This window comes from Chanos chanos, chromosome 11 (assembly GCF_902362185.1).
Source record: "Chanos chanos chromosome 11, fChaCha1.1, whole genome shotgun sequence".
NCBI classification, from domain to species: domain Eukaryota; kingdom Metazoa; phylum Chordata; class Actinopteri; order Gonorynchiformes; family Chanidae; genus Chanos; species Chanos chanos.
The window spans coordinates 15,302,761-15,367,615 of NC_044505.1; the positions used below are offsets into that span (position 1 = coordinate 15,302,761).

General features: G+C 41.6%; 3 protein-coding genes across 8 annotated transcripts in view; 2 read left to right on the forward strand and 1 right to left on the reverse strand.

Annotated features, from left to right (window-relative positions):
• Positions 1–19,552, forward strand: part of elf2b (E74-like factor 2b (ets domain transcription factor)) — a 20,086-nt gene extending 534 nt beyond the window's left edge. The window contains exons 2-10 of one of the 6 annotated variants that reach the window (XM_030788071.1): positions 7,541–7,706; positions 8,474–8,672; positions 14,036–14,149; positions 14,940–14,941; positions 15,738–15,879; positions 16,454–16,540; positions 16,935–17,127; positions 17,399–17,773; positions 17,982–19,552. In XM_030788071.1, coding sequence (XP_030643931.1) covers positions 7,632–7,706; positions 8,474–8,672; positions 14,036–14,149; positions 14,940–14,941; positions 15,738–15,879; positions 16,454–16,540; positions 16,935–17,127; positions 17,399–17,773; positions 17,982–18,735 — 1,941 coding nt within the window. In that variant the 5' untranslated portion in view covers positions 7,541–7,631 and the 3' untranslated portion in view covers positions 18,736–19,552. Of the gene's footprint in view, positions 1–7,540; positions 7,707–8,473; positions 8,673–10,547; positions 10,612–14,035; positions 14,150–14,397; positions 14,401–14,939; positions 14,942–15,702; positions 15,880–16,453; positions 16,541–16,934; positions 17,128–17,398; positions 17,774–17,981 lie in introns of those variants that run through there. The other 5 variants (XM_030788070.1, XM_030788072.1, XM_030788073.1 and 2 more) reach the window with 5 other exon arrangements.
• A 3,190-nt stretch (positions 19,553–22,742) lies between these two features.
• noctb (nocturnin b) lies at positions 22,743–24,360 on the reverse strand. The gene is given in 3 exon segments (XM_030788160.1): positions 22,743–23,025; positions 23,027–23,610; positions 24,090–24,360. Coding segments are annotated over 3 exon segments (1,095 nt in total). The 5' UTR covers positions 24,346–24,360; the 3' UTR covers positions 22,743–22,770.
• Positions 24,361–36,724: 12,364 nt separating this feature from the next.
• Positions 36,725–57,151, forward strand: LOC115823707 (NACHT, LRR and PYD domains-containing protein 12-like; the record flags this gene model as incomplete). Its single annotated transcript, XM_030787736.1, is given in 11 exon segments — positions 36,725–36,807; positions 37,300–37,413; positions 38,737–38,850; positions 40,132–40,245; positions 41,510–41,623; positions 42,885–42,998; positions 46,053–48,089; positions 49,361–49,534; positions 51,452–51,625; positions 55,112–55,285; positions 56,971–57,151. Coding segments are annotated over 11 exon segments (3,360 nt in total), but the record flags the coding sequence as incomplete, so codon positions are not given.
• Positions 57,152–64,855: the final 7,704 nt, after the last annotated feature.

The window sequence follows — 64,855 nt, forward strand, 5'->3', positions numbered from 1 at the left end:
TACACTTTCTGTGACAGGGGCACATGTTTTTGTTGTATCTGTAAGTAAAATTTCATCATATTATTGTACATAACGTTACTTCTTACTCTATTAGCATTCCGGATCAGTAACCATACCGCTCGCTTATTTCCTTCCATTCTCAAGCTAGCACTAATTCCACTCAGTAAGTTACAACGCTAGCTTTTAACTCGAAATAAGTTAACATGTTTCAGATAAACTTTCCCATAACGTGAGTTTGTCATTTGCTATAGCGGGATTGTAGGTTTTGTTCCCATCTCCAAATTAAACATAGCAGTGCCGTATAATGCGAGACAATTTGCGAGATTGACGCTTGTTATCACTTTTAGCTATTTGTTAGTTAGCTAGAGAGCTAGCTAGCTAGCTAGCTAATGTTATCTGAAAGCTGCCGTTTGTTGTGAATTGATTTTGCTCCATTAGTAGTTCAATAATTAACCAGGAAACTGACTTGTTGGCGCATTATGTTCATTGCGTCGTCTGGTTGGGTTAAGATGTATCCTGATAACATTTGTTTTTTGAAAGTGTCTAAGTTTGGAGCATATATGTATAGAAACAGGGCCTTTAAACTCATTTTCCAACACAGTAAACCTCTGAGATCGGCGATAACGTCATTGCCGCCGAGAGAAGCGGTTAGTTTGTCAGTATTACTCAAATTTGTGTAATAGCAAGTTTGAGCGCTTTGTGCTTTGGGTTGCTTTTTGTGTGGGTCCCTTACTCAGTTATCACTGTCAAGTTATGTCTCAAGTCCCACTGTAGCTTTGATGTTGTGTCAAGGGTTTTATTACTGTACGTTTAAGCCCATCTGTCTACTCGTAGTGTACATTGAGTTCTAGGGGTTGCATTGTACTAGTTTCTGGTCATTCACATGTCTTGGTCACCTCTCCATTTATGAGTTGTTTTAGTCACATTAGCAACGGGCTGGCCAAGTGTTGTAGTCCGTGACAAACTCCAGGGCAACTCGACCTTTGATCTTGCGCGTTCCTGCACCCGTCAGAAAAAAAGTGGCATGTGCCAATGTTCATTAGGACTCATCTTAAGCCAGGACTTGCACAAATAAAAATGAACGAAAACAAACAACACCAGCTAACAGTTTGGAATAAAACTAAATAAAAAGCTCATGTACGGGTATCGCTTAAACCGGTAACATACTGTAATGACGGGAAGACCGCAGCTCCAATCTCAGGCCAAAGTCACCTCGTAGTTACCATATGATTGCCCCATTTACTTTCAGTTAATCATTCATTTTCACGTGGGTTATGAAACTGAAATGAAACTGAGAGACTTAAATGCCTAAACAAAACCCCCCCCCTAAAAAACGAAATAGAAACTTGAAAGCAGTAGCTTGTGAAAGCCTCAGTGTGGTTAATATTTACATGAAATACCGGCACTGTGGCAAACGTAGGCAAAACTGTGAAATAGCATACTGGTATCCGCAGTTCAAATGCATGTTCAGAGATGATAAAAACTCAGGATGAGGCTAATACATGTAAGAGTTCTGTGTTCAGTAGCAAGGCCTATAGATTCAGCTGTTGTAAGGCTATTGCCCTCCTCCTTTCACTATTCACACACACACACACACACACACAAACACACTGGATGTCTTTGTTTTGGTCTCTTTACTAATTGATGCTACCTCCTCTCTTCGGGATATAGGGGAAATACCCGTTCTTTCTCTCAGTTGAAGCAGTGTTTGTTTATTGTTTATTGTTTTTGTTTTTTAATATATTTGGACCGTAATATGTCGACCCAAACAGTTTGCGAGCGTGTCTCTTCATTATTACGATATTAGGCCCAACAGAGATCTAGGGAGCGTCTTCTGTCGATGCTAGGCTAGTGTACTCCAGTGAGCTCTTAAAGTCATGGAAACACTGTCCGCAAAACTCCAGACACATTAACGCTGATGACTTGATTATCGGAATGGCTTTCATATAAATCCTCATTCCTCTTCTGTCTGGGTTTTATTGATTTCCTTCCCAGCTTACGCATTTTGATTTGTGAATGACTTTCTGTTTCAAACGACTACGAACTCATGTTTAGAAAATGCTTTAAAAAAACAAAACAAAACTCGTTATAAAAGACAGATGTTTAAAATATCCACAGAGCACAAAGGACACGCCACTGGTTTCTTAGGGGTGCCTGTAAAGACAGCCCTCCTCAACTCCAAGGAATCAGACTCATGGTAAACTCTTCTCTGCACTGTCAAAGACACAGGGTCCTGGTCATGCTGAGGAACAGGGTACAGCTGGTTAAGGTTCATGATGTTTTCTCTCTCTCTCTCTCTCTCTCTCTGTATTACAAAGCAGAATGTCCGCAGGGTATGACAGCATTCCTGTCATTGTGTGAGATAACTGAATGGCATTATTAATCTAATGAGAGTTAAGAATATCTGCCTCTTGTAATATTGCCTCAACATGTTTTAGATGCACACGTTCCATTAGGTGCTGGAGAACAAGTTGGAGATGCGTTTGATTAGATGCGCCCGGCCCGTTCTGCATTTTACTCTGTGTTGCACCGTTTAGTTACTTTTAAAAGGAACAATACCAGGTTATGAATGGTGTTTATTTTGGAATGGAAAACAACTCAGTTTCTGAGACTCTTGGGAGGGGGGGGGGAGGTTTAAAGAAACGTTGAAAGGACGTTCTTTAAACGTTTGCTCCGCGTCCCGCGACGAGGAAGTCGGTCAGGCCGGCCTTGAGGGTGGGACCGGTTGCCTTGGAGACCGGGGAGCTTGTGGGGAGGGGGGGTGGTAGTGTGTGAAGGGCGATAAAACATAAAGCATGGGAATGTTCTACGGCATGCTGGTATTGCGGAACCTTGGAACCTTACAACACAAGGCCTTTGTTCCCGCGTTCTTTTCAGAACGGTCAAAAGCACACGGGGACCTGTACCAGGTGTAAAGGTCTTTGGCAAACACTGTACATGATAGAATTCCACCATGGCTTTGTAGGTCAGGCCACGGTTACTCTGTTACATACTGGAATGAAGTCTTTCACTGTTGCCTTACATAGGAAGGAAAGTAGTGTAGTTCATAGCGTGTAGCCTAACATGTGTAATGGTTTTGTTTTCTTTTTTAGTGTTCTTTGCATTTATCTGATTGTCCCTTTGTGTTTTTTTTGTAAACAACTCTATTGTGTGCTGGGTTTGGAAAGCACTTGATAAAGTTACGTTAATTATTTCCCCATTTGTTTTGTGTACTGTTTAGAACTTTGCATAAACAGGACAAAGGAATAAACAAGATTTTTAACATGCTCTGTGGAAGGAAATCCGAACGCGACACAATCTTTTCAGTCCGCGCACTTGAAAGAGTTCACCAGCGTGAAAAGATACGCGTCAGTTAGTCGTCTACGTCTTCTCGGTGGAAGGCTCGGAGAAGTTGCCTGATGCGTTCGTTTTTTTTTCTTTTTCATTTTTGATTCATTTTTTTTTCTCCTTGAGCCATATCTAAACGTGATCAGGTCGTCGTGTCCACTGAAAGAGACGTGTCTTTTTAGCCCGCGTTTTGTTTGGTTTCGTTTGCGTTTTACCAAATGTTTGTTTGGCACCGCCGTTCGCACCAACATCGATGCCTCTTTGCCATCTGTGCCTCTCGTAAAAATGTGCATTTCACCGAACCGTGCGCGTGCGTATCCGCTGGACGGTGCCGTTTTTCTAAAAGGGCCGTTATTGGGTGTGACTCTTAAAGGTTTAACTTGTTTTGTCTGTGTGAAAGTGTGTTAAACTGATGTTTACCTAAGGGCGTCTCCAAACGCGCTGTTTATATTCCCGCATCCGTCGTGTGTTGTGTATGGATCCGTCTTAAGCTTCCGTTTGTCTGTTGAGGAGCGTGTGTGTGTGTGTGTATGTGTGTGTGTCTGTACATTAGGGTCTTAGAAGATTGGCCTGTGTGTGAAATTGCATTAAGGTGAATATGGAATGAGCACGTGGGTGTTGTCTAAGCTTTTACACAAAGACGCATGTGTTTATGATGGGGAGACAGACTATGCATTCACGCTCTGTGTGTGTGTGTGCGTGCGTGTGCGCGCGTGTGTTATTTCTTCTCAACTTCATTCAGACCTAGAAATTGCTCTGTCTGTCTTGGTGAAATAACGTGACTCAGGTTGGTCATTTAGTCTTTAGGTGTGTGTGTGTGTGTATCTTATGAATGCCAGCTGTGTTCTGTTTTCATCTGACGTCTTGGTCTGAAATGAGTAAGCTTTTCCTCACAGTAACGTGAGTTAGAGGGTGGAGCAAGTATGTGGTAAGTTGTGTGTGTGTGTGTGTGTGTGTGTGTGTGTGTGCATAAAGGTGGAACGTCGCGTTCGCACGGGGGCCAGTGATGGGCACAATAGCCTTGTTGTTGGACGATCATGTGACGCTTCCTCAGAAAAGGCTGCCCATGTGACACAGGGCTGGCTCCGAAACTGCTTAGTCGCCCCCCCAAACGCACGCCGCCTCACCCTAACCACTGTCCTCCAAGAGACAGAGACACAGAGAGAGAGAGAGGGAGAGAGAAGGAGGCATGGGTGGAGGAGAGGTAGAATGAGAAATGGAAAGAGTGAGACGCAGAGAGAGAGAGGGGGATTGAGTGAAGAGCGAGTGAGAAGCTAAGGGAAAGAAAGAAAGCAGTGCATTCTCCTTGACCCTGGGGACTTTCTCCGAGAACCATCCTCTCTGAAAAACCCAGCCGGGCTAAAAAAAAAAACAAAACCCCTCCGCTCGTTAAGGCAGCCTCGCTCCGTTCGCTGGAATGCGGCCGTTTACGATAAGGACAGGCAAGGCGGATAAGGCAGGAGGAGGCTCGCGCGGTCGGGAACGCTGCGGAATGTTTCCTTGGGAAGTGTTTGGAACTCCTAATGGAGTTGGGAACGCTGTCCGCCCGCAGCTTCCAAGCGGGACCGTCCTCGGCCAACCGGATACGAAAAGACACTTTTGACGAAGAGAAAAATGCGCTCACCTGTTTTAGTACCTTAACTCCCCCGCGGTAAGTGAAATAAAGAGATATTATTGTAACGGCGGGGACGTCACAGACGCAGACTGATATGTATCTGTTTGCTGATTAGCAGCGTGGTTTGTGTTGGGCTCCTTTTTTTGTGTTTTTTTTTTTCTTTTAGTAATTTCTTTGGCACTAAAGCGATTAAAAAGTTTAAAAAAAAGAAAGAAAAAAAAGTCAATTTTCACACTGACCTGTTTCCCTTGTTCAGGCACAGACTTGTTTATGGACAAGTTGTCAGTATAGAAAGAATGAGAGAAATGTGAGCGTGATGCTGTTTCTGCATTAGAGTATGCAGTGTGTGTTTGTGTGTGTGTGTGTGCGTTTGCGTGTGTGTGTTTGCGTGTGTGTGTTTGCGTGTGTGTGTGTGTGTTGAGGACAGTGTTGTGGCCAAACTTCAGTCAAACTTCATAACACAGAAGTGTCACGCCCTTCTCTGCTCCTTCACAGACCACGTGACTCTCCGTCGACTCCACTTCAAATATTAGAGCCTGCAGTGAATTAAATGGGGGGAAAAAAAGTTTTGGAGGTGCTCCAGTCAAGCCAGACTCTGTCGCTCTTGTCTGTCTGGAGCGTGAGGCTTTGAATGTGAGACGGGCAAAAGTGAAAATACGAGAGAAGATCAGATGCACCGTCTGTTCTAAAACAAACAAAAAAAAAAATTCTCATGTTGGTTGCTTGCTTTATACAAACGCACGGGAAGAGTTAAAAAAACAAACAAACAAACAACAAAAAAAAACCTTTAGCAGTTTCTTAAAGAAGAACTTTGGATTTCCTCTCGTATTAGAAAAGGGAAGGACCAAAAACGCTTGCGTTTAGATGCATTTTGTCAGAAGAACAAGGTCGTTTGACGAAGTGAAACTAGTTAGCGTGCAGTTCCCTGCGCGCTGTCTCAGACCACATGTCTGCTCTGCGAGTCCGCTGGTACCGTCCGCTCTCCAAAATGACTTTGAGAAAAAGGGCTTTTAGATTCATGTCGGTGAGTCAAATGCCGTATTCGTGTTTCGTTCGCAAGCCCTCAAGAGAATTTTCAAAAGAGGGAAAGGTTTTTTGGAAGTGTTTTTGTTTGTTTCATTTGAACGTTTAAAGTTGCTGTTTACTCATTGGTTGGGAGGCTTCTCCTTTTCTGAGCGTTCTTTGATTTGCCAGTCTATTTTTGGCTCGTCTGAATTGAAATCAGTTTGTGTATTTGTACCTTTCCATGAGATGTGACTGAGACACTCAATGATTGTGCGAGGGACTGACTGAACTACGATTTAAAATGGTTTGTGGCAATATGGTAATTATGATATAATTTTATCTGCTTATAGACTAACCTCATTTTGTCAGTATGTGAGGCATTGCCTTGTCTTTGGATCACTTGATTACGACCAAATAGAAAAACAGGCATCTCACTGTCGCATCATAGAAGAGGAGAATAAGCACGTCCTTATAATCTGGATTATGGCGTAACAGGTAAACTTCATTGTGATGTAGTAGATTATATCAGCTTTATGTTGTATCGGTTTGTTACTCTGTAACCGCAGTGTAATCCAATAGAGTCATCCGAATGTTACAAACAGCACGGCTTGATATCTGCAGATCGTTTTTTTTGGGGCCTGGCTAAAGAGTCGTCGTGGCGATTACGCCAGGAGGAAACCGTCGTTTTGTTCGGTCTGTATTATCGCAGCGTGGTTTGTGCCTGCTTTTTGGCTCCGCTCAGCAATCTCGTATACTGAGTGCTCTTAATAATTCAGAGGGCTTTGCCTGCCAGTCCCCCTTCACTCACTCCGTCCACCCATCGATTCCTACCTCCGTGCCTCCCTCCCCCAGAACCCTAACCGTCATTAAAAACCAGAGGCTGATGTCTTGGGACGCTTTCGTGGGAAATCGGATGGCCGTTTGAGATTTTTGACAAGGCCGCGAAAGCGGTTTTAGAAAGAGCGGCTGGGAATTTTAGAAGTCGTTCCCGAGCGGCGGGGCGGGATCGGATGGGATGGGGGGGGGGGTGGTCGTCACGGAAACGGGTCGGGCGAGGAGTTCTAGAATTCCGGCTCGGAACTCTAGGAACCAGGCTTCTAAAAGCCAAAGTCTCTCTCTCTCGCACTCTCTCTCCTGTGGCCTCAGGTGACTGTTGCTATGGATCCTGTTTGTCTCCAGACAGGCCGAGCAGACAGGCAGGGTAATTGAAGCCCTTCCTGTTATGGTTGTGCAGTTCCTCTTTCGCTCAGAGCGGGAGAATATTTCCTGTGCTTTTTTCTTTTTTTTTTTTTCTGCCAGTAGAAGTTAAAGCAGGAGGAGAAATTCGAATGAGGCTGAATCATGCACGAGGTTTTCCTGAGTGACTAAGCTCTAAAGAGGGGCGTGTTCTCTTACAGCGCTGAGAACAGTGCGTTAAACGGTTTGCGAGAGAGAGAGAGAGAGAGAGAGAGAGTGTGAAAAGTCAGCCGTGACTTGGACTGAGTCTTGATTCTTTCTCTCTTTCTTTCTGCCTCTGCACATCTCCCTCTCTCTCTCCGTCTTTCTTTTTCTCTCTCTCTCTCTTTTCCCCATCTCCCTCTCTCTTTCTCTCAGGCGTTCTTTAAGGCTGCAGTATCGCAGGCCTCCACTGGGTGGCAGCAGACAAAGGGGGCAGCAGAGGTTTGGAGTCCTCAGGGAATGAGTGATGACGTCGGTGGTGCTTGTTGACAGTGGTGGAGCAGTAGAGGAGTATGTCACTGCAGTGGAGGACCCCCAACAGGTAAGAACATCAACGAGACCAAGAAATACTGTGATTTAATTAATCAAGTTACTCACACACTCTCACACTCCCTCACGCTCTTATGACTAATCATCAGTCTTAATATCCGCAGGACAAACTGTAATATCTGCACAACACTTATGGCTGTAACTGTCTACCACTGACCGTTCTTTTTAACACATTTAATATAGTTGTTAAAAAAAAACTACTATATAGAATCTAACTTTACACATGCTTATAAACAGTTCACATAGACACTTGAATATGCCGTTATTTGTTGTTGTTGTTGTTGTTGTTGTTGTCATTGCATACACTGTTGTGCAGCACTGCTGTTGCAGGTTTCATTTGCTCTGTCTTTATGCTTGCACTGTATTGCCTGGGCTGTCTTTTATATTTACACTGTCTGGTCTTACTCGTCTGAAGTAATATTTGTACTGTTTTGTGATGTGCTTGTTGCACTGGTTGGATTTATGGATATGCTTTTCGATATGCTGTAAGGTATGATGATCATAAAGATGAAAACTGAAACTTGATTGCGTGACTTTAAGAGAAGAGCCCACATTAGAACAGTACTGATGGTTTCAACATGCTACGCCGCCGCTCCGACTGAAAGCCCTCGAAGGAAAAGACTTTTTTTTTTTTTTTCTTTCTTCTTTTTTTTTTCTTTCTTTCTTTTTTTCCCTCCACACAGCTCAGCATTAAAACAATGTCATAATATAGGAGCATTCTGGGATTTGTAGTCCAAACACACGTCTCTCTGCCTGCAGGAAGAGGCAGCGTGTGCTGGCGAGGTGGAGGGGGAGGTGGAGATGGAGATGGAGTACCCGGCCGTGATAGTGGAGCCGGTGCCCAGCGCCCGGCTGGAGCAGTGCTTCGCCGCCCAGGTGCTTGTCTACGACGACGAGACTTACCTGATGCAGGGCGTGGCCGAGGAACAGGAGGTGGAGACAGAGGTGGTGGAAACAGGTGAAGATCGCTGAAACACGCGCGCACACGTGCTCACACACACACACGCACGCACACACGCACCGACAAAATGAAGATACTGTCAGGCACTGACTCTCTGACACGTGCTCTCCCACACACACACACACTCACATACACACACCTGTATGCCAGTGCTCACACAAACAAACGCATGCAAAATGCACAAGTTCTCACTCAAATGTACTAAAGTAAAAGGATTGTGCCTATGAGAGTAACACATTGAACATTTAGGATATAAGTAAAATGGTCTCAGTTCTCCTGCTCAGTAATCACTAATAATTATGGACTTTTTTCATTTTCAGTACATTCATTTTAACACACACACACACAAATATACATAAAAATAAATAAATAAATAAATAAATATATATATATATATATATATATATATATATATATATTTACACACATACATATTTATTTATTTATTTATTTATTGCACTCATTGCATGCTTTTTCTCTTACATTTTCACATCTGACTGTGATGCTCAAACGCTTCTGGATTAATTGCCCATATAGATTGAATTATAAACTTGTGAGAATCATTAAACACAGTTCTTTAGCTCTTCAGAATTAGAGGAACAATGGACTGGTCATTTTATACTGATCTGACATCGGTTCGGCTGTTTTCTCCTGAAGTAGTTGTAGTTAGGATTTAGTTAGGGGCAGCTTCTATCAGGAGGAAGGAAAAGATTCTCGTCTTTAATCCGTGTGCTAAAAGAGTTGTTCAGTTACATCCATTCTCATATCGCCCCCTTGTGGCTATTCTTGGTATGCCTCTATCGGGATCCAAAATATCAAACCGTTACTTTTACCCCTTCGAGAAACGAAAACTTACTACACAGAGCCAGTGATTGTATTTTATCATCTAAACAATCGTAAAGATTTAAGTCCCCATTAGATCTGTCAAAAGATTCTTACGCAAATTTGATCATTCTTTTGAACAACTTTTTTTTCGACAGTGGAAAAAAAGTGATGAGACGAACGTCGGTTCAGTGTGAAAGTGTTTAATATATTGTCATCACTTCATGTCTTCTATTAATACTTAATAGGCTTTTTACTTTTTTTTACTTGCTATTCTGCTTTTTTTAAAAATGTGCAGCTATTGAGAAAATCAGTGAAAACAACCGTCCTTGAAAAGTGGGCACAGTGGCAAATTACACAAAATTTAATACAAGAAATTGAAGGGTTCTTAGTGGGGATTAGACAAGTAACTCAGAAGTTACAAGAAAACTTTACAGAATGGTGTTGAACTTGAAATAAAAAAGAAGCCATTGTTAGCTTAATAACGCCTTTTAATCGTTTTATTGTGAAAACGGGTCCGTGCGAGACAACCATTTAACGTCACTGCAGTAGCTTGATTCGCCTTTAAGAGGAAACGGATAGCGCGTCTTTATTTTGAATAGACGCGTGTTTACCAATGGTGCTGATTCTTTTGTTCTCCTTGATATCGACAACACCAGATAAGACGCTGTTATTGTTAATTAGCTCGAACTGTTTGTCGCTGACTTTGCGAAGCTCAGTGACTGTCACCGTTGATGCAGTACCTGTTTGTTAGACTGAATGCGACATAAAAATAGAAATGAGTTGATAGCGGGAGCATAGACGGGCGAATCCATTTCTTCCTGTTGACGTAAACTGGACGTAATAAGTGCGGAGGATTTCCTGTGTGTGTGTGTGAGCGAGCGACGGAGAGAGAGAGAGTGAGTGTCGCGGAAGGATCTCGGTCGGCCCGCGGTGTACTGCGTGCTTGGCTGATTTTTGCGGAGATTTCCTGTGGAGGCGGAGTGATCTCAAATGTGTGGCTTCTCCGAGCGTTTCTAATGTAAGTCAATGTGAATCTGCACCTTTGGACGAAACATGGCGACTTCGTTGCATGAGGGACCCGCTAACCAACTCGATCTGCTTATCAGAGCAGGTAACGTAAGAGAAACGTTGCTTTAACGTCGCCAGTTTGGGCTGGTTTAATGGTTTGCGAGCGGTGTGTTGGTCGCGGCGCGCAACCCTGTGAAGTTGTTTGATGAAGTAATGGAGGGCAAATCAGGAAGTAATCACCTTGGTTGGCAAGCTGCATGGCGTTTCTGTGTTTTCTTCACGGCTTCTTTAGATAGTTTTAAAGTAGAGTTTGACTTTGCATGCTGCAACATTGGAGCGAGGTGTGCACGCTGTTTCATTTGCATAGCGTAAATAGTATCTTGCTTAAGCCGAAAGGTTTTAAATAACGGGTTTGCTTTTTGGAGGTGGTGCGCCGATTTGAAACCAGGAAGTGTGAGCGATGTTGTCTGTCCTACGTCTTTGCCACGCTGTCTCGAGTCGGAAGGGCACCGTTTTATTTTTATCCTTTAAATGCACAGTGGAAAGGCACTATTTGTCACGTTACGTTTTAGATTAGTTTATTTTTGGATTTTAAAATATCACATTTTTCTGTAATAAATGTTATTTATTTGTTATTTCGTGTCAGTTAATGACACTAAACGACACAGCTGCAATATTAGACCGTTATGAAAAAAACATGATTGTAATGTACAGACACTGTAATTTGAGTTAATATTCAGTTTAATGTTGAATGTCGGAATTATTCGTTGTCAGTATTGTAATTCTGGGTTACTAAATGTCGCAGTTGTCCCGTTATCTAAGCGTGGTCGCACGGCTTTCCTGATACCCACATTTTGGCGACCTAACAAGCTCTTTGTGTAGCTGCATTAGGACGCCGCTTTTAAAAAAAAACCTTTTTATTTGACCATTTGGCGTATTAAAATGAATTATCCTAGAGTCCACGTTCACATTTAATACACATTAACATATTTATATTTCTTAGGAGATTTAGGGGGTATTTGGAGCTAATGTGATGGCGGAAGCATTGTAATTCAACGAGGCGGGCAAATCTTTTGAGTGACTGTCGGGTTGCCAAATTAAATTCAAGGATAGTTCGAAATCTGCTCTTCGGCCAACAGACGTCTCTGATGTGTGGGGCGTTGACCAGAAATCTATCCAATGACATTCGGGGCGGGGATTGAGTGGCAGGAAGCTTTTAGAGCGTCTTCAGATAGAACTGGAGGGAAAGGTTTCAGAGTGTAAACACGGAAGTCGTAATTGGCAGCACTACTTTTCGTTGGACTGTCGTTCTTGGGTCCGTTAAATAGTGCTACAGTTTTCGTCCGTTATTATCGAATTATGTCAACGATATAAACTATTAGCTATGTTAAAAACTAAATGTTAACGTTTAAACTTGTTTACATTGATCAGTTTTACCGTTTTACAAGAGAATATTGAACGTAAAGTTTGTGAATGTAACATACGTAACTATCAAAACTAAAAATACGGTCCTTGGGAACTGATACACAATGATAACACAGCATCATGAACTTGTTGATCTGTCCATGATTTTGGTCCGTCACGCATCTGCCATGTGTCATGAGAATTAATTTAAACACGCATAATATATAGACATTAGTACTGTTAGACAAGTACTGTTTTTCACACACTCTTTTTTTTTTTTTTTAGCAAATAATTTTATACTCTTCCTCTCTTTTTTTCCTGTCTTTTCGTTATTCTATTTGTTTATTTATTTTAGGAGGGCAAAAACGCCCAAAGAGCCCAAAACACTAGAAACATAGAAACAGCTGATGGTAGTTATTATTAATTTTTCTGCCTGGATTCAAGGGCAGTTCAGCCTATGAGTGCTGTAGCCCTAACACGCTGGTTATGAAGAGGGCACTAGGTGTGTGTGTGTGTGTGTGTGTGTGTCAACGCCTAAAGATAGCCCCTTCAGTGCAGTGACAAACACAGATAGCCAAACATGGCTAGGGAGCAGGGGTAACAGGAGAGGTGACTGCCTGGATTGACATAGACAGGTGGCTTTGGCTAAAGTGATCATTCTGAACAGGAGAAGGCAGTGAGAGAATGAAAGTAAAGCACATAGAGACTGCTCTGGTCTTTTTACCTTAAAGACTGATCTATGATCAGCTTTCCCCCACCCAGTCTTAAGAGCTGTCCACAATGAGTATATGTGATTCTGGGAAACATCTTTTTTTTTTTTTCTTTTTTTTTTCTTCCCCATAGTAACTACAAAGTTGAAGGTGGGTGTTAAGTCAGCAGGTTTACGAAGAAGGAGCGTGTGTGTGTGTGTATGTATGTGTGTGTGTGTGTGTGTGTGTGTGTGTATGTATGTGAGTGTTTGTGTGTGTGTGTATGTGTATGTTTGTGTGTGTGTGTATGAGTATGTATGTGTGTGTGTATGTATGTGTGTGTGTATGTATGTGTGTGTGTATGTATGTGTGTGCGTGTGTATGTGTGTGTGTGTGTGTGTGTGTGTGTGTGTGTGTGTGTGTGTGTGTGTGTATGTGTGTGTGTGCGCGCACACACTTTTTGCTACACTTTTTTTTCCTCCCGTTGTGAGATTTTAAATGAAATCTTGCACAGAACACAAGTTGGTAGCAACCTCACAAACATCCCTTTGATATATACTTAAATGTAGATATAAGAAAATAAAGTCTGTTAGCAACACTAGGTTCCGTTCACATCAGTCTGCATAAAGAGAAATCTCTAACCCTGTTTGGAAGTGTATGTGTGTGTGTGTGTGTGTGTGTACAGACTTGTGAATGTAAATGAATGGGACCTGAAGTGTGAGCTGACTTGAAAAGACTCATTTAAGTGTCAGGTGGCTTTTCACACATGCCAAACAACTTGTTTTTGTGGTGTCAAAGCCTGACAAATGGACTCTACCACGCAGACACGAGTACCCACAGAGGTCTCTGGAGAATGTTGTGTAATTCTGGAATGGTTTTTACCAGTTTAAAAAATGTCCTAATAGATCTGTTCTACCTATAGCGCCGTTCTATTTTGTACCATCAAATCCTGCTCAGGTTTACCTAGTTAGTTGCAGTTTTGGATAAATATTAATTTTACCATTAAGACATGGCACTAAAGACATTCACAGACAAAAATCCCCCCCCCCCCGCCCGCCCGCCACTGGGTGGCATTTTCATCACCGGGCGGCTGCATCTTTCTTTTGTCCTTAAACATCTCAAACTCCCTTATTGTCTGGAATAGGAATTCAGTGTGTGTGATTTAATGTAGACAAATCATCTGTAGATTTACATGAGCTCAATCCGTACAAGGGAGGAGATGGCGCCCTCTAGTGATCAAATGAATGCAAATGCATTTTAACGCAACAGTTCGGGGATGTTTGTATTCAAGTCAGTCATAGTAACGATACGATACTGCTCATGATTCACCCCACAGCTGAAACATAAAGCAACAGCACTGTCTGGTTTATACTGCACTAAAGGCCTTTTGTGGAGGTTTGAAGAACTTTTCTGTTTCCTTTTCTCTGTTTGCAGTGGAGGCGTCCGTTCATGGCTCTAACGTGCACTGTTCAGATAAGACCATCGAGGCGGCTGAAGCTTTACTCCGCATGGACTCCCCCTCCAGCCTGAGAGGAGACCGCAGTCCAGGTAACCACCGCCGATCTGTCACCGCCCCCCCCCCCCCCCCCCACCCCGGGAAAAGTCAAACCACCTACCCGTGCAAATCATACTGTTATAATCTGGATTATGCCTAATCTAAAGGATTAAGATTAAGCGTGATTAAGAGTGGTGTGAAGAAGATGGCTCTGAGAGTGGTTGTAATGGCTTTGATAGTCGTAAGTGTCGCTCAACTCGAGTGTGAGACTGTTATTGCTGTGATTGTAAATGGGTTTGAGTTGGTCTTTCCTCAGACTCCTCCTTCAGTTTCGCATACTGAAAAAATCTTGTCGTCCTGGGGGATATTCCAAGTTCGTGGTTTAGTGACTCACCCGGTTAAATTAACTCAGAGTAACCAGGAAACCTCCTAATGAAAGAGCCCTGTGGCTTTGCTTTGCTAGGAGCATGAAGCCATAGGGCTTCATCCGAAGGTTTACTACTTACTCTGAGTTGACTTAACCGGGTCAGTCACCAAACCGCGTACTTGGAATCTCGCCCGGGGGGGGGTGTCTCTCTGTGAGCTGCGTGCAGTGTTCCTCCCTCTGGCCGTGAATAGACACTCGCAGGTTTTTTTTTTTTTCCCCGGCCCTGTCGATTGTAGCGGTGTATTTAAGACCGTGGGACGGCAAGATGCTTGTCCGTCTGGATACCGCACTGAACCTCAGCTGTCCCCCCCCCCCCCCACCCCCCCCTTTGCTGAGTTCCACTTGTATTTTAGGATTGAGACCCCCTCACCCCACTTTTACGGACACTCTTTGCTGATCAGTGGCCTCTTGAATAGAGGTCTAACAGCAGCACACCCCCACCCTTCTCTCCTCATATGTCATGTCAGAGGGCAGGAGGTGGATGTGCAGTGTCGTGCCCGTGTCGCGCTCGACTCTCCGCGCCGTCTCTTAACGCGGGCCTCGCGGTCGGAGGACCCGCGGGTCACCGTGCCGTCGCCGATTTATGGTTTATTTGACGTCCTTCGGAACATCGCGCTGCCGTTACGTGTTTCAGAACGTTTTCAGAATTGAACTGTAAAGGACAGCCATGAGAGGATTTCTCCCCCTCACTCATGATGCACCGTATGTCGAATACCTAACGACAGTACGCAAACCTAAAGTGTGAGTTCTGTGTGCACAGGCTGTTTTTGGATGTTTGTGTATACATGTATGTATGCAGTAGGTGATCTGTTATTTTTTTAACAGCGGGGATGGCCCCCCCCCTGTATACTATAGAGTATATAGGGGGATGGCAGGTTAACAAGGGGGATGCATTCTGGTTATTTTGCTAACAAGGGAGATGGCATCCCCCCCTTCCCCCTACAAATCGCCCACTGTATGTATGTTTGTCTTCATCTTTTCTGGTTCTTTTTCTCGTATGTGTAGAAGTGTCTGTGCATTATGTGTGACTAATGTCTAGCCAGCCTGAAGAACTGTTATTATAATACACACAAAGACACTGCATGGATTAATGCTTTCCAATATATATTTATGTGTATTATTCTTGATCGTCTGTGTCTTTCTCTGTGTGTGTGTGTGTGTGTGTGTGTGTGTGTGTAGAAGTGTTTGTGCCTCCCTGTGTAAACACGCCGGAGTTTCTGCACGCGGCGATGCGGCCGGATGTGCTGACGGAGACAGTGGTGGAGGTTAGCACTGAGGACACAGAGCACATGGATGTGGTCACAGTTATAGAAGAGCCTGAGGTACTGGAGAGTGAACGCAGCAAGAGGAGAAAATGTGAGAAAAACACACGTGCTCACACACACTCACACACTCACAGTCATACTCATACATGCGCTCACACACGCGCACACACTCACTCACTCACTCACTCACAGTCATACTCATACATGCGCGCGCGCACACACACACACACACACACTTACACATGCTCTCACACACACTCATACACAGTCACCCATACACACTCTCTCACACACACGCTCTCTCTCTCACACACACACACACACACTCTCTCACACACACGCTCTCTCTCTCACACACACACACACACACACACACGCTCTCTTATCCCAGGAACAGATGGAAATACCCCACATATTCATTTTCCCATCACCGTGTGCGCCCTCTAGTGGCAACCCTTTGATTGTACGTCTCTTGGCAAACACTGTATGTGTTTGCACTTTGGTCAATCAGGGAGTGTAGTTTTATCTCCAGCTGGCACAGGCTGCTGTAGACTGTGTACATTAAAAAAAAATCACTGTGAATGTGTGGAACATGCTACATGCTACATCTCTGTGCGCTGTTTGTTTATATTTTGTTTTTTTGTTTTTGTTTTTTTGTCTTCCAGCTGGACGGAAACCCAAAACGCCTCAGAGCGCCGTGTCGAACGGTTCTCCTGACCTGGGCATTAAGAAGAAAGCCAGAGAGGGCAAAGGTGTGTTTCTGCTTTCACCAGTCCTTCTCTGTAAATTTACTATCTCTTGTTTAAAGCACGCACACCGAATCTTGGTATCGTCCCCCTCTCTCTCCACGCTCCGTAAAGTTCATTTACGTACTGTGTGGTCTCATAACTTTCCACTACAAGATGTATCTTAACATCCATAGGAGCTATATTTTCATTAGAATCACTTTTGACATCGAAATGTGCTTGTATTAGCTTAAACTGCTTGTATTAGGCGTGACATAAGAGTGTTTGAACGTATGTTGTATGGATGTAGCAGTTCTATGAGGCCTGTTTCCTGCTCGTGTTAAATAAGCGATGTGTGTGACTGACGCGCGTGTGACATGTATGTGATTGACGTGTGTCCTTTTTTTGTGTCGCGGTGCAGGCAGCACCACGTACCTGTGGGAGTTCCTGCTGGACCTGCTGCAGGATAAGAACACCTGTCCCAGGTACATCAAATGGACTCAGCGGGAGAAAGGCATCTTTAAGCTCGTCGACTCCAAGGCCGTGTCCAAACTGTGGGGCAAACACAAGAACAAACCCGACATGAACTACGAGACCATGGGCCGGGCCCTCAGGTAGGTTGTTTGTGTGTGTGTGTGTGTGTGTGTTTGAAGTCTGGTGAAACTTTATCAGTCATTTTCACACAGAGGCGTCTGTCTTCTGAAGCACGGTGGGTATGTGTTAGTTATGAGAGATACATTTTTATTAAATCTGGTATTTTATGTTTTATCGGTATGTGCCATGAAGTCTTCAGATCAATGTCAGGTACTCTCTCTCTCTCTCTCTCTGCCTCCCTCTCCCCCTCATATCTCTCACCTTTTCATCTTGTACCATTCTTTCTGGCAGGTATTACTATCAGAGGGGTATTTTGGCTAAGGTAGAGGGACAGAGACTTGTGTACCAGTTCAAAGAGATGCCCAAAGATATCGTCGTTATCGACGACGACAAGTCGGATCCCAGCGGAGAGGACCTCGGCGGGACGGAGAAGTCCTACGAACGCGTTCCGCCCTCTTCGGAGACGCTCTTGACCTCTGACCTTTCCAAAACCCCTTCCATCCTGAGGGGTGCCGGCAGGACCTTGGTCCAGTCCGCCACGCCCAAAGCCAAGGGCACACTCACAGCAACGCCCGTCCAACGCATAGTTACGGTCTCCACGGCGACGGACGCATCCCAGACCCAGCCGTCCCATGGCACCATTCTAACCAATGCCAACGCACCCAGGTAACCAGCACAAGAGTGGACGAGACCAGTCTGAGTTTACCGACTCAGTGATTCATATGTTTTTTTCTTATAGTGTGGAGACTAATGGATAATCATCAGAGATGGATCTTTTCATCGTGTCTTGATGAAAGCTTTGTTTAAATAAATGTTGTGTGGAGTGATTTAAGTACTGAGTGTTTTCTGTTTGTCCCTTTTCCTATGCTTGTAGGACTGTGCGGGTTGCCATGCAAGTCCCCGTCGTCATGACAACCTCCCTGGGTCAGAAGATCTCCACCGTGGCCGTACAGTCGGCCAACCCTTCCCTGCTCACCACGGCGCCCACCAGCGTCGGCACGGCGACCGGAGCCAACGCGCCCAAGGTTCTCATCCAGACCATGCCGACGATGGTGCCGGCCACGGCAGAGAACGGAGACAAGATCACCGTCCAGCTCGCCAAAATCATCACCATCCCTGCCACCCAGGTCGCTCAGTGCCAACTACAGGCCAAACCGGGAGTCGGGGGCACCCCAGCTGGCATCAACCTCGTGGGCGCCCCGTTGGCACTCAGAGCCATCACCCCGGTTTCCGTGGCACCGGGCACGCAGGTGGTGAGGCTGGCGGTTCCGGCCCAACAGAACCCAGTGCAGACGCAGACCCAGGTTCCCATCTCGGTCCAGACCCAAGCGCAGGTTCCGGTTTCGATCCAGAGCCAAGCCCAGGTTCCCGTCTCCATTCCGGTCCAGGCCCAGGTCCAGATTCAGATTCAGCCGAACCAGTCGAACACCGGGGTCATCAGCGCCGTGGTGAAAAGCCCAGAGTCCAAATCGGAAAGCGGCACGGAGCAAACTGTGGTGGTCCAGACGGTTCCGGTTCAGACGCCGACAGTCCAGGCCCAAACCGAGCAAGAGGTGGTCACGCAGGAGGCAGAGGTGGCGACAGAATCCGTAACGACGACGTTGGAAGTGAAGGAACCGGAAAGCTAAGAACGGAGAAGGACGCTGACGAGTGAACTTTAACGAAACTGACAAACACCCATCATCTCCGATCTCCCTCTCTGCTGCGTCAGAAATCAGCAACGTTGAGATGCGGGATTTGGTTTCAGAAAGGACAAACTGAAACTTTTAAGCCTGAACCATTTTCAAAAGATTTCAAAATTTGGTTACGTTTTTTTTTTTTTTTTTGGAATAACGAAATCAGTCCAAGTGACTTCAGAGAGCTCAATCCAGTTTATGCAGAGACCCCGTTCGCACTGGATCTGTACCCGAGAACCAGTTTTAGAAACCGCAGTTTGAATCAAGTGCTGAGTCTTTCCAGATGAAATCCATCACGGCATAAGAACAAACACGGATGAATTCGTTTCACTTGAGCGGAGTAGGAAGAAGGGACCAGAGCAAACACTAAAGTTCTCATTGTGTTTTTTTTTTCTCCACTCAGTTAGACACTAACGATACAAAGCAAAACACTAAATTAGTTGTATATAAAAAGAAACAAACAACCAAAATGTGAACATTTGAGGGAGTGTAAAAAGTTTTGACTTTTTAAATATCTTGTATAGTATTTTTTTTTGTTTGTTTGTTTTTTTTCCCCGTTTTGTTTTGCAATTGCAAACGCGAAACCAGCAATTTGTTTCGACTATCACTGTGAACACACTGCACCTAATCTTTTGGTGCCAGTGCTTTCCACAGGATCCTATGGAGAGAGAAAGAGAGAGTGTCTTCTAACTTTCAACTAATGAAGAGATGAAAGGGACTTTGTATATATTTACTATACAGTTTACGGATTTGAAAAAAAATAAAATAAAATAAACAAAGCAGCCTTAGATTAATTGTTCAATTTTTTTTTCCATTTTTTTTTAAAGATAAAAGTTATTAAACTCACCAAGCTTTCGCGCTAAGCTTTTTGTTTTTCTTTTTGATACTCTGTACCAAGCACAGTATTATTAAAACAAAAAATACAGCCTCATGTATTATTTTTTTTGTTGTTGTTGGTTTTTTTTTTTGTATTATAGTTTCAGAGCCTCAGGTCTGAAATGTCTATTCATGTGTCAGACTTTCTTTTTTTTTTTTTTTTTATGTATAACAAACTCTGGTCTGATTATGCTGACTCTCAACCTGAGGCCGCCATTTTGTTTCTTACAGTTTCTGAAAAAGGTCTTTTGGCAGCATGCGTTCTGACTGCAACTGCAGCTCCACTGTCTTTCTGTGTTCTTTGCCATTTTTCGCTTTTCTTAGTTATTCGAAGAAAGAGAGTAAGACGTTTTTGTGTTCAGAATGAACCAGTTTGTATATTCAACATTTGAAGTATATTCTATTTTGTTGTACTCTTGTTTCAAAGTGTATTCAAGTAGATTTTACTTAAATATAAAAGCTATTCATGAAATTGAGATGATGTGTTGGTGTATTTCTTCCTTAATGTGTATTTTGTCTCAGACATTTGGGATGTTCTCAGCAATTTGCAAGACATTTGTTTAGATCTTTTGTTCCTTTGAACATGGATATAAAATAACACACATCTGTATTTTGTACTATCTACCATACTTTACTGAATGTCACATGCTGACCAGTTCTTTTAATGCTGTTAGCGGCTTCACCACCGGGTGGTGCCATAGAACGGGTCTGTCATGTCACAGTTTATAACCCTTGAATCTGTTCCAGATGACCCCTGCCCCGTTGAGAACGCACTCGTGAAGACCTGGATCCAGCCAGCGCATGCTGAGAGCGAATTTGTTGGTAAACAAGGACCCCAAAGCACAGCATTTCGCTTAGTGTTTTGAACTGTCAGACCTGTTGAAACTTGGCGATAACGCCTTACAAATTGTTAACAGTCTTGGCTGAAAGCGTGAATGTAATCGAGTGATCACTGAGTTCCGGTGTCCTCCCACAGTCCAAAGACATGCAGGTTAGGGGAATTGGAGACACTAAAATTGCCCCTAGGTATGAATGTGTGTGTGAGTGTGTTTGTCTGTGTGTCTGCCCTGCGATGGACTGGCCACCTGTCCAGGGTGTTTCCCCGCCTTTTCCCCTATGAGCGCTGGGATAGGCTCCAGCACCCCCCCGCAACCCTAATCAGAATGGATGAATGAATGAATGACCTGTAGCTGTAAGGCTTCAAGTTTGTTCTTACCATAGGGGCCTCTATATCAGTTTGTTGCCATGGTTGTTACTGTTGTTTAGAACCATAGAGTCTCTTGGAATGATCTCTGCTAACACAGCATGTGGACTGAGAGAATTAGTGGGTAAGCATTTCCAGATAACGAGAGCATATTTTTTTTTACATGTAGGGTGGTACACTTTAAAACCTGCAAAACATAATCTCTTACCTTTGGCAAATGCAGCTCGTTTCGTTGCGAGGTATGAATCAGACAGAAAAGCGACGTACCCAGAAGGAAAACGTCGAGAACAATAACAGGTTTTTTTTTTTTTTGAAGGACACCGATTACAATCGAACCGTTGAACCCAGAAATAAGTAAAAGTGAGTCAGTTATTGACGAGGGAAAAAAATAACGTTTATTTATAGCACTCATTCATCTTCCAAACTCTGAACAGACAAGAGGAACATGACTTTCCAGTCCTGATCAATGCTTCCAAATCCCTGTTCCTGTTTGCCATGGTGTACAATGACAATCAATACCAGACAGCTTTTCATATTTTTTTTCCCCCCACTGTACGCACACTGTTTCTCTGTAGCCAGCTTCAAATATGCAAAGAGAACTCCTTAATCCCTGCAGAATTCTGTGACAGTATAAGGTCACCCATAATTATTTAGTTAAAGGGAAAGTTTTGCAATCCCTCGTCATGTAATTTCTCACCTTTTGTACGTCCTGTGTCTGTAACCTGTCAAGCGCTGTGTTTCGTCACAAGTTAATTCTTACATAACACTTGAAACAACTTTAGATCTCTTGGGCTTTCAATCACCACAGAAGAACTCTAATAACTTCAATAACTCAGTGAAAATCATCTTCATTTCCATTTGGTTGGTAACCTCAACCGGATTTGAATGTCGTAATCTGAGTGACATTTTGTGCGTACACACAGGGGTCTGTTATGAGCATGACTTGGAAACACTTCGTTCACTGATGCACTTACCCTACACATAGTCTCCTTAGCCCTTTCTGGTCTTTCCAAACATTTAAGCTAGTGCATAGACATGGTGTACAAATTAATTACGGATAAACTCTCAATTCTTTTTTTGGTCACCGGGGATTCAAGTTTGATCACGAGTTTCAAGTCTCTAGCCTTCCGCTTCAAATCTGACCGCGTCAACACTGAACACGTCTCCGTTGTCAGAAATACCTGTTGAATCACATCCATCTTCTATTCGTTTTTCTCCCCTCTGTGTTCACTAATTAGACATGTCTCATTCTTTAGATACCATCCGTTCAGATGGGCTCAATTAACCAGAATGAGTAAAGTAAAAATGTACTCACAGAACTCCAAATATTTACAAGGCATACAAATGCATCACCTCATATGAGAAACATCACTGTACCAAAAATACAGACTTCGGCATTCAAAAAACTGTAACGCTCAGCTCTCCCAATCATGTTAAATATTTTATCTTACACCAAGAAGCACTTGTAAGGGTGCAAGTCACCCCCCCCCACTCCAAAAAAAACAAAAAAACAGTTGAATAAGAAAAATATTTAATACCCTGTGGTCTCGAAGAGTGTGCGTTCTCACTCTAAGCCACATCCTGATATCGGTGAGGTAAGTGAAAGACTAGCGTTTACAATACAGCAGCTTAAGGCTTGAATGTAGGATGGATCTCCTAGACCAGATCCAGCAAAAAAAAAAAAAAACCAATAACACAGTGAGGTGTCGAGGGAAATGGCATATACAACCAAGTCGGACCCTGGTGTTGCCATGACAAATGTTATTTGTCACTACGACTGAAATTACAAGAGGTGAGAACGTTTTTGCATAAGGTTACGTCTTCCGGGGAAACAGCATACAACAGTCGCCACAGTTGAGGCGGGTGCACTGAACCGACGTCCAACAAACGCCCACCGGATGTTTCCCTCAAGGCTCTCTGAAGCTGAAGTCGCAGACGAGCGAGAGATGGTCTGAGGGGTAGTTGTAGGAAGGTAGGCGGTTCGGTCCGATCTGTTCCTCGGTGGGAAAGTCCAACACGGCGTCGACGGTAAACCCGTTCTGGGAATACCAGACGTAGTCCAGCGTGTTACGGCACTCTCCGCTCGGGCGGATTTTCCAAGTGGTGTACGGAGGCTCGGACTGGCCGTCAGAGCTCAGCCGCTTGTAGGCGCTGTCCAAACCCGAGACTGGACGTGGCGAAGTGCCGGTAGACGTCCTCGGAGGGATCGGCGTTGAAGTCTCCGCAGACCAGCAGAGGGATGCCGCACTTGGTCTCCGTGCTGGCCGCCCGGGTGATGTTCTGGAGGTTCCTCAGGAGGTCGGAACCCTGCGCGCTCCGGAGCACCTCCCATCCGCTCCTCGCCTTCAGGTGCGTCACAGCGACGCAGAACACCCGTCCGGTCGCCCGGCAACGCAGCGTGACGACTATGGCCACCTGGTTGGTTTTGATCATCATGGCCGAGAGGCGTAGGTGGGAGACGTTGAGAAGCTGGAAACGTTCGCGGCGGAAGAAGAGGGCGCAGCCGTCCGGGCCGTTGTTGTTCTCCACGTCCAGGCACGGGGACCAGGGCTTGGGACAGAAGCTGCTCTGGTAACCCAGGCTGGCCAACACAGGCTGGAAGGTATCAAAGTAATGATCCACTTCTTGCAGGCACAGGATATCCGGCTGATAGGTAAGGATCTCCTCCAGGATGAGGTACTTCCTCTCCGCCCAGTTAAGCGCCTCGAGAGGACACCGCACGAAACTGTCCATGCCCTCACCTAACGCTGGAGTCGACGGGAGGGGTGAAAACAACAACAAAAAAAGGATTAACGCAAGATGACCTCAGCTGGTTAGAATGTTTCTTAATCATGCTCAAAGCTTAAAGACTGAAGAGTGAGTTGATGTGGTTCGAGGTGAACGTGCAGTGAGTAGGGTTTTTAGGGGGGAGATTTTAAGATTGGTGAATAGCATTTTCTTTTTCCACAATGATCTGGCAATGAAATGGATTTTAACTGGACAACGTTGCTGGATGTAAAGGGAATGACCCAATAAAAACAAAGGGTTTAGGGTTCAAACCCCATATCAGCCCACTGTCAATGTCCGCTTCAACAAAGCCCTTAACCCCAACCTCACTCCAGAGGTGTGTAACCTCAAACATGGACACTCCTAACTGTAAGTTCCTCAGAATAAGAGCGTCAGCTGAACTAACTATATTGTGCAATGTGTACCGATGTAAGATGACGAAACGGTCTGTCGGCCTTACCTTGTGCTAGAATATTCCACTGCATGATGCGAATGGGTCTGTGGAGAGAGTCCCGCTCGGCCGAACACACGAAGGGCCGTTGCAGGCGGGGGGGCCGGTCCCTCAGGACCTCCTCGCATTCCTTTAGCAGCTCCAGCGGGTCCGCCGGGTCCAGGTCTGGGCTCTGATCCGTTTCGGCCGGGCAGATTTGCGGATTTACGGGGCTGCTGAGGGTCTGAGCCAGTGCACTGTACAACCTGCTGGTGCTACTGCCCATGGAACATGCTGGAAAAGACAGGGAAGGGACGGGACAACAGGGGAGGACAGAGGTGGAATAAAGGGAAAGTATGAGAATGGGCAGAGGTAAGAAGACAGAGAGAGAGAGACAGGGGAGGATGAAGAGAAGACGAGACAAAGGGATGGTAGTAGAGATGAAAGAAGAAAGAAAAAAAAAGAGAGAGAGAATCTTGAGAAGTAAATTACGATATCGTTTACGACAGCACGCTGTCGTAGCAGCATCTATAGCCTACCGTTTGATCACGAATGCTTATGACTCTCAAAGAGCGACGACAACAATGTCCATGTCATCGGTCTCAACCATTCCACTGCCTCATTGGAACATGAACTCCATGATGACTCATTTCAGCTGTATACACGTTACATTTGTTTACGATCAGACCTGTAGTTCGACATAAGGTTTCCATAGGGCCTGAGATTAGATCCCAAACCTTATCCTCTCTTTCTCTAAGCATGTGCCTGTCACTTCACCTTGAGCTTAACTATTTAGCACTTGTGTCCAATACCAATGCACTGTGCTCTGATCTGGCTTTTGACTCTGAACTCTCTGACACACAAACACACACACACACACACACACACACACACAGGCGGACGGACGCACAGACGAGCACTCGCTCAAACTTGGTTAATCCAGTTACACTAAGTCCAAGAGTCAATCTTGTCAGCTGTTAGTGTTCATGTGCCGTGCTCTTGCTAAGTTCAGAATCAGAAGGGTGAGTAAAAAAAAAAAAAGGAGTTTTATATGAGGTCATAAAAAAATACACAGACTAGACACCATATCTGCGTTTACTAATCCACGCGGAACAACCTTTCCGCAATCTTCAAAGTTGTACGGAAACAACTTATCGTTGTGCAAACGCACTAAAAAAAAATAAAAAAATGAAGCAATATTAAAACAATGAACCGTTATGCTGTAACTGCACACCCACATATTGAACGTCTGATTCATCAGACAGGCAGAATAGGTTATTGAACTATGTCACAGGATGACTGCATTGTCGACGGACTTCCCCTCAAAAACAAAACAAATCAAAAAAAGGCTGATGTTTTTGTTGTTGTTGTTCATGTTACAGGATTGACGATCGGCTCATGACAACGGCTGCGAAGATTCAATGTGTTTTTTTTCTTTTCCCCCACCAAAAAAGCAAAGCACATTAGCAATTAACCAGAGTCTCCAATAATGAAACCACAGGCTACAAAACACAGTACAGTGCAGAAGGGAAGTCATTCTGAACTTTCAAAAATTAATTGGCTTGCAAAAGCCAAGCACTGATTAGACTGGGGGTAGTAAAAATAAAAGGTACCATTTAACTCTGAAGATTACACAGGCGAGAGCGAGAAACGCAGAAATGCGAAAAAGAGCGCTATGCTTACCGATGAGCTCCATTGTTGCGCTGTGTGTTTGTATGTGTTCTGACTGCGTTTGGTTTAATAGCGTTGTTTCTTTAGGAATAGCAGACAGCTTTGTGAGGGAGATACATCTGAAGAAGAGGTGTGTGTGCATCTGTTTAAGTCCTAACAGCAGGTTAAGATTACTCAGAACAGACGTCAGGACACGCGCACACACACACACACACAAAAATCAAGTAGGATGTGACACAGCAGAGAGCCCAACTCCACCCACATCCTCACACTTTGACGTTTATTGAGCAATTGTACTTCTGTCCATCAACTGTCTCACACGCGCACACACACACACACGCACACACACACACACACACACACACACAACCAAAAATATCAACTTCTACCTTCATATTTCACGTCAAACCACACCTAAATTTAACTTTAACATTCATGTCCAATCTAAGGAAAACTTATCTCATTTTCCTTAGATTGGACATGGGGGGGGCGGGGGGGGGGCGGGGCTGGGTTGGTATTATGGTATTTGGTTTCTTTTCCGTTTTGATGGCCCTGCACACAGGAAGTGGGGCTACAGGATGTGGTCATATTTGCAATCACAGCTATTGCAGCCAGTCACAATCCTCTGACACAACAGAACCCATTGTGATGTCATCAATCTACGCTTTAAGTCACACTTTTTCTTTTTTTACACTGAGATCTGCTATGATTTCAAACCCCAGACATTACACCATGGAAAAGAACCATAACATCTCCTGCAACATGACCACCATACTATTCAGTTGAACTTACTGTTTGTTCATGTGGATTGATTTTTCCACCAAGCCAAATGCTAAATATGACTAGTCATATGGATGGCTGGAACTACAATGACACCTAACGTTGACATCAATATCAGCGGACATGTTCTGACAGTGATCTTTAAAAGTGATGTTGACTGTAACGTTTGTGAGTTAGGCCTATCTAAAATGCAACGACAACAACAACAACAACAATAACAAAACAAAACAAACAAACACAAAACACCATGTGAGTAAGATTGTGAAGTAAAGAATTTCACTGCACTCATTCAGTTTCTCTCTCACTCTGTGTGTATGTGTGTGTGTGTGTGTGTGTGTGTATGGTGTGTGTGTGCGGACGAGTGTGCTGACAGTAATTTTACACTTCATGTGAGGTCAAGACAAAAAGTCATGGCTCAAAAATAACCTCCTCTTTATGTCTTCTCTACGCGGAGGAATAAAAGTCTTATCCACACTAGTGCAGACAACAGTGGCAGGACGAGCAGGCTAAAGGCCCTCGTCTCCAGCCCTGGGCATAATACTGAGTGTGTGAGAGAGAGAGAGAGAGAGAGAGAGAGAGAGAGAGAGAGAGAGAGAGCGAGAGAGAGAGAGCAACTCACACATACAGTCATGTGGGGAGACCGTTCTTTAGTCCTTGTACACAGGCAACTGCGCGTAACTCTTAAAAATCTATATAAACCTGCTTTTAACTGATGCTAGCAACCCTAAACATACTTTTGGCATATGTCATTCTGGATAACGGTGTCTGTCCAATGTATAAACTTGTATAAAATCTGAGCTTGTTCGGTCCTCACTTGGAAGTCGCTTTGGATAAAACGTCTGCTAAATGAAGAAATGGGAATGGAAATGTAAAATGAGAACGTGGCCTCTTTTTCTGAGGATAACCTACATCGTAGTATTTCGAAATATTTCAACAGGCTACCATTAACATTAGAGTCAACACTCCCAAAAAACATGATGCAGTGCGATTCGAGTTACACACCCTCCTACATGGCAATCCGTGTGTAACGCTGTTTTGTTTGCGACAGGTTTCAACAAAGCTCTCTCTCTCACATAACTGCGTATGCTCATTGCTTCACTTACCCCAAAACTGCTCTGCAGTTAGTGGAGCCCACTCTTTATTGTCGTAATAAGCCGTCTTTTCTTACTTAATCTTTACATACATCGCGAAAACTAACAGGCACTAACCTACGTTTACCACACACGGAGCTAAGCTTGGTATTTAACCAAATGGTTAAATACCTGTTAGCATCCATCTCAAGTAGCCTATGTTTTGTAAATGAATAGAACAACGTGTCAAATGAGTAGCCTACAGCGACACAATGTGAGATTAGCGCACCAAACTGTTTGAATTTTATCATGAGAGCGCATATATCTCATATCAACAGCCAAATGAGCGAAGTTGCGTGTTTACCTTTAGCTGCACGCACAACACTATGCATGGCGACAATAAAACGGTACCACTCATTTCAGCGTGAGCGAGATTTACTGCCATGTCACCCATATGCTTAAACGAGAAGGAGAGAGCGACTGAATTAAATTACATTTCAAAGGCAAGCCCGTACTTTAACCTCGTTTCAGAACGGACTCTGTCTTACCAGAACGAAGACGAAGAGAAGAAAGTCCCTGCGTTGAACGATGTATGTCGTTATTTTCAGGCCACAGTCACCTATTATCTCCACACGGTATGATCCTGTGTGCGTTAGTGTATCGTGTAATTACCCTGTACTTGCGTTCTGTCGAACCCTGACTTGGTGGGTAACTATTTGCACACTCAGACGCTCACAGCTGTATAACAAGGTCATTCACATGCAGGCCTCTGATTTAACAGCAGCGCACTGCCATCTACAGGTTTTCGAGGGGATTGCGTATATACAAGCTAAAATTCTCACAAGGCGTTGATGTATTTTCGCTCGGGTCAAAAATGCACTGTCAGTAACACATTAACTCATAACATTACATAATATTTGCGTCTAGTTAAACCAGTAAAGGTTGAAGTTATGGGTTCTTTGTATTCGGTTTTAAATTTTCTGCGGATCTACCCTTGAGATTTTTAACCGTTTCTTTAGAGGATTATGTGATGTAAAATGCACAGAAATATATTCTAATAATTTCACTTTCAGTTATAACTGTCAATAGTTAGTTGTACTTTAACTATTACACAAACATGTTTAGGAGCACATTTTTTCTGTGTTCACTTAACACACAACACAGCAAGTCACTCGATTGTTAAACCATGAAATTTGTACTGAACTGATGTTATCTTTAGGATAAGTTTACACAGACAAGGCAAGAAACAATAAATCAGTCAGTGAAGAACCAAAAAACAAGATAAACTGAGGTGACATTGAGAAACAACAGTAATATGTATACACAAACACACACACATATATATATATATTCAAACACACACACACACACACACACACACACACACACACACACACACACACATATATATATATATATATATATATATACACATATACACACACACACACACACACATATATATATATATATATATATATATATATATATATATATATACATATACACACACACACACACACACACACACACACATATATATATATATATATATATATATATATATATATATGTGTGTGTGTGTGTGTGTGTGTGTGTGTGTGTGTGTGTGTATATATGTATGTATGTATGTATGTATGTATGTATGTATATGTATATGTGTGTGTGTGTGTGTGTGTATATATATATATATGTATGTGTGTGTGTGCAAAACAACTCCATAAATGACACTGCTACAGTGAATGGTACACTGGCACTGAGGCATGATGGGGAGAACACCATGTCAGAGACGTTGGATTAACTTTTGTTGTTGTAGGTCAGTAGTTGGTGCAATGTCCTTCCCCACACATGCCCTGAGTACACAGTGTTCCCAACACACGGTACATGGGCTGACATGTAGCTCTGAGGTTTACACGAGTGAAGAAGAAAAAACCCACACCCCTAATCATATCTCTGCAGTGTATTCTAGAGCAGGGCCACAGGTCTTTGTTACGTATAGATTTTTGGACTAAAAATATTGCTCTTTAAAACCTGACAGTAGAATTCCGTCAACGAACAGGTTTGTGTGTATGTGTAGTTCAGAATTCTAGAACTTGTCACCTGTCAGTCATCAAACCATTTTCGCAATGTCTGATCTGTCAAAATCTCTGTGGGAGAATTTAAATTCGCAATTCTACCAATCAAATTCAAACCGTGCCTTATTTATTTGAAATTCAAACTGCATTCAGATTACATGGGAATCAATTCCGAAACTCTGAATTGAGTACAACTCTGGAATTTACGTTAAGTAACATACGCGGTAATCTCAAGATCAAGATCCTAAAACATGCGAAACATCTCGGTTATGCCAGTTACAAAACACACAGTCATTTATATAAACATTTCAAGCTGTGAATGGCTTTCAGTTGCCTTGAAATAGACAGTCTACTGAGGTAAATACCACACATTCATTTGACCCATTTCTTACCAACATAAATACATTTTCATCAGCTTCTTGAACTGTATCGTGGAAATCGTGGGAACTACTCTCTCATTCAAAGTAATTTGGTTAAGAAGCGAAGACACGCCCTTTTCATTTAATTACACGGTGATAATTTGCATGATTTATAACGTTATGAAACTGAATCAGTGTAAACATATCGTCTCAGTTCTTGAACACTCTTTGGGTTGGAGTGTCGAAGAGATCAGATTACAGTTTACAATGGGAAAAATACTCATTTACATTTAATTAACCATAAATTACTGTGGTAACAAGCGATTGAATCGTTTTAAATCATTTTTCAGCAATTTCAATTTGATTTAACTGAGAGGTCGTTGGATTAATCAGTTCATATTCCTTTAATAGAGGCGTATTGGCGCTTCAGAGTCTGATGAATGTTGCCTTTGCAATACAGAAGCAAGCAGAGCAAGTGTTCTTCAAAAACATCAAAGCGCACGGGTTCATTAAGTGGAACAAATGCGCTTCGCACGCCTTTGTTATTTTACGGCTGCTTTACTGCTCAGAGTGGCAGTTATGACTGCTAAACTGAAAATATGCTATATGTAGAGCGGTGGCAAATTCTATAAACCGTTTACATTGTTTGACAACTTAGGCTATCGCAGGTTTTGGCCGCGCTTTTTACAAATTGAAACAAGAGAAATCAACCGAATTCGGTGTAAAAAGAATCATGTGATCCTATAATTTTAAACGCGCAAAATTTCATTAACTCACCTGTTCTGGTCGTTTTTGCGGGTGCACCTGAGACTTTGGCGACCGATTTATCGTAGACGTTATCGGAACACATGGAGTGGCAAAGATGAGATGCTTGAGAAGACGGCATTCTCGTGGAATTACCAGACTGTTTCAGCGACGAAGCGCAGAAAACTGCTAAGTCTTTATGAATTAAACTTGAACAAAACCGAGTCGAACTCTGATACATGCTGCGTTGCCTGAGTGAACTGTAAGGTAAGATGCAACAGGCATGAAGTAGCTCTAAGTGTATTTGCCGTCGCAAGGAGGGTAACACTGGATTTTCAAAACAAAGCCACGACTCAGCTGTTACGTAAGCGGTACCACTTCGGAGTTTTGTAACCGCAGCCAAGTGAAACGAGATACCAACACAGGGGCTGTACACTGAATCATGGCAGTCGTCCAAAATGGCTTTATAGTATTAGCGTAGCTATCGCTAGAGGGCGTGTTACGGTGCGTAACCATTTAGGGACCAAGAGAAATTAAATGGAGGCCAGATAGTATTGTGTACAAAATTACAGAAGGTATTTGGCAAAAGAATGATCTTATGTGTTATTATTACCATTATTATTGTTATTGTTATCAACTGTTTACACACAAGAACATATTTATGAAACTAAAAAGATGAGTAAGCTGCCCTTCATATTTTTCATTCATTAATTTTCCAAGCAAGCACAGAACATCCTATAGAAGCATACAGGAGTTAATATTTTCCTCTCTGTGAATATATTCCCATTTTTATGAGCTGATTCGCTCGTCAGAAATAATCACAAACATGTGTTTTTCTCTCGGATTGTGATTCTCTAAACACGGTAGCAAGATCTAAGTATTTAGAAATCCTAATTTTGATATGTATTGGTTTCCTGTTGAAATGTTTAAACACTGTATTCTGTATATGCAGGGGTTAAACTGGGATTTGGCAGGTGGGGGAACCCTAAGATCCACTGTAGCAGGGAAAAATGACTCACTTCAGAATAACTCCCAAATTGATTTGTGCTGTAAGCTCTGGCAGACTTGTTTTAAGTTTAATTCCTTTATTAATCCCACAAACAAACAGGGAAATTCAACCTCTGCATTCTAACCCATCCAAAGCAGTGAACACACAACATGCACTATGAGCAGTGAGCAAATGAACACGCACAGAAGCAGTGAACACACACCCAGAGCAGTGGACAGCCCCAAAACTGCCCCAGGGTTAAGTGCCCAGCCGTGAATGTTGAGGGAGAGGGAAGTGCTGTTCACCCACTCCTTCCAGCCCAGCCCGCATTTTTTCCTGCTGGTCCTGGTGACTGAGCCGGCGACCTTCCGGTCACAAGCCAGCTTCTCTGCCCATTAGGCCACGGTTTCCCCATATGGGCAGGCTGTATGATCAGCTGACGTTTTAAGCACCTGTTCCTTGATATATTTTTCTGAATCCCACTAGTCCAAAGGAGGCCCAACCAAAGAAATGAACATCAGCGCTCAGACCTTGTTGATTTGTAGTTGTGACCGTAGTGGCGTTATTATATCGGTCATATTAGAGAATCCTCCTTCACAGTCAGCGCTGCGAACAGCGAGTGATTCTGCTGCGGGTCACGGTTTCAGGAGCCCATCGGTCACAGGAATTTCTGGATTCTCTCTGAAATCTCTGTATCTCTGACACCAGAAAAGCTGTCGGTTAGGGCTTCGTAAAACTTCTGGGGGTTGACTGATTTCTGCCTGGAGTCATTTTGCACTGTTACCCCATGGAAGCTTCCATGTTCAATAGATTCAGCAGCCTGCCTGTAGTGTGGGCCAGGATTGTGTTGTCTGGCCAGAAAAAAAAAAAAAAATCAGTTTGCCTCTTGTTCACAGCGGTCACAAGGCTAGACCTGGTGGGCTTCGAACCCAGGTTAGCTGGGCAGAAGATGAACAACCAGTAAATGCTACAGCCAGGATTAGGCTGAAGCCAGTTGCAGAGTCAGATACAGGGGATTAGGTTGGATCTCAAAAAAAGGGTTTTAATGAAACACAAAATCTCACAAGTCCAGGAAAAAGAAAGCCGCTCAATCCAAAAAGAAACAAATCAGATCAAAAAGGTAAAAACTAAGGCAAAATGGCTTTTTCAAAAAACAAGCAAAACAAGTCCAAAAAATGAATCCAAAAAGGCAAACAAAAACATTTCTTCAAAAAGCAGAAAACTACACAGTCCAACAAAAAAAAACAGGAACTCTTACATGAACCAGGACTCAAGAATGCACAATCACAGCAAATGGTTGAACAAAAGACCATGGTTTAAATAGACAGCCAAGACAAGACACAGGTGATACCAATACATCAATAATGAAGATCAGGGAAACTTAACATGTGACAAAGGCAAAACAAAAAGGCTGAGGACCCCTATGGCCAAAAAAAGGAATGACACTCCCCACAGTCATGACCATGGCAAGAGACAATGTTATGTCTCTTGACTGCAAAACTCTCAGACAAATCTTTGAGCTCCTCCAGAGCATGGAGCACGAGACCCGTGTTCTTTGTGAACTCCCTTGATCACAATCTTGTAGCGAGTCCCTCAAACACACATCTGTCATTTGAATTGCACTCAGTACCTTCACTGGCCCTGCACAAATGAGAATAAAGAGCACCATGTATTGTCAAAACAGCCTTCACTGCTCTATATGATGAGACCACCCATGTTACGCCCAGGACTCCACCGGTCTCTTTTTTTTTTTTATCAGAATGCCTATTTCTGAGGTTGCAGACCTTGGCTCTCTCAGATTTTTTTTGGGGGGGGGGGGGGGGGCTGGTGGTATAGACAATACAATTTGCCCATCCAAATGATTAATATCAGTGCAGTGCTTGACAGCATGCCCAGCAGACAGCACCGGCCTGTGGTTTAAACGGTGCCGGCCAATCAGACGCGGGAGCTTGGTTTTCAGCCCGGTAAGGACTTTTCAGCCTCTCTCCCCAATGTCACCGAAGCTCCACCAGAGCAAAACCCAACCAAACAATCATTTAAAAAGGCATCATCAAGGCCGTGGCTTACTGTATTAAACAGTTCAAAAGAGCCTCAGTAACGCCTTCTGCATCAGTAGATCCAAGTTCCACCAAGTCTAAAAAAAAAAAAAAAAAAAAAGTAGGTGGTATTCTGGGCTATGCTGCGGTGGCTCTGGGCTTTACTGTTCTTTGTGGATTTAGCCAACGGCATTCCACAATATATTAGCAGATGTTACATGGGCTGTCATACTATCATGGCTGCTTTCCAACCCCTAGCCACAGTATAAAAGTGGAATTTGGCGAGTGATACTAAAGAGCACCATCAGCTTAAATGCAAACTGACGACTGCTAGCCTTGACCTGACCTAACAGTCACCATGGATACCACAGCCTGCCCTGCAACCGGCCAAATTCGAGTCTGTGGTGCACCTAAAATAGCGTGACCACATTTATGTGATGTAATTTGAGATTAATTATTATACTAATACTGTTGAGTTATTGTGTACATTTATGTTTGTGTGTAGAAAAAAAAACAAAGCCCATTCATTCGTTGAGAACAGTGAGCTAATTGCATTTGTACTAATGGGGTGAGGGAAACGTTTTTTAGCTGGCAGTGAGGCGGAACGTTTGTGTTCGTTTAGGGTTAGGGTTAGTAAATAAACAGAATAATAAACAGAAATTCTCAAGAGCAATTCCTAAAAGGGACACAAGACGCCACTAAAAGTGCTGCTGTACTTGTATATAATGCATACAGAGGAAACCTTTATTACTGTTACATGTTCTATAGAGAATTGATTGGTAAATAACTTAAGGGTTAACATGTTCAAATGCTGATACATTCGGTTTACAATGATGTACTGAAGGGGACAACCCTCAGGAAGGGAGGAAGGGGACTTCCGCCTGTGCAGCTGCATTCTGATTGGGCCTAAATGCTTAGTACGCCCTTCCTTAAAGTTTGAGAGAGTGAAAACGAAAGTAATTATTGTTAACTACGCCATTTTAATGCAGAAAGAATTTCGGGCAAATTGTGGCCTATTTAGTGGAACACTCTGAGCTTTTACGGTAAGTGTGTAAAACACGTTGTATGACATGTTGATTCACTGTCTTTGAAATATGAACGGTTTAATCGACCGGTTTGGCCGTAATACCGTAAGAATGTGCTTCGAGGTCATACGCATATTATCTCTTAAAATATAGACAAAACCTGGATAAAAGTTGGTGTAAAATGCGGTCGTTGGAGTAAACACCGCCTGTCGTTTGTCGCAAGGACATGCCGTGTACATTATGAACTACAAAGATTGATTGTAACTGTGAATATAGCCTATGATTCCTTTTATACAGTAATGAGCGGCATTTGGTCGTTGGTCGACGATAAAATGCGGATGTTTTATGGACAGCAGTGTAAAATAGTAGGTTTGGACGCATTTCTCTCTGTTATTATTATTATTATTATTATTATTATTATTATTGTTAGTGTTATTGTTGTTATTGTTGTTGTTATTATTATACTGTTTTGTGATTGTTGCAAAAAGACATAATAAAACACTGTTGAGTGCGTTTCCTGGTTTGCTGATGAAACAAAAGAGACGGGCCAGAGGACAACCGGCTGACAATGCAGTATCCAGCTGGAACTTTTTTTTCTCGAAAATTAGATGTATTAATTAGTAATATTTATATTTTTATATTTTAATTCGGTAATTTGCAAAGTAAGACCAAAACTCACATGTGTGATGAAATATTTGCTGTGCATAACAAGCATTTCACAAATGTTTTAGAAAGTTTTTAAAATGCATTTAATGATGATTTAATCATATTAATGACATTGTTTAATATGTGAAAAGGAAGTGTACATTTTTATTTGTGTAGATTATTATGGCTTGAGGCCAATCTTGGTGAAACGTGGCATGAAATTGTCTCCCATCTTCTCCCTGTGGAGTTAAGTGTATAATGACCACTAGACGGCGACAGTGTGTAAGGAACAGTATCAAAGTCAAAATGTAGTAATTTTGCTATCTGCATGTTTAACATGTCCAACTTTCCTGTGGTTTTCCCAGAGTGCGCGGCTGAGGGGTGGAATGAGAGCAAATCTAAACAGCTGTGATGTAGTTTTACCTCCTGAGACTGAAACAGCCTGAAAAACCGCAGTTCAGAGTTCAGTGACTAAAATGGTGATTAACTGGTCGATCAAGCACTGATTCAGCGTGTGAAACTGACAAGAGTTCAGTTCAGTGTGAAAAGTGCAGGAAGTGGAATCAAAACAGAGCTGAAGGAATCTTTAAAAGCTGGTCTCTCTTACAATTTACAATTTAGTTATTTGGCAGACGCTTTTTACCAAAGCAACTTACAATCAGTGCATCAGTTATATCACTGTTGATGGAGACTTTAAAATACCACAGTGAGAGTTCTCTTATAGATGCCCCAGAAAATTCAAAGAGAAAATTAAATAATTGTTGAAAGTTTTAAAATTGGACTAGATCATTTTTCCTGTGTGGAAGGTTTCTGTAGACTGCCTGACTCAATTTGGATATACACACGTATATACAAACCAGAGAAAATTGTCAAAGTGCATAATATTGCATCAATAATCATATTTGACTTATACTGTGCTGAATTGTTTTATATGTATTGAAAGTTCACATCATACACCGTTTTGTCATGGCTGAGATGAAAGTTAGAGTAGACTGTAATATTAACCATAACCATATGATCTTTCTTTCTCATGTTTTATGACATAAATGTTTTGTTTCTCCACAGAACTATGAGTGACATGTGAGTTTATGAGGAGCAGATCAGTACCTGTAGAGTCTGTGTGAAGGAGGTGAAGAGGAGAACACTGAATCTAAAATGAGTCTCATAACAGACAGTGAGGAGGAGGGTTCTGCCTCTAAAAAGAGTCGCCATGGAGACAGAGAGGTGGGGGACACTGTTGACTACAGGACACAGAGAGCAGGATCTCCAGTCCCCAGCTGTGTGTCTATGAAGAGTCATAACTGTATGGCACAGCCCATATACTTCAATGGAGGAACAGTGTTCTCTGATCCCAGGTCAGTCTGTCTTTAGGAATGAATGTACAGTATATACAGATACAGTGTCCTTTGATCCCAGGTCAGTCTGTGAATTTCCTTGTGTGTTTATGTGTGTGTGCGTGTGTGTGTGTGTGTGCAATTGCGCACATGTGTGTGTGTGTTTGTGTGTGTATGTGTGTGCGCGCATGTGAGTGTGTGTGCATGGTTCTGTGTGTATCACCAGTGTGTGCGCGCGCTCGCATATGTATGTAAATGTGTGTGTCTGTGTTTGTCTGTGTGGGTGTCTGTGTGTGTGTGTGTGTGTGTGTGTGTGTGGGTGGGTGGGTGTCTGTGTGGGTGTGTGTGTCTGTGTGTGTGTCTGTCTGAGTGTGCATGTGTGTGTGTGCGTTGGCCACTACCCAAGCATACATTTCAAAATATCACAGATTAGCTTTATGATCTGTTAGCTGCACAAGACAAACTGTATATATTAATAAAGATTTTCCTTTATGTTTTTATTGTAACTCACAGAGTTCAGACACAGAGAGCAGGATCTCCAGTCCCCAGCTGTGTGTCTATGAAGAGTAATAACTCTATGGCACAGCCCATGTACTTCAATGGAGGAACTGCGTTCTCTGATCCCAGGTCAGTCTGTCTGTATGAATGTACAGTATATACGGATACATTTTCCTCTGATCCCAGGTCAGTCTGTCTGTATGAATGTACAGTATAAACGGATACATTGTCCTCTGATCCCAGGTCAGTCTGTCTGTATGAATGAATGGAGTCTTTAAAAGTGAATTTCTGTTGGTTGGGGGAGAGTGTGTGTGTGTGTGTGTGTGTGTGTGCGTGTGTGTGCGTGTGTGTGCGTGTGTGTGCGCGTGTGTGGGGAGGGTGGGGGTTCAATGCTGACGTTATAATATTCCCCACTTCAGTTTTTATTACCATGATTCAAAGATTTTAAAACAGTTTAAAGAGAGTCATTCTGAAGAGTTTGGGTTTTTCCCGAAACATAAATGGTTTTTCATTTGAATTCTGCTGTTTTGTTTGTTGCATTACTGCATGTCTTGTTGCATGAAGAGCACAAGTTCCCCTCGACCCAAGTCAATCAGTGTCATATCAACCCTGGCCTTAAAATCTCTCTCATTATACATAAACGCTTCCCCCAGTAAATGAGTGAGAAAACCAGTCTTCAGGTTAGCCCTCAACTCATTCCAGAAGACGTTCTAAACCATGAATGTATTTAGTCAGCCACTGAATCAGTGTGAGAAAGGCGTTCCACACCTAGAACATACTCAATCAACCACTGAATCAGTAGGAGAAACTCAGAAGAGCTACTTTAATGACAGAGATGTGAAGAACACTCCAAGTGTTATTAAAATTATCAACGCATGGGGACATTAAAAGTGAATTTCATTGTGTGTGTGTGTGTGCGCGCACGCGTGCGCGTGTGTGTGTGTGTGTGCATGTTTCTGTGCGTATCCCCAGTGTGTGTGTGCGCTTGCATGTGTATGTGAATGCGTGTGTCTGTGGGTGTCTGTATGTGTGTGTGTCTGTCTGAGTGTGCATGTGAGTGTGCATTGGCCACTACCCTAGCATACAATTTAAAATATCACAAATTAGCTTTATGATCTTATTTGAAAAAATTGAAAGCGAGAATCGTTAAGGATTCTGACTCTTGGGTTAGGGTTACATTTTTCACTCAACCTGTATTATAAAATTATTTTGTGTTTTTACTTCTGTATGTTGTCTATTTGGATCTTATTATGAATGTAGTGTACAGTATATTCTTTTTCATTTGATAATGTTTTTTTTTATCTTTTCTTTTTGTTTGGTTTTGGGTTTTTTTGTTTGTTTTTTTTTTCATTTCATAATGTGTAATGTAAAGCTGTACAGACTGTTAACTGCACAAGACAAACTGTATATATTAATAAAGATTTTTCTTCATGTTTTTATTATAACTCACAGAGTTCAGACACAGAGAGCAGGATCTCCAGTCCCCAGCTGTGTGTCTATGAAGAGTAATAACTCAATGGCACAGCCCATGTACTTCAATGGAGGAACTGCGTTCTCTGATCCCAGGTCAGTCTGTCTGTATGAATGTACAGTATATACGGATACATTTTCCTCTGATCCCAGGTCAGTCTGTCTGTATGAATGTACAGTATATACGGATACATTTTCCTCTGATCCCAGGTCAGTCTGTCTGTATGAATGAATGGAGTCTTTAAAAGTGAATTTCTGTTGGTTGGGGGAGAGTGTGTGTGTGTGTGTGTGTGTGTGCGTGTGTGTGCGTGTGTGTGCGCGTGTGTGGGGAGGGTGGGGGTTCAATGCTGACGTTATAATATTCCCCACTTCAGTTTTTATTACCATGACTCAAAGATTTTAAAACAGTTTAAAGAGAGTCATTCTGAAGAGTCTGGGTTTTTTCCCGAAACATAAATGGTTTTTCATTTGAATTCTGCTGTTTTGTTTGTTGCATTACTGCATGTCTTGTTGCATGAAGAGCACAAGTTCCCCTCGACCCAAGTCAATCAGTGTCATATCAACCCTGGCCTTAAAATCTCTCTCATTATACATAAACGCTTCCCCCAGTAAATGAGTGAGAAAACCAGTCTTCAGGTTAGCCCTCAACTCGTTCCAGAAGACGTTCTAAACCATGAATGTATTTAGTCAGCCACTGAATCAGTGTGAGAAAGGCGTTCCACACCTAGAACATACTCAATCAACCACTGAATCAGTAGGAGAAACTCAGAAGAGCTACTTTAATGACAGAGATGTGAAGAACACTCCAAGTGTTATTAAAATTATCAACGCATGGGGACATTAAAAGTGAATTTCATTGTGTGTGTGTGTGTGCATGTTTCTGTGCGTATCCCCAGTGTGTGTGTGCGCTTGCATGTGTATGTGAATGCGTGTGTCTGTGGGTGTCTGTATGTGTGTGTGTGTCTGTCTGAGTGTGCATGTGAGTGTGCATTGGCCACTACCCTAGCATACAATTTAAAATATCACAAATTAGCTTTATGATCTTATTTGAAAAAATTGAAAGCGAGAATCGTTAAGGATTCTGACTCTTGGGTTAGGGTTACATTTTTCACTTAACCTGTATTATAAAATTATTTGTGTTTTTACTTCTGTATGTTGTCTATTTGGATCTTATTATGAATGTAGTGTACAGTATATTCTTTTTCATTTGATAATGTTTTTTTTTATCTTTTCTTTTTGTTTTGTTTTGGGTTTTTTTGTTTGTTTGTTTTTTCATTTCATAATGTCTAATGTAAAGCAGTACAGACTGTTAACTGCACAAGACAAACTGTATATATTAATAAAGATTTTTCTTCATGTTTTTATTGTAACTCACAGAGTTCAGACACAGAGAGCAGGATCTCCAGTCCCCAGCTGTGTGTCTATGAAGAGTAATAACTCTATGGCACAGCCCATGTACTTCAATGGAGGAACTGCGTTCTCTGATCCCAGGTCAGTCTGTCTGTATGAATGTACAGTATATACGGATACATTTTCCTCTGATCCCAGGTCAGTCTGTCTGTATGAATGAATGGAGTCTTTAAAAGTGAATTTCTGTTGGTTGGGGGAATGTGTGTGTGTGTGTGTGTGTGTGAGTGTGTGTGCACGTGTGTGGGGAGGGTGGGGGTTCAATGCTGACGTTATAATATTCCCCACTTCAGTTTTTATTACCATGATTCAAAGATTTTAAAACAGTTTAAAGAGAGTCATTCTGAAGAGTTTGGGTTTTTTCCCGAAACATAAATGGTTTTTCATTTGAATTCTGCTGTTTTGTTTGTTGCATTACTGCATGTCTTGTTGCATGAAGAGCACAAGTTCCCCTCAACCCAAGTCAATCAGTGTCATATCAACCCTGGCCTTAAAATCTCTCTCATTATACGTAAACGCTTCCCCCAGTAAATGAGTGAGAAAACCAGTCTTCAGGTTAGCCCTCAACTCATTCCAGAAGACGTTCTAAACCATGAATGTATTTAGTCAGCCACTGAATCAGTGTGAGAAAGGCGTTCCACACCTAGAACATACTCAATCAACCACTGAATCAGTAGGAGAAACTCAGAAGAGCTACTTTAATGACAGAGCTGTGAAGAAAACTCCAAGTGTTATTAAAATTGTCAACGCATGGGGACATTAAAAGTGAATTTCACTGTGTGTGTGTGTGTGTGTGTGTGTGCGCACACGTGCGCATGTGTGTGTGTGTGTGTGCATGTTTCTGTGCGTATCCCCAGTGTGTGTGTGTGCGCTTGCATGTGTATGTGAATGCGTGTGTCTGTGGGTGTCTGTATGTGTGTGTGTCTGTCTGAGTGTGCATGTGAGTGTGCATTGGCCACTACCCTAGCATACAATTTAAAATATCACAAATTAGCTTTATGATCTTATTTGAAAAAATTGAAAGCGAGAATCGTTAAGGATTCTGACTCTTGGGTTAGGGTCAGGGTTAGGGTTATATTTTTCACTCAACCTGTATTATAAAATTATTTTGTGTTTTTACTTCTGTATGTTGTCTATTTGGATCTTATTATGACTGTAGTGAACAGTATATTATTTTTCACTTGATAATGTTTTTTTTTATCTTTTCTTTTTGGTTTTTTTTGGGTTTTCTTGTTTGTTTTTTTCATTTCATAATGTGTAATGTAAAGCAGTACAGACTGTTAACTGCACAAGACAAACTGTATATATTAATAAAAAATTTTCTTCATGTTTTTATTGTAACTCACAGAGTTCAGACACAGAGAGCAGGATCTCCAGTCCCCAGCTGTGTGTCTATGAAGAGTAATAACTCTATGGCACAGCCCATGTACTTCAATGGAGGAACTGCGTTCTCTGATCCCAGGTCAGTCTGTCTGTATGAATGTACAGTATATACGGATACATTTTCCTCTGATCCCAGGTCAGTCTGTCTGTATGAATGAATGGAGTCTTTAAAAGTGAATTTCTGTTGGTTGGGGGAGTGTGTGTGTGAGTGTGTGTGTGTGTGTATGTGTGTGTGCGCGTGTGTGTGCGTGTATGTGTGCGCGTGTGTGGGGAGGGTGGGGGTTCAATGCTGACGTTATAATATTCCCCACTTCAGTTTTTATTACCATGATTCAAAGATTTTAAAACAGTTTAAAGAGAGTCATTCTGAAGAGTCTGGGTTTTTTCCCGAAACATAAATGGTTTTTCATTTGAATTCTGCTGTTTTGTTTGTTGCATTACTGCATGTCTTGTTGCATGAAGAGCTCAAGTTCCCTTCAACCCAAGTCAATCAGTGTCATATCAACCCTGGCCTTAAAATCTCTCTCATTATACGTAAACGCTTCCCCCAGTAAATGAGTGAGAAAACCAGTCTTCAGGTTAGCCCTCAACTCGTTCCAGAAGACGTTCTAAACCATGAATGTATTTAGTCAGCCACTGAATCAGTGTGAGAAAGGCGTTCCACACCTAGAACATACTCAATCAACCACTGAATCAGTAGGAGAAACTCAGAAGAGCTACTTTAATGACAGAGATGTGAAGAACACTCCAAGTGTTATTAAAATTATCAACGCATGGGGACATTAAAAGTGAATTTCATTGTGTGTGTGTGTGTGCGCGCGTGTGTGTGTGTGTGCATGTTTCTGTGCGTATCCCTAGTGTGTGTGTGCGCTTGCATGTGTATGTGAATGCGTGTGTCTGTGGGTGTCTGTATATGTGTGTGTCTGTCTGAGTGTGCATTGGCCACTACCCTAGCATACAATTTAAAATATCACAAATTAGCTTTATGATCTTATTTGAAAAAATTGAAAGCGAGAATCGTTAAGGATTCTGACTCTTGGGTTAGGGTCAGGGTTAGGGTTACATTTTTCACTCAACCTGTATTATAAAATTATTTTGTGTTTTTACTTCTGTATGTTGTCTATTTGGATCTTATTATGACTGTAGTGTACAGTATATTATTTTTCATTTGATAATGTTTTTTTATCTTTTCTTTTTGTTTTGTTTTGTTTTGGGTTTTTTTGTTTGTTTTTTTTTCATTTCGTAATGTGTAATGTAAAGCAGTACAGACTGTTAACTGCACAGGACAGACTGTATATATTAATAAAGATTTTTCTTCATGTTTTTATTGTAACTCACAGAGTTCAGACACAGAGAGCAGGATCTCCAGTCCCCAGCTGTGTGTCTATGAAGAGTAATAACTCTATGGCACAGCCCATGTACTTTAATGGAGGAACTGTGTTCTCTGATCCCAGGTCAGTCTGTCTGTATGAATGAACAGTGTCCTCTTATCCCAGGTCAGTCTGTCTGTATGAATGAACAGTGTCCTCTGATCACAGGTCAGTCTGTCTGTATGAATGAACAGTGTCCTCTGATCACAGGTCAGTCTGTCTGTATGAATGAATAGTGTCCTCTGATCCAAGGTCAGTCTGTCTCTATGGATCAGTAGTGGCTGTATGGCGCCCTGGGTGAACCCCTCCTTCAGCGCCCAAAACGCAAAAGTTGTGCCACTGCCGCCCACCAACAAAAAAGAGCACCATTTTTTACTAACTAATTTCACGCAAAGAAAATGCAACAATATTTTTGTGAAACTGTATATTTCCCGTATTATGAATGAATTGTGGTTTATCTGGTAGCATTTCGTAGTGCGACTGATTTTACCAATTGCATTAGTACTGTACAAAGTTAGAGGTGCACTGTTTAATAGATTCCCCTGCTCCCCCTACCTTGGCTCCCACTTCCAAAAGGCTAATTGACCCACACGGTGACATGGTTTCATTGACGTGACGTGCAAATGAATGATAGAAAACCGACTGTGCAAATGTCACCGTTCTGAATTTTTTTGTGTGGTCGCCCCGTGCTGCCCCCGGCTATATTCCACCCAGGGCGGCCGCTCATGTTGCCCATACTTAAATCTGCCACTGCTATGGATGTACAGTGATCTCTGATCCCAGGTCAGTCTGTCTGTATGAATGTACAGTCTTCTCTGATCCCAGGTCAGTCTGTCTGTATAAAACTACAGTGTCCTCTGATCTCAGGTCAGTCTGTCTGTATAAATGTGCAGTATCCTCTGATCTCAGGTCAGTCTGTCTGTATGAACGTGCAGTATCCTATGGTACCAGGTCAGTCTGTCTGTATGAATGTACAGTGTTCTCTGATCCCAGGTCAGTCTATCTGTATGAATGTACAGTATATAAGCAGATACACAGATGTTACACAAAGCTGTTCATGTCTCCGTTTATTCAAGGAACTTTATTTCTCACAGCAAGATCATTTCTAATATTGTCCATTATTTTCCAATAATATTGTCCAATGTTCTTTTTTTTTTTTCATTTTGATGGAATTTTGACTAATGTTTCTCCTCCTCTTTGTTTTAATCTTGGTGACAAAACAACAAGTATTTCTTACATGAGATTTGCCAAAGGAGAATGAAGTTCGATGTTGTCATCTGTGTACATCTGAATTTTGCTACTTCACTTTATGTGTTACTGCATTCAGCCAAAGCACTGTTTCCCCACGGCCCAAGTCAATCTGTGTCATATCAGCTCTGCCTTTAAAATCTGAACAAAATGTCACCTGATCCAACACGTTATGTGTTACTGCCCTCTAGTGGTGAGAAGTGTCACAGCCTCAAAACACACACAAGCTGGAAACACACGAAATGTTAAAATGACCTGTACATATGCACAGTAATTCTTAATAATATATAATGAAATGAACCAGCATGTTCCTCTTATCTCACTAACATTTGCATGATGACTTAATGATATAACTGTGTTATCTCTTCTTACACACCAACATTTACTCAAAAAAGAAAAGAAAATGAGTTAGAGGGATAGTCATTAGTTTGTCCCTAAAATCAGACCAACAGACTTTCCAAAGAACAAACATGCTGAGGTCAGTGTCATGTGAGAATGACAAATTGAGGAGACATACTGTGATGTCATAACTGTGAAGAGAACTTAAAGAGGATCTTGGTCTATTGTGTGAAGACTGGGCTATGGTTTAGTCTTTTCTCCACTTTAATCTCCATGACAACATGCAGAAGGAGTCCAGCTGAAAGAATGAAATTTAATATAAACAGGTCAAATTGGACATTTTCCTGATGTAATCACACAGTGAAATATGACAAGTTATACCAGTGCCTCACACTGAGAACATGTTTGAATCTCCTCATTTAACATATAGATTTGTATATACCATGTACTCTCTGACAAACATTTAGAAATCTCTTAGATAAGAGGTGGCTAACCATTCAGAGACAAAAGGTCAGGAAGACACAAAGCACAGATTCACTGTGTGTGTTTATATAAATGTCATGCTCTACATAAACTTACCCAGGTAAAGTCTTGTCATTCCAAACCAACCACACCTATCGTTGTGAATTATCTTCAAATATTCAGTTTACAGTGATATTCAGTTCATCCTCTCCTTCAGGGGTTTGTATTGCTAACATCTTAAATACTCTCTTAAGTTGATAATCTTTTTTATTGAACTGAAACAGACAAATCACAGGTACAGCAGACTGGGTAGTTTCAGAGAAAACATTTCTCACTCTGACACTCACAGGCACTGAAAGGAGTCAAACAGCCAAACAGCCAAAGTTTTTGCTGTTGTTGTTTTTTTTTTTAAATCCAGCTCAGTATAAAGTGATTGATGATACTGTCTCATTTGTAGATGTGTGGAGTCACTGAATGTGTCTGTTTAAATGAGTTGATTTTGCCCCTAATTTATTTATGTTTATCTTATTTTATCTGTTTGTTTATTATGTATGTACTTATTTCTTTTTCTGTTTTCCCCATTTTGTTTTCATTGCCTGACCACCTGCTTCTCTTTCATTAAACATGTTGGTAACAGTGGGGTTTTTTTTTGTATTTTTTATTGGTTGCATGGTTCTGTTTACTGGTTGGGAAGACGGAAGCATTTAAAGTCAAGCATCTCTCTCTCTCTCCCTCTCTCTTTCTCTCTCTCTCCCTCTCTCTTTCTCTCTCTCTTTCTCTCTCTCTCTGTCTCTTGATGGCAACTAATATTTTGCTGTAGAGCTGGACTGATGAGTCCCTCACTTCAGTATTAGTGTTTTCAGTAGCTGTGTTAATGGTTACTTTTGTGCTTACTGTTTTCTTTCTTTCTTTTTTTCTCTTGTTTCTTTCAAATTCCTGGATAATATATATCTATTTCCTGTCTTCAGGATTTCCATGTTTTCTGTTTGTTTGAAAAAACAAACAAATGAAAAAACTGGTACACAACAATAAGTATTGTTAAAATTCTCTCTCTCTCTGTCTCTCTCTCTTTTTCTCTCTGTGCTGCAGGTGGAGTGGAGGGCTGACCCAGGATCAGTCCAGGTGTGGTCTGTGTGAGCAGGTTCTGAGAGATCCAGTCTCTACCAGCTGTGGACACAGTTTCTGCAGACAGTGTATCAGCACGTACTGGGACCAGTCTGGTCCATCAGGAGACTATGTCTGTCCCCAGTGCAGAAAGAGATCCAGAACACCTCCTGTTCTACACCAACACAAAGTCTCCAACTCTACATCAGATGATGTCCTGCTGAGAACTATTGAGGCTCATAAAACCATCATGAAAAAGAAGTGTGAATACTTATTCGAAGGAAACACACTACGAGGAGACCACACCCTCCTCAACAGGATTTACACAGAGCTCTACATCATAGAGGGAGAGAGTGAAGGAGTGAATGAAGAACATGAAGTTTTACAGATTGAGACAGCATCCAGGACACAAAGTTCACGAGACATACCAATCAACTGCAGTGACATCTTCCAACCCTTGACCACTCAGGAACATACAGGGTACAGAAAAGAGAAAGAAATCAGAACTGTGCTCACCAAGGGCATCGCTGGCATTGGAAAAACAGTCACTGTCCAGAAGTTTATTCTGGACTGGGCAGAGGGAGCGACCAATCAGGACATTGATTTCATGTTTGTACTTCCTTTCCGGGAGTTGAACTTAATTAAAGATGAGCACTACAGTCTTCATGGACTTCTGCTAGAGTTTCATCCAGAACTGAGAGATCTGGATCCAAAGAAATATAATGTTTGTAAAATGCTGTACATCTTTGATGGTTTTGATGAGAGTCGTCTTCAGTTGGATTTTTCTCAGAGGTTGTGTGATGTGACCACACCATCATCAGTGAATATACTGATATCAAACCTCATTCAAGGAAATTTTCTTCCCTCTGCACTCATCTGGATAACCTCCAGACCAGCAGCAGCCAATCAGATTCCCTCTCGGTTCATCAGTCGTGTGACAGAAATAGTAGGATTCAATGATTCACAGAAAGAGGAATACTTCAGAAAAAGAATCAGTGATGAGAGTCAAGCCAACAGAATCATCTCACACATCAAAACATCAAGGAGCCTCCACATCATGTGTCACATCCCAGTGTTCTGTTGGATTTCAGCCACTGTGCTTCAGGAAATGCTGCGTCAAGACAATATAAATGGGATTCCTAAAACTCTGACTGAAATGTACACACACTTCCTGCTCATTCAGACAAACATGAAGAACCAGAAGTATGAAGAGAGACATGAGACCAGCCCAAAAAATCTTCTGGAATCAAGCAAGGAGATCTTCCTGAAACTCGCTAAACTGGCCTTCGAACAGTTGTTGATTGGCAATGTTATGTTTTATGAGGAGGATCTGAGAGAATGTGGCATTGATGTGAGCGATGCCACAGTGTACTCTGGGATTTGTACGGAGATCTTTAAGGAGGAATCTGTGTTTCGTCAAAAGAAGATCTACTGCTTTGTGCACCTGAGTGTTCAAGAGTTCTTTGCTGCTCTCTATGTATTTTACTGCTATATAAGCAAGAACATGGAGGCACTGAAGTATTTTCTGAAGAGAGGGACCAGAGCTGTGCCAGAGAATGTGTCCTTGGATGAGTTGCTTAAGGGAACAGTGCATAAAGCCTTGGAGAGTAAGAATGGACACTTAGACCTGTTCATCCGCTTCTTTCATGGAATTTCACTGGAGTCCAACCAGAAACTCCTGCAAGGTCTACTGACACATACAGAAAACAACCCAGAGAGCATTAAGAAAGCGATCCGAAACCTCAAAGTGACCCAAAAAAAGAACCCTCATCCTGAAAGATGCATCAATCTACTGCATTGCTTGACTGAAATGAATGACTGCTCAGTTCAAGAAGAAATTCAAGCTTTTCTTAAATCAAAGAAGTCTAAAACAAAGCTCACACTTGCACAGTGTTCAGCATTGGCCTACATGTTTCAGATGTCAGAGGAGGTGCTGGATGAGTTTGACCCCCAAAAATACAACACGTCAGACGAGGGTCGTAGGAGACTGGTCCCAGCTGTGAGATGCTGCAGAAAAGCTTTGTGAGTTCACACATTTTTAAAGTAACACTCTCTTTTAGTAGCATTATTTGAAAGGAAACTTTAGTGTGGGGCTGATTTTGGACATGTTCCTGGGCTCAGATAGCGGTTTTCAACCTTGAATGTTATATTACTCGTGAAATATTATATACCATAAACATTCAGGGAGAGAATAGATTCATTCAGGTAAACTTAAACACATGACAGTACAGTATATGAATGATGGGCAGTAAAACATCTGTGCATATAAAATATGCAGGTTGTATGTTGTACATTATTATCTCTGTTTGTATCATTATTTTGAGTTTCCTCAGTTTCAACAGGCCTGATACACAGTACATAGACCAGGGCTTTTCAGTTACACATTCAAATGGGCCGGATTTCAGAACCAGGCCTTGTTCATGGCCCAAAAATGTTTGATAACCCATTTACATAGGACATATAGAAATATTCAAATTTATTTAGAACCATTACAGCTTTACACATATTTACATTTACTTTGCATTTGGAGATGGTGAAATACACTTGTTTACACTTGAAAAACAGCGGTCAATTTTTCTTTTCAGTGTTGACAAAAATGCATTTCTTTCACCTTATTTACCACTCTGGAGTGATATATATGGTAAAATGTCCCGACGGCCCAGTGCTGATATACTACATGTATTAACACTCATGGAATGTCTCTTGTCCAATCAAATAACTCATCTGGAGATTACTCCTGTATATTTTTAAATTGACTTAGATCATGACTTGCCGTTGGAGGCTCCTCATGGACTGGATTTGACCCGTTTGCCGACACCTAAAACAGCCTGTCATAGGCCTTGAAGAACATTGAAAAATATTTAGTAATATTGTTTCTTCCACTGTGTAAATTTCTATTCTGATCAAAATCCTAACTATCAAAAAACATTTCCATATTTGTTTATGTTTATATGAGTATTAATTTGCCTGATAATTAATTTGCCGATAAGACCGTTAGTGAACAAACTGTTTTTCAGGTCGTTTTCTAATTTACTATGCCCCCACTATGTATGTTATTACCATGTAATATTGATTGGCGACTGTTATGCAGTTTATCTGAATATGGCTCTGAATATGTAATTATATCTGTGTTTGTCATTAGTCTCTGTGGACTGCAGTGTAGAGTACAGAATCAGTTACACTTCCAGTCCCAAAATCATAGTCTGTATATGGAAATTAATATAGGAGATGCAGTTAATTTAGGCTTTTGTGACTAACTTTCTCTCTCTCTCTCTGTCTCTCTCTCTCTCCAGACTTGCTGGTTGTAAACTCACTGAACAGTCCTGTGAAGCTGTAGCCTCAGTTCTACAGTCAGTAAACTGTCCCCTGAGAGAACTGGACCTGAGTAACAATGACCTTCAGGATGCAGGAGTGAAGTCTCTCTGTTTGGGGCTGAAGAATCCACACTGTAGACTGGAGATACTGAGGTCAGTATTAGTCATTTATTGAAATTATAGTATTTATAACATGTTTTGTGTCATTTCTTTACCCTGGATTTACCTGTGTGTGAGATGTCTAAATGATCTTACCTAAATTTATCAGTTTCATGTCTTTTCTCATTTGTCTTTTCCTTGTGTCTGGATTAAAATGATCTCTTGTTATGCTGACTATTATGCTGAAATCTTGCTGTGTTGTGTCTTAGTGTGAGACTGAAGACATCACAGGAGAGTACTGTACTCCACAGCTAGTTTACATTTTACTCGTTCATATTTAAGCATTATACTATGTAGGGGCATCAGGCACCTCATATTGTAAAGAGGTCGTCCAACGTTAGTTAACTGAAATTACACTGTAATAACACATACAGTATGGTTATCTATATGAGAAACATCCTATAATCCAGCAAATGAGTAATATGTCTATCGGTGAATCAGTCGGAAGGGGGAAAAGAAAAAGTTAATCCCTTAAGAGATTTTGAAGATGTATATGGTATTGTAATATTCTGTTCGTCTACGGCGAAGCAGAAAAAGAATTGCACTCATTTTACACACAAATATAACGTGCAAGTATAACCAAATTGTAATTACATTAGTGAAAAGAATAATCTCAGATCGAACGTCTTCAAGTAAACGTAAGATTTTTCGAGGCTGTCGTCTCTTGGCAACCTTACAGCCAATAGAGAATCGAGAGACACATTTCTGAAGTCCAAAACAGCCAGCGCTGTTTCTGATGTAAATGTTGTTAAGTAAGTGGTACGTATCGAAAAGGCTAGAAATAAACGCGATCCAATCCACTTTCGAGGTAAGTATCTGTTTTATGAAATGTAATGGTTTAGTAATGAGAGAATTTAATGATCATCAGTTTAGATTTGTGTTCAAACGATTTTGTAGTTTATCCCAGACACACATTTGCTATAGCATGTGAGGGGATTTCATTCCAAATTTGACAGCCAATAGATGTTGAAGTAACGCACTGGAAAAACTAGAAATATCAGCAATCCACTCCTCTTTCGCTGTCCTCTATACACACTACGTAAGTATCTTTTGTGATCACCAGAGAAACATTTCGATAACCGTGTTTACTTTTGGTCAAACGGTTTTCTAATTCGTCTCTGACATACGGTAGCTGTAACATGTGAAGGGATTTACAATCCAAACTGACAGCCAATAGAAAACCGAGAGACTCATCTCTCAAACCCGCGAACTGCAGTAACAGAAGCGTAAAAGACCGAGTGAGTTCTCTGAGGTAAAAACTGGAGAACGGGAACGAGTTCGGTTCGTCAGAAATGACAACGACGTATGATCCACTGTCTCTGTTTGTGTTCGTTAACATGTAAAGTAAGTGTCGTTCTCCAACATAAAAGGCTGGAGTAATATACACTTTATCCCTTAAGATGTTTGTTAAAACGGTTCTGTAATTAGCCTCTGAACGGTTCTGTAATTTAGCTGTAGCATGTGAGGGGACTCTTTCTCCAGAGACAGCGTTTCCATTTTCAGCCGTTTTTATGGTGTTCATCTGTTATAATTTGCCTAGTACTCAACCTTCGCGTAATTTGTAGAGGGATTAAAGAATTTCTTTTTGTGTTTTAGTGGCACATGATTGGATCTGATGATGATTATTTTATCACTAGTCTTACTGTGTGTTATTACCACGTCATTTTGGTTAACTACTGTGAGCTGTTTATTTGACTATGACTCTGAATATGTAATTATATGTGTGTTTGTTATGAGTCTCTGTGGACTGCAGTGTAGAGTACAGAATCATTTAAACTTACAGTCCCGAAATCATAGGCCTAGTCTGTATAAGAGGAGTAATGTAGGAGATATAAGCTAGTTATTCTAGGCTTTTGTGACTCTCTCTCTCTCTCTCTCTCTCTCTCTCTCTCTCTCTCTCTCTCTCTCCAGACTTGTTGTTTGTAAACTCACTGAACAGTCCTGTGAAGCTGTAGCCTCAGTTCTACAGTCAGTAAACTGCCCCCTGAGAGAACTGGACCTGAGTAACAATGACCTTCAGGATTCAAGACTGAAGTCTCTCTGTGTTGGACTGGAGAGTCCACACTGTAAACTGGAGACACTGAGGTCAGTATTAGTTATTGAAAATACAGTATTTATACTATGTTTTGTGTCATGTCTTTACACTGAACGTACTGCCTGCGTTGTAGATGTATAGCTGAATTATCTTAACTAATCTTATCAGTTACCTAAACATATCAGTTTTTGTCTTTCCTCGTGTGTCTTTTCCTGTGTTTTCTGGATTAAAATGATCTCTTGTTGTGTTGACTACTGTACTGAAATCTTGCTGTGCTGTGTAGCTGTGTCCCAGTGTGAGACAGAAGACATGACAGGGCAGGGCCTTACCGCACGCTCACACTGAGAGCGGCGAGAGCGTCAAAATTCACTCAAACCGCACTGCCAACAACACTGTCGAACATTGTGGACGCTCTGACGTTGATGAAATAGGCGGGTACAAGTTCGCTCGGAATGCTTGGTCATGCAAACTTGTAGGGGCTGAGAGGCGAACAAACGTGTAAACCGATATATGCAGACTGACCACAAGTAGGGTATAAGTTAACTCTAAGTGAACTCTTTTTAACGTGAAGCTGAGAAACTGATCGATTAAGGAGAGAAATATACAATTACAATGACAAGTCTGGTAATAACATAAACTAATTATAAGCCATTTGTGTGGTGTGACTTTTGCGGTGATGCTAAGTGCTAACAATGCTAAGTCAAATTTCAACCTGCAACGGCTGTGATCAAACTGTCCTCTGTTGTGCTGGGAACTACATTACATGTTTGGTGGGAACAAAGGTTTACACGTTTGTGTTCTCCAGAATTCTCTTGTGGGTCGCACTTCTAAATTCCGACTGGTTGCCGCCGAACCGTGTCATAGCTCATTACCTTAAAGTTAACCGAACTTCAACTTTATTCTGACGCTTAAACCGCCCTCGCCGTGCCGCTCTTCGCCGCTTAAAGACGCTGGCTCACATAGAAAATAAAAGTCCAGTCGCTTTGACGCTCTCGCCGCTCTCAGTGTGAACGCACAGTTACGTTTTACTAATGGAGCGGCTCACTTCACCGTTAAATTTGCGGATATATTCTGAGCCAGTTAGCCTGAAACTTGTTACTGCTGCTTCACCTTAGTAGTGGACAGTTACCTGTCTGAGGACCCTGAGGGTTAACACGTTGACATCACTGGCACTGCTGTTTGCACTAGTCCTTTCACTGAAAATGTGTGTGGGAATCTCCCGCATTACACGTGCTAAATTTGTGGGAACTGATGGAATTGTGCACAATACCCGCAACCCCACTCTTAAATTCAAGCCCTGCGGGAGAGTTCTCAGAGAGACAGAACATATCTAAGTAGCTATATTATTGGGTATCTTCTTAACCCTGTGGAGTCTGAGGCCTGTCAGCCACTTTCGAGGTAGTTTGACATGCTTTGATATTTTTATATGTTTCACCCATCTAAAAAAAAACATTGATCCCAAAGTGCTATATATGCTTATATTCAGTGCAAACTCAGCACCAATAATCTGAGAGCAGTAAGAATTTTATTAATCTATTTGTTGTTTAAACCAACTGTAAACACACACTTTTCAAAAACCTATTTTCAGAGGTGTTGAGAAATTGCCAAAAAACACATTATTAACATTTCTGGGTTTTTGAGCTCTGAACCTTGTAAACATATGTGTTGGCTACACATAGGTGATAAAAGCATTCAGAAATTTCATGTGGTTTGACTACTGAAGTGTTATAACTTTGGAGTGACACTGTTTTTTTCACAGCCAGTGGCCCACACCGTGAATATTGATGAGGTAGGTGTCAACACACCTGTAATAGTCCCCTGCCCCCCCACTGTCAAAGGTAATGGCCCATCAGTCTGGAGTGTCACTGTGACCCATCTCTGCCCCAAATCATGTGAGCACTTGCCCTTTCATCATAAGTTCACCTACCAAATTAAAACTTAGAATTCGACATTTACACATTACAGCAGGCCATGAAACGTATTTACTTATTTCGATAATTTACACCTGACGTATGCACTGAAACAGCCTACACTAAATAGACTAGGCTAATTATCGTTATAAGGGCAGTATACCCTCCATGAATATGATTTAGTTGGCTCCAATGATTATAAAAATCTTATTTTATATAGCACACAATCTTAAGCTACAGGAACCTGATATGATCATGACACATAAAATTACTGGTCGGTGTGTGTCGACTTTAACAGGTGCATTGTGTATGACATGATACAGTTATACAGTCTGCTGTCCCGATGGAGAAGTTATAGCCTACCTCCATGCAAGCAAAGCTTTATGACAGAAATTGTAGCTATAGAAAGTGATGTGCTCTGTCTGTGCAGAGTTGACGGAGGTAAAATAATTCACTTAACTCTGAACGTGTGTTTGCCGTGAAACGCTGTAGGTTGTGTTCACACATAGCGTCTTTTTTGCTGAAAAACGCTGGCCAGAGCATTTTTTTTCAGGTACACTGAACTGCTTTTTGGAACAAACGCTGGCAGGGTTTGTTCCAAAAAGCAGTTGAGAGCGTCTGTTGTTGCAATAACAACAGCTAACATGCTAGTTTTGCTAACAACAAGCTGTAAACACACTTACCAGAAACTCCTAAGATCCGCCCAATTTGACTCCAAACAGAGAGGTGCGTGATTGTGCCATCTTGCAGCTCCTTGGTCAGTATAAAAACACTTCAAACACGTGCTCTTGGTTATAGGAGGCAAACTGGGTGTTTCCTTGCCTCGCATTGTGCCAATAACGACTGCCAAGTTATCAGGGCGTTATCACATGAATAGCTCTATTCACAAAAGGGTGGGCCATCGAAGCTGTTTGGCAAAATTTCTTTCAGTTCCTGCAGGTGGGAATGCAGACTCCAGAGGATTTAAAGTTCAGTCTGTGTCTGTTTGTCTGTACTCCACAGCTAGTTTACATTTGACTTGTTCATAGTTAAACATTATGCTACGCAGGGACATCAGTCACCTCATATTTTAAAGAGGTCACTTGAGGACTTATGGAGTAAAACACAGATTTTTACAAAGTGTTTCAATCCCAGACAGTCAGGTCCATACACTGAAAGAAGAGTTTTGTTTGTTTCTCTGTTTTTGATTGGATTCCTTAATCATGAAGAATTAGAGTAAATAGACCTGTGTGTTGTGCAGGGCTGTTGATCTAAAGGTTAAAACCTGTGTGATACATTGAGCTGTATCATCTTCCAAAGCAAATAGAAAGAAAGTGGTCAACACTGACCCTGCATGAAACATGTTCATGGTTGTTCATTTATATCATTAATATCCCAGATGTATTTTCATTATGAAGGAGATTAATCCAGTAGTGGTGAAATAGTACGCAAAAGTCACGGTTCGATACGTACCTCGGTTTTGAAGTTCGGTACGGTTACGGTACAGTGAAAGAAGACATGCAAAACATGAAATTTCTTTTCATTTATTATGCATTTGCTTGTAAACCTATAAACTTGTGAATTTGTAAATTATTGGATTTCTTTCTGTTTCTCTCCCTCTCTCTCTCTCTCTCTCTCTCTCTCCAGACTTGCTAGTTGTAATCTCACTGAACAGTCCTGTGAAGCTGTAGCCTCAGTTCTACAGTCAGTAAACTGTCCCCTGAGAGAACTGGACCTGAGTTACAATGACCTTCAGGATTCAGGAGTGAAGTTTCTCTGTGTTGGACTGGAGAATCCGCACTGTAAACTGGAGATACTGAGGTCAGTGTTAATCAGTTATTGAAAATACAATATTTATGTTTTGTCTGAATTAGTACTTCATGCAGGGACCCAGACTGACTTTTTTTGGAAACATCCTAGAACAGTCCTGAAACTTTGTCTCAACTATCCCAAAGTAAAAACTTACTGTCCCAAATATGACATTGCTTTTGTTTACATAACCGACGTGGTTTACATAACATAATTTAAATTATGTACATTTATTTCTCAGTTGAAGTATTTGTGGTTCCATTATGCCATCAGTCATTTTCAAAAACCATACAGTTTTTAAATCTATAGTTATGAATAGTCTTTTGCAGCTTGTATTTGTCAGAGCTATAATAATTGCACAAACAGTAAAAAGATTTCTTTTCCTTTCTTAACGTTTATTGCATAGAACTTATGTAGAAAATACATAAAGGAAAAAATAAAATAAGCTGCAAATAAGTCTGTCAGTCCATGAGTGTGTGTGTGAGTGTGTGCATGTGTGCGTACGTGTGTGTGTGTGTGTGTGTGTGTGTGCAGCCCCTCTATAAAGACCAAAATGTTTTCAGCGTGTGAGTGTGTTTGATTGTAAATACTGCTAGACTGTACAGTCAGTTGCTGAATAACTAGTTGCTCTGTGGTCTCTGTGTAAAGCAAATCACAGGTTTTCATATGTTTTTATTCGAACTCTTTATGAAAGATCCATTTGACTTTCTCTATCAGTGTTTGGTAGATGTCATTATTACTTTATCCATTCATATGTTTACTAGATGTTTAAACAGAGAAACTATAAACTGTAATGATAAATAAATGTCATTGTATCTTTGTTTCCATGTCATAAACAGTCAACTCCTCAGACATAGTCATTGTCACACAAACACAATCTTTGTTTTCTCTTCCTCAAAGTACACACATGTTGTCAGAGTCAGTCTAACCAACCCCTGCAATACTTGTGTTAAACCAGTCATACAAACATTAACTTTATTATAGAATCTCTAATGGTGCAATCTGTAATACAGCCCTGGGACATCAGGTGGTGTTAGTGTCCAATAGTTTCCATTAGCAGGAGACTACATGTGTTTTATCAGCAGACACTGATGATGTGACAGTGTTTATTATAGGACAGAAAGATGTTCTGACTCTTAACAGGAGTCTGGTCTCATGTGAAAAGACTCTTCAGCTAAAGTTCAGTCAGATAAAAGTGCAGGTCTCATAGGAGTGAGAATTAAGAATCTAAAAAGACCAGAATGAAGTGAGAAAACTCAACAGTGGAGTTCTCTACAGACTAATGATCACTTTCCCACTGATCCAGGTACAGATTTGAGTGTCTGCTTAACAGCGCAATACAGAGAGGATTTGTGTCAACTGTATATTGGTCATTAGTTTATGTTTTCTCTCTCTCTCTCTCTCTCTCTCTCTCTGTCTCATGGATATTGTGTCAGATAAGTACAGTAGTTCCATTTGTTTGTGTTTCAGTTAAGGTAGTTTTTCAATTTCACAAGTAGCTAACTTTGATAAATGAATTTGTCCAGCTAAGAATCAAACATTGTCAGAATGAAGTTAACAATGGTGTCCATTTAACTACAGGATAATGACAACACTCCCATTGATTCAGAATCAGAATTCAGATTTCAGTCTATCTGCTTAACCATGGATTTGTGTAAACTGTAAATCTCTCTCTCTCTCTCTCTCTCTCTCTCCAGGTTGTCTGACTGTTCAGTGACAGAGAAAGGCTGTTCTTCTCTGGCTTCAGCTCTGAGTTCAAACCCCTCACACCTGAGAGAGCTGGATCTGAGGTACAATCACCCAGGAGACTCAGGAGTGAAGCTGCTCTCTGCCAGAGAGAAGGATCCACACTGTCGACTGGACACACTCAAGTAAGTAGGGTGTGTGAGAGAAAGAGTATTAGAGTTTGTGTGTGTGTATGTGTTTAAAAGTAGATTTTCAATGTTGCGTGTTTGTGTGAGTGGCACGGTGGTGCAGTGGGTAGCCTCACAGCAAGAAGGTCTCGTGTTCAATTCCCGGCCGGGCGGCCAGGGTCTTTTCTGTGTGGAGTTTGCATGTTCTCCCTGTGTCTGCGTGGGTTTCCTCCGGGAGTTCTGGTTTTCTCCCACAGTCCAAAGACATGCAGGTTAGGTGAATTGGAGACACTAAATTGCCCCTAGGTATGAATGTGTGTTTGTCTGTGTCTCTGCCCTGCGATGGACTGGTGACCTGTCCAAGGTGTTTCCTTCGCCCTATGAAGCACCCCCTGCGACCTTAATCAGGATAATGAGATAATGAGTGAGTGAGTTTGTGGATGAGAAACAGAGAAAGCCCTCGTTGAAATTCCAGTAGAGCACCAATAGAAATTTCTACTGGAATGTGTTGGTCTTGTTCCAGTCGAAATAAAAAACTGATAGAAGCTGCTTGTCTCAAACGGTCTGTACTGGTTGAACTGGTCTCAAATAGTCTGTACTGATTGAACTGGTCTCAAACGGTCCGTATTGGTTGAACTGGTCTCAAATGGTTGAACTGGTCTCAAATGGTCTGTATTGGTTGAACTGGTCTTAAACAGTCTGTATTGGTCTTAGCTGGAGATAACTGGGTTATTGGGTTCACAGTGGTGTCTGAAACGTTCCAGTTGGTATTTAATGGATTAAATAATTTCAGTAGGTGGAGCCTGGACTGATAGTGAAAACATCACTGCATTTGATTAATGTTGTGACTGTTTACATCCACCACGCCCACACAGGCCCAGAACACACACACACATCTTTGTTTACTGTAATCTATACATACACCTTGATAATAACAATTTAACAGAGAATACTGAAACAGAGGCAACAAGTAAGTGTATAATGAATACCTTTATTGTCACTGTACATGTACAACCAGATTCAGTGTGCAGTACCAAGCCACGTGGAAGGACTTAAAATATAACTACAAAATGTACATGTGAAGAAAATATAGAAACATAAAAATATGAATAGAATATGATTCTTAAGTGGCAATGCAGTGCCTCAGGAAATGTTTTGTTTGATTTAATAGACTATACAGTACGTTGGAGGATTTAAATGTCTAAACATTTAAAGTGCAGTGTCCAATTCTAGGCTACTTAATAGTCCTAAATATGGTTAACTAAGCATACAACATTCACTAGTAATGGTCATAAATACAATGCAGGATTTCACTTTTAAAATCATACTTTGTCGTTCTTAATGGCGGTGACCTCCAATCCAGCGCTGCCTTTCCTGCTGGGTGAGGCTGTATCTGCCCTTATTTTGGGGATGGGGGCCCTCATGTTCTCCAGACGCTGTCTTAGCGAGTTCTCTTCAACTGAACTATATAAAATCCATAACTATGTCCTCACTAAAGGCATTAACAGCAGCAGGCATACACAATATAAAACCGTATCTCCAAACAGCCGTTATCTGGCCAGCCTAACGTTACGGTTAACAAAACACCAACGGTAGCAAGCGTGTGTTACACTGAATCCACAGTCTGATCAGTGGGAGATACAAAGGGAACACACGGAACTGATTCAGTAACATTTTCATCTGTCTTTAACTATCAGTATAACTCTACTCACATACTAGCCCACAAAGTGAGAACTTGTTTTTGTCATATGTAAAAGCTAAACTAAGTTAAAGATAAGAAATGCGTGTGGTTTTTTGTTGTTTCTGTTGTGTGTTTGTCTCTGAAACATAATACAGTGTGTGCGGAAATCAGAAAGTGTGTGTTTTATTAGTGTTTGTTCATAAATGTGTGTGTGTCGTGTAGAGCCGTGCTGATTGAGTGTGAGTGTGTGTGTGTGTGTGTGTGTGTTAGGGTTGCTACTAACGAATGCTTATCTATTGATTAATCTATCGACTAATTTACCGATTAGTTGATTAATCTGAGCGATTAATGTATTTCCACAAAATCAAAGTGACTGTTTCATTTAAGTTCATTTTATTTTGACAACAGCAGTGTTCATTTTGGCAGGCGATTTTGATTTAGTCTTAGTTTTAGTCTTTTGACTAAAATACATATTTGTTTTTGTCATATTTAGTCATTTGATCATTATTAGTTTTAGTCTAGTTTAAGTAAATGAAAACTGGACAAGGTTTAGTCATGTTTACGTCAATTTGCTTTTTTTTTTTAATTAAATCATAACAGTGATTTCATCAAGCACACAGATATTCTTAGGCTTGCTGTAGGTATGCACAATTAATGTTACCAAGTCAAGTGAACAGGAAAACATAGCTGTCTGCTTCTACCTAACAAAGTCAAACCTTTAAGTTGATTTGGATAGAACTTTTTTTTATCATTTCTTGGTGGTGCGTCTTCAAATGCATCTTGAGGTTTGAGGTATTTTTCCAGTCGATTTTGCACCCACATTGTTTGCAGTGAGTTTTACTATCAGTTGTGTTATAGCTAAAATGTGTCACAAATCCGTCCTTTTTCTTCTTCAGAGAGTTGCCAACACCATAGCTAGATGGGAAATGTTAAAGTATCGTACCACAGGCTTAAAATGATCGTAATTTGAGGGAAACTGTCGTACGCGAGTCATAACCAAGAGAACAAATCCGTGTAAATATTGTTGGGCAGACACTGTGCAGCTTTCAGAAAGAAAAGGACATTTGTTAACCTTAAGTGTTCCTTAGTAATGAAAGTTGCAGTTGTGTAAACTCTCTCCCTCTTTTTCACCCTTCTTTATCTATTTCTATCACGCTCACTCTGCCTCTCTATCCTTATTCCCTTTAATCCCAGTTCTCTCTTTATGGCCCAGGCCTCCCTGCGTGTAGGACCAATGCTTACCAAGGCAGGAACCACTCGCGGTAACACCTAACAGACGCCAGGCTTGATGTTTTAGCGCAGCAACCCCCAGACCATTTGGTCAAATGCTGATAACGTTTAATTGCGAAGGAGACTAGGTCACCTCGGGAGGTTAGTTTCCCTGTGAGAATGGAATTTGGACCATGCCACAGACCCCTTCTACATCACTCCATTTGGGCGCGAACTAGGTAAAACAAAAAGAAAAGTTAAACTAACTATGCGCCATGGTAAAAGAAATTATGCGCTCAAACCATATCCATCCCTATAGTCATAAAAGCGCGGTATAACTTGGAAATAAACCATAAATCAAGTCACAAGCAGCCAGTTTTATGACCATCGGTGTAACTGTGCTGTTTTTAATGGTAAAGAAACCATATTTGGTCTTGTTTGGGAGCATAAAATGCGGTAGATTTGAGTACGCGGATGTAATTTTACTCCTCTTTAGAAAAAAAAAGGTAAAATTATAGGCAGCAGGCTTCGTTTGAAACCTTCCAAGTTCTAAGGGGTGTCCCCCTCCTTGGGCTGAAGACACCCCCAAGAGAGATGGCAATACGCCCTTTTTCTTCAACAGATAAAAAGGCAAACACCTTGCTAGTCCTCAGTGCGTTCTTTCGTTCCCCGGTCGCCGCGTCACCGTACCTCGTCCCTATCTGCTCGCCTCTCTGAAGAATTGGTCCCGTTGGATCACTACCGAAGAGCTGCGTCTGGAAGCGTCGCTCAGCAAGCCTTCTACCTCTCCAGACTTCCATACCTGACCGTGGCGGGGCCTGCTCTTTCTCTTCCCCTTTCTCTCCTCTCCTCACTACCTTTAGAGTAAGTAATCATACTAGAACATCGCTCAGATAATTCTGTTGGTTAAGCGTGCCTCTTCGTGAGTAATGCCTCATACTTGCGTAGTTGTTCATTCAGACATACTTTAAGTAACGAGGATATTGTTGTTATCTACCGTTAGTTGTTTATCTTCTTGTTAGTAGATTAGATGCTGTTGTATGTGTGTGTGTATAGCGGATGTGCCTTAATCCCACCTGAGTTCCAGTTTATTCGACATTAGATTCCTTCTGTACCGTGTGAATTTGATCGTTGTAATAAACGTGTATTTCTACCCCTTGAGTGAGTGAGAAGTTATTTCTTAGTTACTGAATGTGGTGATCCAGGAACCTAGTTAGCTAGGAGTACTGAATTCGAAGAGTGTTATTGTACTTGCTACTTAATGCTGTTATTTATTATATGTACGGCTAATGAAGAGGTATTCAAAATAATTTCTAGGTTCAGTGTTCAGAGCGCTGAGCTGTAAATAGAGTTTTTAGAATATCTGTAATTTCGCTGGGTTCAGGTTCCAAAATAAGGTTATGTTTGCAGCAAAGTGATATTAGTATTAAGTCTAATATTCACAGTGAACCATTAACCAGATTTTCCTCATACCATTGGCACGACAATATGTAATTTCAGAAAACACGTATTCACTGAGAGGAACGACTTTTTGACAGTGCTGACAAAGCCACATTGTTTAAAGACAAACGTTGCCTCTGGCCTGTCCTCACCTCACTGTTCAGCACCTTTTTTTGGTGCTGTTTTCACGTGGATGCAGCAGCTGTATCTAGTGCAAACTCTCTTCATATGAGCGGGCGATCATTTGACCAGCTCATGTAACTTTGTAATATTATAACGGTAACTGCATTGCACTGGGTAAATATAGTGCTGGCCCGTAAGTATAAAATACAACTTTTGATTTGTCAAGAAGATTTGATTAATGGTTAAGTTAACGACATTGGTGCTGGTGAGTGAATCATCACAACAAGATTGACTGGCTGGAAAGACTGTGAGAGGAGATGTGTAAACACAGACGTATAGATCTATATTTTACTGTCCTGATGTGTCGGGACATGAATTAAAATGAGACAGTCTATCCTGATTACAACTATATCAAATGATCCTACATTATGGGACTGTTGGCTGGTTGCCAAGTGAAGGTTAGTTAAAATGTTTAAAGTTTGATTTCCAGAGGAGGGAGGAGGGGCTAGAACTGCTTGTCCATTCCTCCGTCTCTGACATTATCGTTTGGTTAGTGTTCCTCAACGAAAATGGTTATAGATTTTGTCACAGTTTTTATTTTCAAAGGTGCATTTTATTTAGATATCGTCTCATTTTTGTCGTGGGAAAAAGTTCGTTGACGAACATTTTTCGTCATAGTTTTCGTCTACGAAATGAACACTGGACAACAGCAAACTTAAATTGATCACAGTTATTCAAATGTTATCTATTGTATTTATGGCATTCCCTACACAAAGAAATGTGATTAAAGTGATGACAGAAATAAAATAATTAGATAAGGTACATGTCCCAACAAGCCTAACACACACGAACACACACACACTGACACCGTCACTCAACGTAGAATAAACCCAGATTCTGCCCTACACATTTTCTCAAACACTTATTCAATGGAAAGTCTAAAGTATCAGACAGACGACTTTACGGCTTTAATAATGAGTGTATTTAGCAGCTCCAAGGATGACAGATATTAAAAATCTCTCCCTTTTAATGGTAATGTAATAAACATGAATAGACAACACTGAGCCTACAGTGGTTTGGGCTTTTGTGGCGGTCCATCATCCAGAATGGGGCCTGTGTGTTTTCTCTTCAGGTGCTGGTGCATAGCACTAGTGCCGCTGTGGTAATGCCACGGAAACTGTGCACAGTGTACAAAGCACCTTTTTGTTTTGGGATCATCTGAAGTCCTCCCATACTTTGGAAGCCTTGAGTCTTTGGAAACTTTGACGCTGAACCTCTTTCACCACCGAGTCGCACTCTGCTGCAGCCGCCACCATTTTTTAAAACTCCAGCGTTGACTGGAGTCGACCAGTGACTGGAGTCAAAAACCACTGAGGTCATGCACACAGCAGTTACATAGTGAAGAAAAACCTTTGTTTTAATGAACTGAAGCCTTTTAGAAATCAAAAAAGAAAATTCATGAAAATGGAAAAAAAACAAACAATGTGTCGAATTCAAATTTTGATGTCGACGCGTTTTCAGCATCGACGTAGTCGATTACGTCGGCTACTCGCGGCAGTCCTAGTGTGTGTGTGTATGTGTGTGTGTGAGTGAGTGTGTAGAAGAGAGAGGTGTGTGTGTATGTGTAAGAGAGAAATTCCTCTTCCCTCTGACTGTGAGGGTGAGAAAGGAGTGTCACTTTTTGTGTGTGTGTGTGTGTGTGAGTGTGTGTATGTGTCTGTTAAAGTGGGAGACAATGTATTTTGTTGAGTTTGTGTGTCAGGCTGAGAGACAGTATGTTTGGGTGTGTGTGTGTGTGTGTGCATGTGTGTGTGTATGTGTGTTAAAGTGAGAGACAGTATATTTGGGTGTGTGTGTGTGTGTGTGTGTGTTAAAATGAGACAGCATATCATAGTGTGTGTATGTGTGTTTGTGTTAACGTGAGAGACAGTATGTTTGGGTGTGTGTATGTGTGTTTGTGTGTGTGTTAAAATGACAGACAGTATATTTGGGTGTGTGTGTGTGTGTGTGTTAAAGTCAGAGACAGTATATTTTGGCATGTGTGTATGTGTGTGTTTGTATATTTCTGTTTTTATTGTTAGTTGTAATTATTCTGTTTGTTATAAAAGTGCAAAAGAACTTCAAAAGAGTGCATTGACAGAAATGTTGATTTTTCTGTGTGTGTGTGTGTGTGTGTGTGTGTGTGTGTGTGTGTGCGTGCGCAAGCGTGTGTGTGTGTGGGTATTTGTATGAGAGTGAATTTGTGTATTTATGTAATTGCAAATATGTTTGAGAGTGTGTGTGTGTGTGCATGTTAAAGTGAGAGACAGTATATGTCTGTGTGTGTGTGTGTGTGTGTGTGTGTGTGTGTGAATGAGTGAGAGAGTGTACTCCTGTATGAGTGAACATGTTTATTTATTCTGTGTGTGTGAGTGTGTGTGTGTGTGTGTGTGAGTAGTTTGTATAACTGTGTATGTATGACAGTGTGTGTGTGTGTGTGTGTGAGTAGTTTGTATAACTGTGTATGTATGACAGTGTGTGTGTGTGTGAGTTGTTTGTATAACTGTGTATGTATGACAGTGTGTGTGTGTGTGTGTGTGTGTGTGTGAGTAGTTTGTATAACTGTGTATGTATGACAGTGTGTGTTTGTATATTTCTCTGTGTTTGTATATTTCTGTTTTTATTGTTAATTGTAATTATTCTGTTTGTGTGTTTATAAGAGCTTTAAAAGAGTGCATTGACAGAAATGTTTATTTTTCTGTGTGTGTGTGTGTGTGTGTGTGTATTTGTATGAGAGTGAATTTATGTATTTATGTGTGTTTGCAGATGTTTTTGAGAGAGTGTGTGTGTATTTGTGTATTGTGTGTGTGTATGTCTGTTAGAGTGTGTTAATTTATGTGTGTGAGAGACATTGTGTGTGTGTGTGTATAGGTGTGTATGAATGTCTTTTGTCTGTTGACATAAAATCACAAAGACAGACAATCAGCCATTTTGTGTGTGTTTGTATGAGATGAATTCACTTCCTGTTGTGTGTTTGTATGAGATGAATTCACTTCCTGTTGTGTGTTTGTGTAGTGTGGATCATGGAGCAGAGTTCAGGATCAGACCAGGATTAAAAAAATGTGAGTTTACACACACACACACACACACACACACACAAACACACAGAGTTGAGAGTGTGTTATGTGTTTTCTCCTCTAATTTCTCTTCTTCTCTGTAGATGCCTGTGATCTGACACTGGACCCAAACACAGCAAACACAGACCTCTCTCTGTCTGAGGGGAACAGAAAGGTGACA